This window comes from Vigna angularis, chromosome 9 (genome assembly GCF_016808095.1).
Source record: "Vigna angularis cultivar LongXiaoDou No.4 chromosome 9, ASM1680809v1, whole genome shotgun sequence".
NCBI classification, from domain to species: Eukaryota; Viridiplantae; Streptophyta; class Magnoliopsida; order Fabales; family Fabaceae; genus Vigna; species Vigna angularis.
In genome coordinates, this window is record NC_068978.1 from 9,418,070 (window position 1) to 9,490,158 (window position 72,089).

Consider the following 72,089-nt stretch of genomic DNA (forward strand, 5'->3'; position numbering starts at 1 on the left):
AGTTTAAAGGAATCTGACAAATTAATTTATCTATTAATAGTCATTAACATTAATGCAAACCTTAATTGTTTAATGGTAGCCATTATTACATTTATTGTACGTTAATTTTGTTCAATAGTTATCGAGATCAAACGGATGAAAAATTGATCGACACCGACTGGTTGCCTGTGAGCCATAGTAATAGTTTTCATTTTTTTCATTATATACATTCACTATCGCAATCGGTATATTTCCCTCGTATAGGCTCATGCAAATCATCATTCGATTTCAACAAACATACCAACATTGCACATTCTTTGCTGTCATCGTCAAAGCAAAAAATTCACACGCCCACGTAACAGGTTCTGCTAATATTGCAAAAACAAATACTGTCTCTTCTTATAACAACAACCCATAACATAACACGCTTAAATAATCATATTTAGACTTAGATAATCATAATTAGTTATACAAAATTTATTACACTAATTCCCACTCTATGAAGTTTGGACACATTTCTTAAATAGTGTATCCCAACATCTCACTCTACTACCACACTTATTACGGAAATCTACAATTTAAAAAACATTTTTATGGGTTTTATATAGCTCTAATAAAATGTCAATAGATATTTATTCTTTAAGTTTTTATTATAATTATAAAAATAAGGAATAGATCTTATATAATTAGAAATATTTAAATTATTTGTATATATCTATTATTTTATTGGGCATGTTTATTTAATCTCATTCCATATATTTTATAATAAATAGAATTTTTTTAAAATTTTAATTTATTTTTAAATAAAGTTTAACTAAAGTATTTGTTTCCAATAATGATGATCAAGAAAGGAGAATCAAATGTTTTACATTTGTTTTTTCACTTTTTGGATATTAGATAAATTTATTAGATTTTTTTATGTAAGTGACAATATACTTAAATTGTTATATTTGACTAATGTTATTTATAATTCATTTTGAATACCTAAATCTTGACCGTAAATTTAAATAATTAATAATGATGTAATATGTAGATTTGTATATTGGTATCTGTATTTTAGATGTTAGACATGTTAAAGCATATATGTGATGTTCGTGTTAATATTCCTCCTACATAGCTCCTACTATTTTGTTTACTGTGAGCTTAAGCTCGGATACAATGTCAGACATCATAATTATATGTTATTGATGGTAGCGCAACTTTAGAAGAATGAAATGGTAGAGGCATGACTTGGGAGGAAAGGGTTGAAGAATGCATACCAAGTGTCTGCTTATTTTGCTATGTTGAGAATTGGAAAAACTCCTACTGATAAAAGAAATGATACTAGTTGTTATTATGCATACAAAATTAACCAAATAATCTAGTAAATATGTCAATGCGTGAAAGTGAAAGTTGTTTGAAAGAGTAGGAAAAAAAGGGTTTTGTTGTTTCAAATACTTTTTTACATTGATTGGGCGTTTAACAAATATAAAAATTAGATTTTTTATATCAGTTATGAAAATTTTATAAAAAGTTGGATACTTTTTATATTACTTCGATACTGATTCTAAAATCAATATAAAAAACTTTTTTAACAACAATAAAAAGACTTTTTTTTAACACATGCAATATTGACAACTAAGAAACCAATTAATATAATATCCAAAAGAAGATGGCACGTGATAAAATTCAATCATTCGATAATTTAATATATTAATATTTAATTATTGTATTTATATTTTAATATATATATATATATATATATATATATATTATTAGAATTGGTTATAAAGTGAATGTATTTAGTTTATTTCATATAAAAAATATTAATACATTTTTTTTAGTACTTAATAACAAATTGTAATATACTTTTTGCATCATGTGTGTTTGTTTTCAAATTTTCCTCATCACCACTTGAAAATGATTGTCTAACACCCTTAATTTTAAATTTATATTAAATACATTCATTCAATTTCTTATTTGTTTAAAGAAAACAGAGAGAAAAAATGTAGATGAAAGATATGAGAAAAATAATGTATATGAATGAAAATGATAAAAATGAATAAAACACATAAATGTATGTGAAAAGGAGATTAATTTGAATGAAAGACATAATTCTCATAATATTTATGTGTATAAATAAAAAATATGATTGCTAAACATTTATATGAAAAGGAAAAAATATTAAAAAATTTGTTATTTTAATATTAAATCATTAAATTAAAAATAACTTACAATTATGTTCATTTTTACGAATGCAAATAAATTCATAATATATATTTTAATATTGATTAAATTGACACTTACTTAAATAAATATAAATATTAAAAAAATAAAATCAGTGTTTCTTGAAATATACATTAATTATATTTATTTTTAATATTTACTTTTAGTCTTCACTTATTAACTCTATTTATTTTTAATATTTATTTTAATTAATTTTTAAAACAGCATTAATTATTTACGTTTAGTAATTTTGTTATGTTGATATTAATTTATTTTATGTTGATGATTATTTATTTTAATTAATTTTTTTATGTTGATATTAATTTATTTTGTTTTAATTAATTAAATTGATATGAACACAAAATTAATTTTATATATGATATATACCATTAATGTATAAAATACATTATTATATTAAATATAACAATAATTTACTTAAAAAAGTTCTGTGTGAATTTGTGTGCTCTTTAATTTTGTAAGGAAAGTTTCTGTTTTCATATATTTGGAGTTGCATGAGAGTGATTGTGATGTAAAGTTAAAGGTTGAAAGGGTCAACGTGATTGCTTTATAACTTGTAAAACAAGTTAAACATATTAGTCAACACTTATATATATTGCATTCTCTTGTTCCTTACCATGCTGACTTGGTACGGATTCATATTTAAAGATAGAGAAAAATATTCATTTTTATTTTGTTGGTTAAATTTAATTAATATTATATTTTATACTTTTAGAATTTTATTTAAATTTTATAAATTAATATTTTAATATTTATGTGTATTTATGAGTACCTATAAATTTTATAAAAAACCTATTAATATTTTTTAAATATATATAAACAAAATAGGTAAAAGTTGATTTTTTTATTGAATACTAAATAGACTTATTCATACCTAACCTGTAATCATCTTTATTACTTGTTTAAAATAAATTAAATTCACTAATAAACTACTTTTTAAAGATAATTTTCCATTCTTTGGATTCAAAATAACATCGTAATTAAGACATTGAAATTAATTAATTTTAAACTAAATTTAAAGCAAAAGTTTTATTATCAGTGAATTTAAAATAGCACTAAAGAACAAAAAAATATCCTTGGTTTTGGCTTTGGCACGTAAAATTACGTTGTTGTCGGCACCGGCCTGCATGTGAATCCTCCCTTAATCATGCTTTCTTGCACACTCAAATTTTCCGTACCAATAATAATAACAGCAAACTCTTATATTGTTTTTAAATACTAATTAAATACTGAATTTGAATATGGACTGGTATGAGACTTCATGAGATAGGTTAGTCACAATTTTACAAGAGGAATATATAATACAATAAAAAATGAATTTTTAAATTCAGTATTTCACTTAAAATATTAAGCATTGTCATATATTATTTTTTGACAATATTTTTTGTCATATAATTTTTATATTTATTTAAAATTCTATGAATTTAGTACAATTATAGTATTTAGCACAATTTAGTGTTGAATTATTCTTATATGTTATCTACTATTAATATTTCATGTCTTGGAGTACTATATTTTAACTTTACTGAAAATTTTATGAATTTACTACTATTACATTTACCATAATTTAGTACTAAATTGAATTTGAGTAAACACTGAATTAATCTAATTATTGGAAATAAGTATATGAATTTTATAAATCTGATACAAAATCATGTTAGCTATATTCAAGAAGAGAGAAAAAAGTTGGAAGATTAGATTGTTAAAAATAAAAAGTATACACCACAATTAGAACAAAATCCCTTTAATAACAAATTAAGCTTGATTAATACGATATTATTGGAGAAAGTGTTATGAAAAGTTTCCCAGCTCCTAGGCACACGCAATGGCCACGATAACAGAAGTGTTGCGAAAGCGATGAATCAAAAAGAGTGAAAGACGATGCGAGATTTAAGGTCAAAGTCCATACACGCATATTTCCAAACCATCCAATGGTGCAAGTAGTCAAATATTAATAATTATTATATCATAAAAATAATTAAATATTATTATTATTAACGTAAACACAATTCTTTTACAAATCAATGGATGATGTCTTATATTTCCTAAATACTCCATTTATTCATATGTTAAAAGTGTCACTACGTTCCCAACTCATATAATATCATTTATTAATCACTATATTTTTAATATTCACTTATAAATAAATAATATAATATTACTGGTTCATGTTTACTATTTGAAAAAGTTAAAATTAAAATTTAATACATATTTAATTCAAATTGTATCATATTTTATATTTTTTTAATTTAATTTTATATTTTGTTTTAAAAATGTATAATTTTTTTTAAATATTTACAGATATTTATAAATACTTGTAAAATTAGAAAAATAAGTAATCTAATTTTATATTACAAGTTAAATAATAAATAAACATTATTCACGGTGGATCCGATCCATTTTCATCTATCACTCTTCCAATATCTAATATGTTAATCATAACATTGATATATTTTGAAATTTAAAACTTCCATTATCCCTGAAAAGCAGCACCGAGAACTAGAGAAAAAAAGAATTTGATTGTCCTTGACCTTGACAAGTTTCATTTTAGCTTGAAAATATTAGTTTTTAACTAATTACGAAAATAATTTTACATTAAGATTTTTACTTAAAGATAATATTTCTTAAAAGATAAACCAAATATATAGATAATTTTAAACTTTTGTAAAATTTAAAAGAAAATATTTTGTATATGCTTTCTAAGATTTTACGCACATAATTAAGATACTATATAATTATAATTCAACCGTTAAAATTAATAACTTCTCTTCTAAACGTATGGCCTTTTTTTCTCAATAATCGTTATGAGACTAATCTTCCATGAACATTCATTGAATTTCTGCATCTTTTCACTGTGAAAATATTTTGCCTCTACTGTAACATCCCAAAAATCTCACACTTGAAATTTCATATTTTATATATTGTAACATTACATTTACGGTACATCCCGTAATATCATCCTTTAAAAATTTATAATTGATATATGTCTATACATGTTGTAAACTCATATTTGAAGAATCATAATTATAACTTGAGTTCTTCTACTTTATTCTTCTATCTTTTCCTTCCTTGGCACTGAGTCAGACGATATTCCTTCATCTGCTCCCGTATAACGAATTATACGATCATCGCACATACCTAAACACAAACAAGTAGGGGTGAGCTAGACATAAAAAGCATGTTATTCAACCTCACACGACATGCAAAAATCACTCAAACATGGTAAAATGACATCACAAGACTTGTTACTTTATAAACCGACTCGTCCGGACTAGAATGATAGTCGAGCTATGGCGGGTCTTGCACTCGTGGTGGCTTATGAAACTTGGGCTCCCCCAACCTACCACACTCACGAGGTTAGTCCGTTATCACTCACCTTGGGCCATACTGGAAGCACCCAAGACTAGGACCTTCTGCTACTCCTCACCACATGGATCAATCCTCTCTACATGAGAAGAAAGACCATTGGAGTTTCAGGATGACCCCCAAGACTGAGCTCCTACTTTCATTCTAAACACTACCAGGGCACCACCATGTATCCTCTCCTTGAGGATCATGGAATTACGTCCATGAACCATACTGTCACTTTGAAACTTAACCCAAGACATGAATAACCGGATACCATCATATTATCACAGTGAATCCAACATATCTCATACATTCACATACTTCCCACATAAATCACATCATTATAGTTCACAACCATGTTCAAATGCATAAATTCAATTGCAATATAATAAAATACAATCATCACAATTATAATTCATAATTTTATATCTATCACAATAACATGAATTCATCAGATATATTGCACAATAATTTAACAGTACATAATCTGTTCAATAGGATTTAAGTTCAAAACTTGTCGAGCATACTTCCAGGAAAGAGATGTGCGTCACAATGGACAACTTAAGTACCAAGTCTTTCCTTAGCCAAAGTGTTCCTCAACTAGTTTTTAACAAATTTCTTATTTACAGATTTAAAACAACAGCATATAATATTAACACCGAATTTCAATATATATAGACATACAGTAAGCATTAACAGTATTTACACAAAATTTCAAGATATGAATAGTAATAAAACAATACTAAATCATAATATAAAAGAATAGAAAGGTTAGCTCCCCTACCTCTATTCCAGACTTTTCTTGCTCCGAATTTGTTTTCCCCGAAAACCCTCCAAAGTCTCTACTCTTCTTGCAACTAAAAATTTCTTCCTAACTCTTTCTTCTCTATTTCTCAAGGTTTCTCACTTGATTCTTCCTCTCTTTGTACAAAATAGCCTCCCTCCTCATGGCTATTTAAAATTTTTACTAATTCATCAATTTTTTAATATTATTTATTATTTTAATATTATTTTATTATATTAATTTCTTAATCACCGCTTACATAATGGATTCCCTAATAATGCCTTCAAATCTGAATGCTTTCTCCATTATCAATATTTTAAATTTTATTTTACTTTTTCGTTTTTTCTTTTTTCTTTTTTCTCTTAAAGAAATATATTTTTACTAATAATAAAATTATAAATATTTTTCATGGGTTTTACATCTACAATTAATATTTATTTAAAAAATAAAGATTTTCATGAAAGTCAATCTTCTAAAACATAAAGATTATCGATGTGATTATTCTTCTGAAAATATGCAAATTATTGAAATAAACTTTATTTCTCCTTACAGCTTTTTGTATATTGATCTAGGAATTGAATATTTGTTAACATGTTTATAAAATTTAGTTATGGCTTAATTAGTCAAAATGATATTTGCGAGTGTTTGGTTTTTGTTAAAATATATCAATTAGATTTTCTTAAAAAAAATTACTCAATATGGAATTAAAAAATAATAATTGTTTTTATTAAAAAAATAATAATTGTTTTTATTAAAAAGATAATAATTTTTGTTTTTTATAAAAAAAATATTACACGTGATCAGAATACTGTCAAATTTTAATATAATATTAATATAAATATAAAATAATATTTATATAAAAATTAAATTTGATTTCAATATGAAAAGAAATAAAATAATTAAATATGTTACCGACAATAATTATTGTTACCGAAAATAATAAATAATATTGAAATTGTCACGTGATATTACATTATCATTATTATGATAACTTGACACTACTGTTAATAATTTTTTTCAAATAAAAAATGTAAAAATAAAAGCAAAAAATAAATAACTCATAAACAAATATGTGTCATTAACGTATTATTAACTATTTAAAAAACATTAAAAAAACACGTTAAAAAGTAGGATCTAATTAAAATGAAAATTAAAAACTAAGATTACCTTAAAAAATTTAACGAGAGAACAAAATAATATTTAAACTTAAATTTTATCTATGTATTGGATGAACATAACTTCTTAAGACAATAAATTCATAAATTTACATAATACTTAACATTCTGATAATTAATAAACTTAACTTTCTTATAAGTAATAAACGTGAAATTTAAATTTACACTCAAAATTTTCTAATAATTTTAACATTGTTAAAAGACTAAAAATTTGTTAATGTCAAGTTGGGCGGATTGCTCCACCTAAAAGTTTCTCTGCAATCTTCAAGAAAAAACACAGATATAAACTAATTACCATGTGTGAACTTGACTGGCTGAACATAGAATTTCTTATAGTTATTAATTTAAATTAAAAGACCACATAACAGTGTTTCACTTAAAAAACGAACATACGTTCACCTTCAGCAAATTTAAGAATGTTGCTGTCTGCGCCTGTTTTTGTATTGTCACAGTGGTGAGTTTCTGCGACTTTGCACAAGCAATTAATTCTTAGGAAAATTTCGAAAACGTAAATAAAGGGTAATGAGCTTAAGTGTATGTTCTTCTGTGATTTCAAGAATCACTTAAAATTGTTTGGTTGCAACAGAAATTCCTTAGCACCATACAAAAACCTGAGATATCATTTTGCGGTTTAATCTTTAATTTACAAAAAGAAAAAAAATATTAATTTTATTTTCATTATTTAGAAGGGATATTAATGAACTAATTATACGTTGTTGAGTATTTATTTCCTACAACCTTCGTATTACATCATTGAATATACGTCCGCGGCTCCAAAAACAAGTACTTCTCACACACGTTATTAGAGTAAAGAAGAAGGTCAAAGTCAAAAGTCAAAAACCAAAAGTTAAACACTGAAACCGCAAACCAATTTCGCTCTTTCTTTCTCCGTTCCATAATCCAAACCAATCCTATAAATAATCACCTAAGAAGAAACCCAACAACAAAACATACAGATTTTCAGAACTGAATATTTACATTACTTCATTCTTTTTCATCATCTTTTACAAACCTTAAAACATAAACATGACACTGAGATCACGTACGCTAGAAATCACCGTTATCTCCGGCGAAAACATGCGCATAACAGAGGACGCATACGTCGTCGTTCGGGCTGAGTCGTTGAACTGCTGCACTACCAGAACGGCCAAAGACGATGGCACCAACTTCCTCTCGTGGAACGACAAGTTCCTGTTGGAAATTCCCGTCCATGCAAGATCGATCACATTCGAGGTCCAATGCAGCAAATTCAAGGGTTTTCGCCCACTTGGGGTGGCCAGAATCGCTGCCTCCGACTTCCTCAGTGGCGCCGCCGGCCCGGAAAATCAGTTGAAACAGTCGAGTTACGGGTTGAGGGACTGGGAAGGAAAGAGAAACGGGGTCATTCACTTTTCCGTGAGAGTGGCACCTCCGCCGCCGCCGTCTACACCGGTGCAGAAATGTCTTAAGCCCGCCGCGGAACAGGCTGTGACCAGAATGTGCGGTGATCGAATCAAGGTCGGTGACAAGACCAAGGCAGTTGTCGTTGGAGTCCCGTTTTGGTGGAACCGTAACGTTGTTTAGAAACTAATTTACATTTTTTTATTTATTATAATTATTGATACCATTATTTGTACAACGGTCAAATATCGTTTTCATTGTGAGAAAGATTATCAATCTAGATTTATTTCTACATATGTTATAAATTTAATTTTTTGAAAGTTTCCTTCCCTCCATCGTAACATACACTAGAACGCGCGTTAGATATGTAATGTATAATTTATTGCACTTTTTTTTCGTGGTTAAAAGATGTTGTGTAGTAGAAAATGATGTTATCGATTCTAATTATTACTCGAAGAAAAATAGGTTGAAGTTCCACGTGGTGCAAACGTGTAATTTTGTTGGATATGTGGGGTCCACGTACTTAACTCTAATAGTATTGAAACATAGGACGCAAAATTTATAGAAAGATGGAGTAAAAGCAAGATTGTCATAGTTGAAAAGGTTGGTGAAAGAGCGTTAAGAAAGCGCGTTAAGGGTGAGACCAATTCAAAATTTTGCGAGCTTTTGACTAGGTATGTTTCAGAACATGATTACGTAAACATACACATGTTTGCTTTCTTGTACTTTACGTATACATATACTTTATCAAAAGCTAAGGCGGTGGGAATATCAATATGTAATATGAACAAGAAAATCATAAATTTATGGATTCACTCTATAAGGTTTGATGGGTCCAATAAGGTCAAATTAATCCAACCAATTTTGAATCATCATTTTCACAATTTAAACATTAATCTCATCTCAAAGCATAATCAAACATAAACAATTACTTTAATACCATTTATTGTTCATATAATATTTGAAAATCTCATTAATGTAGTTTCATTTTACTTGGCAATTTTATATCTAAAAAGAGGTTCCGTTTTTCATTAATTGTATATATCATTAGAAAAAAAATTAAATAATTAATAATTAATAATTCTGCCATTAAAATATTCAAGCATTTTTAAAGTAAACCAACTAACACCTAATTAGTGAAACGCATATATATTTTTAATTAAAAGCAAGAGTAAATTATATAATTTCAAATATTATATATAAAATGCCCCTAAACTTATTACATATACTCAAAGATTTGTCGATACACGGAAGAATGCTTTGGTTTAATCTCTTATATGCTTTACGCTTTTATGTAAAATTATGACAGAAGAAGCAACTACATATCGACTGAAAATTTGACATCAAATTTAAATTGAAGAATTGAGACGACAATTGAAGGATAAAGTTTTAACAAGTAGAAAAACTTTTATAATGTGCGAATATTTGGTGTTATGTAGTAAGATATTTTATCTTAAATATTATATTTATCACATAAAATATCTAAGATATTTATAAAGCCACTAACCACATTTTTAGGTAAGGTGGTTATTTCTTATTTTGCTTATAAATACAGTAACAAGGCCAAGGTCCAGGTACGTTCTCTTCATATGCTAGAGATCCTAGACAGTATCATAATCATTCTCTTGAGAGCTGAAGCTCCATAATTCACATCTGACTTGAGCGTCGGAATATCTTTGCAGGTACCTCCCCCTCCTTTGGCGAGTAGGAACAACAATGATTGGAGAAAAACACGCATCCCGGACAACCAGCAAGCAACCCAGACAGTCAAGAGCAATAAAGACACGCAGGAAAATGTACACCGAAACATTTTCCCAAAGAAGCCGCAAGAAGAGCACTCAGCCTCAATGAATCACTTCCGCGGATAGAGCTACTCCATCAAATCGCTGCATCGCCACCAAGATTCTCCTCCGCGAGCCGTGACGCCACTATCATTACCAGATCGAATGACGCCTCCAGCGGGTTTCTCTCCTTCTTCCCCCGTGAGCCATTAATGCCAGTAGACATCAGCGAAATCACACCCCAAATCGGGTCCACCCATCAGCCTCCGCCGCGCCACCAGCCGCTGCTGTCACAGGAGCACTATTAGGTCACCTCCATCGTCTCCATGATTGCATAATCCGCAAATCAAAAAACCCTAAATTCCTAAATCACATCCCAAACATTATCACGCTGATCCCACGGCGGTGGTGGAAACCACGGAACTCCTATCCACAGTGTATCTCAACAAGAACAGCCCACACCAGCACCTTCAACGCCTGTTTCTTCGTTCTCTTTCTCTCCACGCTTTTTCGATTGTGCTGTCGATGTTTGCCATATTCAAGTACTGAATCTCGCTTATCTGACGAATTTGTCACCAAAACCTTGGGGGGCATCCGCAACCACGCCAGTGCAGTCACAAGGTCACAACCGAGTCTGCGATTCTGCCAGGAGCTCAGTTCCAGTCACATGAGCAGACTCGCCGTTTGCGCGGAAGATTCCCACACGAAATATCCCCAAACAAATCGCAGACCCATTCTCCACGTCTTCCGCAACACTCGCGCCATCCACGCGTCGTTCGGTTCTGCCTCCACGTCATCCAACCCAGTTTCTATTCCCCAAACCTCAAACTCCGTACGAGCGTTCAACAAACTAGGTGTCGAGCGTCCAAACCGTCCTCACGCCCAGCCGCTCGACACTCCACTTGGTTTAGGCCGCTCGACAGCAATGGGACGAACGTTCAAACCATCCCCGACGTTCGTTCACTCGGTCCCCAACGTTCGTCCACTCGGTCATCAACGTTCGTTAACTCCGTCACCAATGTTCGGCCATCCATGGCCTCAACCATTCGGCCATTCGTTTCAATAACGTTTGTCCACTCCGTTCTCAACAATCAGCCATCCGGCGTCAATGACGTTCGTCCTGAAGCATCCAGCAAACAGCCTCGCGTACGTCAACGACGTTCGCCCTGAAACGTCCATTACTCAGCCTCACGAACGTTCAGCCATCCGTGGCCTCAACAATTCGGCCACCAGTCCCAATAGCGTTCGGCCAACAATTCTCTCTCGTGGACGTTCGGCCTACAGCGTTCGGAACTTCGCTCATCATTGACGTTCGGTTCCTAGCGTTCGGCCATTAAAATTCTCGGACGTTCGGCCTAGACCGTTCGTCACTTCCTTCGGTCTCTAGCACTCGGCCTCGCTTACCACTCGAACGGTCGACCATCACTGCGTACGAGCGTCCTTGCTGTTTGCCGTTCGCCCTCGCCATTTGGATCCGAACGCTCGACAAGGCATGTGACGAGCGTTCAAGCAATCAGCCGTTCGTCCTCGACCAACACGAACGCTCGACAATGCCTGTGGACGAGCGTGCAAGCAATCAGCCGTTCGTCCTCGTCCTCGGATTCGAACATTCGACAACGCCTGTAGACGAGCGTTCAAGCAATCAGCCGTTCGTCCTCGCCGGACACGAACGCTCGACAATGCCTGTGGACGAGCGTTCAAGCAATCAGCCGTTCGTCCTCGACCTCGGATTCGAACGCTCGACACTTAATTTGGACGAGCGTTCAAAAAAAAGACCGTGCGTCCTCGTCCTTTGGACTCGAACGCTCGACAATGACTTGGACGAGCGTTCAAGAAATCAGTCGTTCGTCCTCGATTCGAACGCTCGACAATTCCTGTCGACGAGCGTTCAAAAAGTAGACCGTGCGTCCTCGACCCTCGGATTCGAACATTCGACAACGCCTGTAGACGAGCGTTCAAGCAATCAGCCGTTCGTCCTCGCCCGTCACGAACGCTCGACAATGCCTGTGGACGAGCATTCAAGCAATCAGCCGTTCGTCCTCGTCCTCGGATTCGAACGCTCGACACTTAATTTGGACGAGCGTTCAAACAAAAGACCGTGCGTCCTCGTCCTTTGGACTCGAACGCTCGACAATGACTGTGGACGAACGTTCAAGAAATCAGTCGTTCGTCCTCGATTCGAACGCTCGACAATTCCTGTGGACGAGCGTTCAAGCAATCAGCCGTTCATCCTCGCCTTCGGATTCGAACGCTCGACACTTAGTGTGGAAGAGCGTTCAAACGAAAGACCGTTCGTCCTCGCCTTCTGGTTACGACCGCTACACGCTCCAACGTTCGTCCCTTCGACACCATTAATGTTGACCACCCCTCTCAACGACATTCGGACGCTTGGGCTCAACCGTTCGAACATCCGTCTCATCGACCGTTCGGCAGATTGGCATGAACCGTTAGGCCTTTCTTATTGACGTTCGGCCTTTACTATTCAGCCTGAAGCGTTCGGTCATTCGGACTCACTGGCGTTCGGGCACCAGGTTTGCAACTTGACCAAACGGTCTCACCTATATGCTTAATATTATTTCTTACAGTGCAGATAAGCATATCTTGTACATAAAAGCGGACACCTGAAAGCCGTTCATCCTGAAGCACTCCTAGACCTGGTAGATGTTCGCCCTAGAACACCCAGGTGCATTGAACAAAGGGACACACTCCCGCTGGTAGATGTTCGCCCTAGAACACCCAGACCATCAAACCTATGGGACCATCCTCTAGCCTAGCTTATGTTCGCCCTAGAACATAAAATTTTCAAAGATTCTCTCGTTCGACATTGAAAGCGTTCGTCATTCGGCCTCAACGCTCGACCATCAATAACAACGAACGTTCACACAGTCAGTCGTTCGGCCTTAACGCTCGACAGTCAAATGTCAACGAACGCTCACAAAGTCGGCCGTTCGGCCTCGCCCTTCGTATTCGAGCGCTCGACAATCCCGATGTACGAGCGTTCAAGCAGTCGGTCGTTCGGCCTTAAAGGTGTTCGACCTTTGATTTCAACCGCTCGACAATCCATCCGGACGAGCATTCAACATTCGGTCGTTCGGCCTCATAGATGTTTGACCTTTGCTTTCAACCGCTCGACAATCTCTGTACGAGCGTTCTAGCAGTCGACCGTTCGGCCTCCTTTTGGTTTCAACCCCTCGACAATCACTGTGTCGAGCATTAAAACAGTCGACCGTTCGGCCTCCTTTTGATTTCAACCGCTCGACAATTCCTGTGTATGAGCGTTAAAGTATTGTGTACGAGCATTCAAGTATTCGGTCGTTCGACGCCATTAATGTTGTCCATTCGGCCTCATTGACGTTCGTCCGCTTGGCTTCAATCATTCGGCCTCACATGCCACTCGACCTCTACCGTCCGTGGCCTCAAGCTTTCAGCTTCTGTGACCTGCGGCTATACAGCCTCTACCGCTCGGTCCTCCTTGGTTCACGCTCTCTAAAACAGCGAATACAACCTCCATCAAACTCATAAGTCCTATAGTTACCACGTTCGTAAAACGGAACGGTTAACTAGGACTTGGGGGGCATGTTATGTAGTAAGATATTTTATCTTAAATATTATATTTATCACATAAAATATCTAAGATATTTATAAAGCCACTAACCACATTTTTAGGTAAGATGGTTATTTCTTATTTTGCTTATAAATACAGTAACAGGGCCAAGGTCCAGGTACGTTCTCTTCATATGCTAGAGATCCTAGACAGTATCATAATCATTCTCTTGAGAGCTGAAGCTCCATAATTCACATCTGACTTGAGCGTCGGAGTATCTTTGCAGGTACCTCCCCCTCCTTTGGCGAGTAGGAACAACAATGATTGGAGAAAAGCACGCGTCCCGGACAACCAGCAAGCAACCCAGACAGTCAAGAGCAATAAAGACACGCAGGAAAATGTACACCGAAAATTATGACAGAAGAAGCAACTACATATCGACTGAAAATTTGACATCAAATTTAAATTGAAGAATTGAGACGACAATTGAAGGATAAAGTTTTAACAAGTAGAAAAACTTTTATAATGTGCGAATATTTGGTAAAAATGTAAAATACGTGGGTATTAAAGAGAAAGATACGACACTTATATTTAACTTAGGTTTATAAATAATTTTATCAAACAAACATTAAGATATATATACATGATAGATTTTTATTCCATTTTCTATACATCGTAGATATATCTTAGGCAACACACAACAGTTTTGGTTTATTTTTCCAGATATATATGCTGTATAATTTAGATTGCTTATTTACTTTTAATTGCGTTTTTCAGATAGATAATAATTTAGACAACGACTTAATGTTTAATAATTATATTATGTTTGATAACAAATAACATGAAGCACCAGTGGTCTAGTGGTAGAATAGTACCCTGCCATGGTACAGACCCGGGTTCGATTCCCGGCTGGTGCATCTCTACGAGAGCTGTGATGAAAATTGCACATGATTGATGGGTCAATCACTGATTCACCTTAAAATCGTAGGTGAAACATAATGCATACCTGAGCTCTCTTTTTTTTATGGGTAAGCTACTAAAACTGTATTGCAAGGATGGGATTTTCTATTCCAATTCTTAAACTATAATCCTGTATTTTTGTTTATTTAAATTCAAACTACATATATATATATTGACCATTTTTAAAAATGTTTTTTATCTGAATTCATAATAACGATTTTGGAAAAACCTTCTACATGAAATTGATATGCTGGGTAAAATAAAATAAGATAGAAAATGAGGTTAAATAATATTACATATACCTTAGTTTGTATGCTCTCACGCACTTATCCTATGTTGATATTTTCTTTTGAATTTTTATATTCTCTATTACGAGTAATGTAAAGACCTGAAAAATAGAGTGTTATAGAGGAGATAGGTGTGTTAAAATAATGAGACAGATTATTTTAATTTAAAATAATCTTATAAAATAAATAGAATTTTATAAACACTTCTCATTATTTTAAGAATACTTCATCTCGCTAGAACACAATTCCTCAGAGTTCTCTGACTTCTCTCTACAATCTCTCTCTGTTGAGTTATATGATCGACGATCAGGAGGTGCCTAGGCGATCCTAGCATTGAGAACTTCGTTTTGGACCGATCAATTTCGTGTTCTTCAGCTGGTAAGTGGTTTCCACTGTTATACGTTTTCTGTGGACTGTGAACATGCATTGTTTCCGCTTTGCATGTGGTTAACAGTTCTTCCTTTCATTTGCTAGCTCAATTTAGGTTCTAAGTGTTGTTCTCTATCACCAATTGGTGAGTTATAGGTTTCTGTTGAATTCCCTTGCGGTGCAAGGCACAGTTGAGGTATCTGTGAGTTGAATTGTCTGTCCCTGAGGTAAGGGGAACTAGAAACTTTATCTCAATTGATTATATGATATGCGTGTATGATAAATTCTGAATTAGTATGTTGTTTTGTGTCACTGGTTGTATCCTGAGTAATTAAATAGTATGTACTGGAATGTGGAATGTATGAAACTGTAATGTGTTGTTAAGGAACTGTTTTGGATGAATTCTAAGTGCTATAATTGAGTATGTTGGAGGTAGTTGATGTGAGCAATCTGTTGTGATAGTGATGAATTATGAAGTGAAGTAAATTGTGCTTGTTTAAAGTCAATTTATAGGAAGTGAGGTAGTGAATTTGAGTATTAGAGGTCAAGTGCTGTTAGAGGATGCTTGGGTAGTTTAGACAGGTTATTTGTGACTTGTTTGAATCAACAAACTAGTTAAAATTAGGTTCAAAGTGGTCAATTATGATTTGGGTATCTAAGTTGATGAAATTGAGGTTTTAGAGTGGGATTTGATGCATAAATACTTTAGATGGAGGTTAGGAAGGTCTAGAATCACTTAGTCAAGTCTAAGTAAGTATATACAACGAATTAGGAGTGTTAGAAGTTGGGAACGTTGAGTGGAATTGGTAAAGAGACGTTGAGTTGCATAATTCTGCAGAATTTCGTTCTGCAGATTATGTAGACTCGATGTGCGAATGGATTCGCAGAGCGAGTCATCTTGACGAGGTGCCCTCTGCCAAGGCACTCGCATAGCGATGAGTGCGTTGTGCGAGTAAAGTGAGAGGATTGCTCTCTGTTTGTCAATCCGCATAACGAATCAAAACGCTATGCGACAGGTTGGGGTCTGGAACCATTATTCTTTTTATTCGAACAACGAGTGGGTTTCGCTCTGCGAATGTTTAAGAAGTCTGAGTCTCTGTCTGAGGTTCTCGCATAGCGAGTTAGGACGCTATGCGAGGGGTTGGGGTCTGTTACATTCACAGTTTATTCGCATAGCTAGTTTAGTCGCTATGCGAGTGGTTATGAGGAGTTGGTCTATGTCTAAGGATTTCGCAAGGCGAGTTAGGTCGCTGTGCAAGAAGCTTATGGCTTGCGAAAGTGTGTGCTATGCGAGGGGTTCGGTTCTATTTGGTTCTCTTGTGATCTTAAGTTGTTTTTAATGAACAATTGAGTGTTGTATGAAGTAAGTTGAAGTTGTATCATGTAATATCTGTGGTGATTGATGTATTTTGTAATTAAAAGTGTAAAGTTCAAGTGTAGTTAATGGACGTAATTCCATGATCCTCAAGGAGAGGAGACATGATGGTGCCCTATGTTGTGATTCAAAGTGAAATCTCTAGTTGAGATTCAAGTAAGTTTAGAATGGATGCAGGAGCTTAGTCGTGGGGGTTATCCAGAAACTCCAATGGTCTTTTATTCTCAAGTAGAGAGGATTGATCCATGTCATGAGGAGAAGCAGGTGGTCCTAGTCTTGGGTGCTTCCAGTATGGCCCAAGGTGAGTGATAACGGACTAACCTCGTGAGTGTGGTAGGGTGAAACCCATTGGTAACGGCTTTGCAAAGCAGTAGAAGCCACCACGAGTGCACGACCTACCATAGCTCGACAATCATTCTAAGTCCGGACAGTCAAAGTCAGTGTGGTGTTATGTGTAAAGGGTTTAAGTGATGTGAATGAATAATATGTTTGTATGAAGTTAAATGAATTTACGTATGATTAATCTTTGTTTAAACTAGCTTACCATGTTGTGTGCTTGTGTTTTGTATGTTATGTTGTTCTTCTTCTGCAATGACCATCCTTTGGATGTGAGCAGCAGAAGAAGAAGTCTCTCTGGAGAAAACATTGGATGAAGGTGATGCTGTTGAGTAGTTGGATTAATTATTAGTGATCGTGTGTATAGTTTTGAGTTTCCTTTGGTTTGTCTGTATATAAAGTTTTAAATTTATAGTTGTTTTTGGATGACTGTAAAGGAAACACTTTATACTCTAGATGGATAACTGTATTACTTTATCATACATGTAGCTTCTCTTTAATATAGTCTATACTGTATATTTTGGAGATGTTACAGGTAATATTAAAAATTCTGTTTTTCTTCATTTTTTTTTGTCATGGTCTTTTGTTTCATCACTACGAGGGTATTTGTAAGAATTAAAGTATTAAAAGGTGTAAAAGTGAAAAGGTTAGCTGACAAAAAAATTTACAAATGCTTAGTCTTAAGATTTTAGCGATGTCATGATTAATTTTGTTATTATGAAATTTTAGTTATGTGTAACTATTTAGTATTTATATAATTCTTTGAATTTTTTTAGTTGTTATTTGATACTTTAATTTAATATTTATATAATTATAATATTTTTCTTAATATTTGACATTCTAAAAAAAAGATAACATGTTATTTTAATATTGTATATCTTGATACTATCATGATTTTTGTTTGTTTGTGGTTTTTAATTTTTTTATAAAAATAATTTAATTGATATTTGGAATAGTAAAAAAGTGGATATGGATGTACAGTTATATCCTTTATCTGATAGGAATGATGTGGGACTTTCTAACATTTAGGTATGGGTGATGTGAGACTTTGCAATACTCCAAATGTATACTGAATCAAACGAGCATACTAAATTTTATAGAAAATTATATTATAGAAAATATAATTTTACGTATACTTGTGATTTTATGAAAACTATAACATCAATATTTTTCAAATGTTTAGAGGGAAAGTACATTGGAGATAGCAGCACTTGGTAAATATTAAAAAATTATTGAGAGAGAATAAAAAAATTATGTAACGAAATATGATTTTTTAAAATGAAACAAACCTAAAAATATTAGAAAACAAAATATTAGTTTTTTATGTTACATGAACTAAGCGAGATTAATAATTAAACATTTCACATGACAAAACATAAACAACAAACAAAAATATAAAAATATCCTAAATGTCAACACTCAATTTTGCCGGGTTGAAAAAATGTGTTTTTATTGGGTTCTTTTATTTTATTTTTATTTTACCTTTTTTGTTTTACTCTATTTTTATGTATTTAGATTTTTGCTTTTAATTCAATTTCTATTTTTCTTATCTTCAATTTGTTTTAATAGAATTAATTAAAAATTTGAAAAATAAAATTAAAACTGAAAATAATTAAAAGATAAAATAAAATTGAAATAAAATAAAATAAAAAAAAATAGAAAACGTGGGAAGTGGCTATGGGAAGCATGTCTGAGGAGGGGGGACCAGTTTGTTAGAGAGGATTTTTCCAAGATTTTTGGAAAGAGAAAAGGGGGAGACCAGGTGGTTAGTGGGGGGATTTTGTTTGATCAGAGAGAGAAAAAAGGGGGAAAGAGGGCATACGAAGAACCATCATCTGGGATCATTATCCAGAGTCATCATTGGCACCGGCACTGGCAAGAGGAGGTCACCGGATACACAACTAGCAGTAGCAGCAGCCCCAGCAGCAGGTAGGTTTTTGTTCACCTGTACATTCAAATTCATCATGTATGCTTACTGCATAAGCTCCATGCACCCCTGTCTCGCCAGCCCATATACCATTGTCACAGAATCATCTATCCCACTCATGCTCATATGCACACTACACACTCATCGTCCCAATACTCAAATGGACCCTCAGAATTTCGAGGTCTCCTCCACTGGATTCACTCTTTTGGTGAGGATGAATGGGACGAAGGAGGCCATGGCATAGAACCCCTACTTTGGGCAGGCTTAAGAGGAAGAGAGTGGCTGATTGTTTCGTGGTTGGCGGTTTGGAAGTAGTAGTCTGCTGTGTGGTGGTGGCAGCGACGTCGCTAAGGTTGTCCTGGTAGGTGATAGTGACCGTGTAGGTGGCCGAGGAGGTGGACGAGTATAGGCACGGGGAGGGACATTATCGTGGCAGTGGTCGTGTTCGTCGTGGAGGCTTTAGCAATGGTGAAGTTGATGTTGATGGGTGATGATGGCACGAGCGGATCGGAGATGAAGACGGAGGAAAACCATCCCTGAGAATCGCTGGTTTTCGAAGAGAGAGGAGTGGAGACGGTGGTGTCTTGGCTGACGGTGGTTCTGGTGGTGCGAGGGGTCGCCGGCGAGGCCAAGGCGCGTTCTGTTTGAGGCGACGGTGGCCGGCTATGGCAGAGGGGGCGGTGAACTTGTGGTGTCGAGCAGGAGACCTTGGGTCTCTAGAGAGGGCGTGAGCTAGAAAGTGGGAATGAGGATGAACCTCCTGAACCCCTAGAAAATTCTAGGTTAGAAATTGACCATGTGGGCCAGGCCCTGAAATGAGCGTACGTCCAGGAACCTTAGGCCTCTTTTGGAACGCTCGTTATTTAGCATCCGCTAGCCATCTCCACACAACGAACGCTCGTAATTTAGCGTCCGTTCGCCATTTTCCGAGTGAGCGCTCGTTATTAGGCTTTCATCCCCAACGTCCGTTCGACATCTCCCCACAACGAACGCTCGTTATTTAGCGTCCGTTCGCCATCTTTACCGAACGAGCGCTCGTTATTTAGCGTTCGTTCTAGGCGTCCGTTCGCCATCTTTCCTCAAGGAACGCTCGTTATTTAGCGTCCGCTAGCCATCTCCACACAACGAACGCTCGTCATTTAGCGTCCGTTCGCCATTTTCCCAGTGAGCGCTCATTATTAGGCTTTCATCCCCAACGTCCGTTCGCCATCTCCCCACAACGAGTGCTCGTTATTTAGCGTTCGTTCTAGGCGTCCGTTCGCCATCTTTCCTCAATGAGCGCTCATTATTCACCTTTTGTTATTTAGCGTCCGTTCGCCATATCCCCACAACGAACGCTCGTTACTTAGCGTCCGTTCGCCATCTTTCCTCAAGGAACGCTCGTTATTTAGCGTCCGCTAGTCATTTCCACACAACGAACGCTCGTCATTTAGCGTACGTTCGCCATTTTCCCAGTGAGCGCTCGTTATTAGGCTTTCATCCCCAACGTCCGTTCGACATCTCCCCACAACGAACGCTCGTTATTTAGCGTCCGTTCGCCATCTTTACCGATCGAGCGCTCGTTATTTAGCGTTCGTTCTAGGCGTCCGTTCGCCATCTTTCCTCAATGAGCGCTCGTTATTCACCTTTTGTTATTTAGCGTCCGTTCGCCATATCCCCACAACGAACGCTCGTTATTTAGCGTCCGTTCGCCATCTGTCCCCCAACGAACGTTCGTTCTCTCCCCAACGAACGTTCGTTCTCTCCCTAACGAACGCTCGTTATTCTGAATCTGTCCCCAACGTCCGTTCGACATCTCCCCACAACGAACGTTCGTTATTTAGCGTCCGTTCGCCATCTTTACCGAACGAGCGCTCGTTATTTAGCGTTCGTTCTAGGCGTCCGTTCGCCATCTTTCCTCAAGGAACGCTCGTTATTTAGCGTCCGCTAGCCATCTCCACACAACGAACGCTCGTCATTTAGCGTCCGTTTGCCATTTTCCCAGTGAGCGCTCGTTATTAGGCTTTCATCCCCAACGTCCGTTCGCCATCTCCCCACAACGAGCGCTCGTTATTTAGCGTTCGTTCTAGGCGTCCGTTCGCCATCTTTCCTCAATGAGCGCTCGTTATTCACCTTTTGTTATTTAGCGTCCGTTCGCCATCTTTTCCTTTTCTTTTACAAAAGTTAAAAAATCAAATAAAAATATTTTGAAAAGGTTTTAAGCACACGTGCGACCGCTCGCGTAGGCCTTGTGCTGAAAACCTTTTTCTTTTCTTTTACAAAAGTTAAAAATTAAATAAAAATATTTTGAAAAGGTTTAAGCACACGTGCGACCGCTCGCGTAGGCCTTGTGCTAGAAAACCTTTTCCTTCTTTATTAAAAATACTAAAATATTCCCAAACTACAAGTAATCTCTCAGAAAGAACTACGTAACCCTGATTTCTCATTTTGAATGAGAATACGTAGGAGCAAGGTCAATCCTTGTCGGGCCCAAAAAAAGTAAAAAATATATTTTGTTTATTTAGAATTTTATTTTAGGGGATAATTAAACATTTTGAAAACCACATCACATTCGCGCATTTAGTTAAAGGTACTACCTTCGGGCAGGCGCTGTAGGGTGCTAATACCTTCCCTACGCGTAACCGACTCCCGAACCCAGAATCTGGTTTTTGCGGACTGTGTCTTATCGTTTTATGGTTTTTCCGTAGTTTTCCAAAATAAACTATGGTGGCGACTCCAAAATCTCTTTTTGAAACCCGTTTCTTTTTTGGATCGTCGTCCCGTCTCCAAAATCTCCACTGGGGAAGTCTAGAGAGTCGAGCCATTTAATTAGATGCGCGAATTCGATGTGGTTTTGCTTATGTGTTTTTCTTTCTCTTTTCTCTATCTATGTTTGATATTTAGAATAACTGCAATAACTGTTGAATATTGAACCCTAGGGTAGACAATATGTTCATATCTGCCTGGGAATTTTTCTGGTTGTTTTGCAGGTGAGGGTTTGGGTGTGCATAATTTCCTCCCTTCACACACACACTTCTAGCATATCATGAGTGAGGCCCTATACCCGGGTCTGAGCGTAGCTTAGAATTAGAGGAGTTGTGTAGCGGTGTCACTCTGGGATGTACTTCCTGTTTGGCTATCGTGAGAACTCCAGCTAGAGTCTGTTCTCTTCATATGTGTTTCCACACCTAGTTGATTACTCGACTGTTGTGGAGATGCTATGAAGGGGGCCATAGCTCTAGTGACCTTTGACCTTTAGGTTCAGGGAATCATCCTTGTGAGATTGCATATACTTGACCTTGAACTCCAAGCAGTGAACCTTTGGTAGGGCACGATGGGAGGAATATGTACTTCTGTAACCCTCACGCTGTTCATTTTTTTGTGATATTCCATTTCATACCATGCATGTGCTTTGTTTCGTCATGTTGTTTTATTATCATGCATCATATTCATACATCATTTAGTAACATGTTAATTTTAAAGGAAATCACAGGTACCTACTTGACTTCATACAAGATGGATGTTAACACAAGATCCGATGCTACACGGCACACCGATTCTTCCGATTTAAGAAAGAAGTATAGTCTAAGGACCCATGTTGGAAATTTGACCGGGCTGATAAACTTGGGCAAGAGGCTTAAAACTATGAAGAGGGAAACCTTTCAGAGAAGATATGGAAATTTGTTGAATTTAATGGAGGTTGAAGTACAAATACCCGCTATCACAGCCTTGGCACAATATTATGATTCTCCGCTTCGATGTTTCACATTTCAAGACTTTCAGTTGGCGCCAACCATAGAGGAGTTCGAGCATATCTTGGGTTTGCCACTGGAGGGCACCACTCCCTATCAACATTTAGAGCATCATGCCTCTATACCCACCATTGCTACCATTATGAAATTACATCCCAAGGAGCTTGAAGACAGGATGATGATGATGAGGAATCAAGTGCATGGGTTATCACAGGGATATCTAGAGCAGTATTTACATCACCTGGCTGATAAAGAGGATTGGGAAACTTTCATGGATGTATTAGCCCTCACCATATATGGCATTGTCTTGTTTCCCAAAATAGAAGAATTCGTGGATTACACCGCGATAGACGTCTTCGTGGCGAGTAAAACCAGATCAGAGAATCCTGTAATAGCAGTCCTTGCGGATGTTTATGGGTCCTTGAGTTTTTGCCATGAGAGAAAGGGAAAGAAGATTCTTTGTTGTTTACCGGCGTTGTATACATGGATGACAGCGCGCGTGTTTAAGGAGATGGTCGATGTCAAGAGTCTATCGGAGACTTTGTCACACCAAGGGCTTAAAGGTAAAGGAGGAAACGATTGGGCCCGATTCCTTGCTGGCTTGAGCGAAAGAAGTATAAAATGGCGCCTTCCTTGACTCGGAAATAAACTGGCTATCCAGCATTGTGGTAGTTTTCCTAACGTGCCTCTCATAGGTACCCCATACTGTATAAATTATAATCCTCTTTTGGTGCAAAGACAATTTGGGCATCCCATGAAAGGGGCACCTTCATCAGATTACCTTGCTACCCTATTCATTTATTACGAAGACGGGCATTTCATCGAACCGTTAAGAAAGGTTAAAAGTGCCTGGGAAAATGTTGTTCGAGCAGAGAAGGACTTGAGGGATGGAGTAGTGGATAGCAGGGTTAGTTATCACACCTGGATTCTGGAGATAGTGAAAGTAGTCAAGCTGCCTTTCAAGCCAATCAAGGATCAATCAGTTAGTGAAGGACCATCCCAAGCTCCAGAAAGTGAAGAGGTGCAACAATTAAAAGCTGAGATGGAGAAATTGAAAATGAGGAATGCTAGGTTGGAAAACGAATTACAAAGGGCGCGTAATGATCTTGTGGATATGAAAAATGATAATGAAGAAAAGTCGCGGGCTTATGAAAACCTTGTCAAAAGCCAGAAGGCTGAGAGGGATTACACATTTCGAGTGAAACAGGATCTAGCTGCCGCGAGTAAGGAATTATCCATGAGGGTAAATGAGAAGAAGGTGGCTTTAGAAGAGGGAAAGGAGTGGAAGCACCTCTATGAAGAAGCCAAAAGAGATAAGCGAGAAGCCCTGAAGAGATTAAGAGAAGCGCAGATTCAGATAGAAAAAGCGCGGAATGAGATGAAAGAGATGGCCATGTCGTTTGAGGCGGATATGAATCGGGAGCGTTGGAAGCTAACAGAAGCAGAGGAAGAGCATCGAACTCTAATAAAACAAATGGAGGAATATATCGAGGAACAGGAGGAGCGATGGAGGTCGATAGAATTTGAAGAAAGGCATCAGGCCTTGATAAAGCGAATGGAAGAGCACATCACCGAGCAAGAAATGGCTGTAAAGCACTGGAAGGAAAGATTCTCTCAGTTGGCTGCTTTGGCAAACGAGGCAATTGAAGACATCCCCAGGATGGTGTCGAATGCTGAAGCAAGCACTCATTTTTGTAACTCACCAGCGGAAATAGAATTGTTTATTAATCATTGTAAATGGTTGGTGGGAGAGATGAAATCTTTCATTGCCCGGGCGCGGGATTGATGTACATCAGAATCATGTGTTTTGTTACTTAGACGATGTAATGGATCAAATTTTCTTGAAATGAAAGATAGGGGATGTTTGTTTGGTATCGGCTTGTGTTAATTTTCCATCAGTATTGTCATCGTTATCCTGTGATTTCCACTTATCACTAGCATGCATCATGTTTTCTTTTTGCATTTTTCATCCTTATCTAATAAAAAATAATCATCAGTACAAGTGAGAGAACAACGGCAAGCTTTCCACGACATCCGTACAGGACCAGAGCTAACTCAAAGGTCATGGAGAATTGGGAGCAGTCACACGAATCAATTAAGGCCGATGTCAGCCAGTTGAAGGATCAAATGGCCCAGATTTTGACGGCTCTCGAAGCTCTGAAGACAACGGGAGGGGTAACGCCTGCGCAAGTTGAGGGAAGTGCTCAATATTACCCTCCGTTGTTCAATGCTGGGAGCCAATCTGTTTCGTTCCCAATGTATGGATTACCTTCAGGTTACACCCCGCCTGTGGGAGAATACATAGAAGGGGAGCAGACTTCATTCTCTTTCCCTACCACTGCTAACGTACCGCCAATCAGTACTCAGGGACCTGTTGTAATGTTTGCACCTATGGTAAATGAAGGGATGTATGCAAGCATGACTGATGGAATACGAGTAACCCCGGTGCCACCTGTGATTACCGGAGAGGGCTTTTCTACAAGGGCTGCGCCATATACTTCGTTTCAGGGGATAACTAGTAATGTTGATGGGGCGAAGGATAAACTGGAGAGCCTAGAGGCAAGATTGAGGGCTGTTGAGGGGTATGAAAGTTATGGATTTGGGGATGTTTCTAGATTGAGCTTGGTTCCTGGCGTCAAAATACCACATAAGTTTAAAGCGCCAGATTTTGAGAAGTATAAGGGAAATACATGCCCAAAGAGCCATCTAACCATGTTTTGTAGAAAGATGGCTGCATATGCTTATGATGAGCAGCTGCTCATCCATGTTTTTCAAGATAGTTTGGCTGGAGTGGCGTTAAACTGGTATACCCATTTAGAGCCGACTCGAATTCGTTGTTGGGCGGACTTGGCTGATGCTTTTGTGAAGCAGTATATATATAATACACATGTTGCGCCAGATCGTTTACAGCTGCAAAACATGTCAAAGAAAGACAACGAAACTTTTAAGGAGTATGCTCAGCGGTGGAGGGAATTGGCTGCACAAGTTGAGCCACCTTTGTATGATAGAGAAATGGTGGCAATGTTTGTAAATACGCTCCAACCACCATTCTATGAACATATGGTGGGAAATGTATCTTCAAATTTTGCCGATATCATCGTGATAGGCGAGCGGATAGAGATCGGGTTGAAGAATGGGAAGATTGCATATGGCTCATCAGTGGTTGCACATTCCGAAAAACCCAATTTCAACTCAGGAAAAAGAAAGGAAGGAGATGTGCATGCAACATCTGCAACCCCGGTGTGGAGAGGTCAGGTTCCCACTCATAACTATCGACCATACTGGGGTCAACATCCACATGCAGCTAATGCGTCATTTGGTCATCAAATTAGGCCTCAACAACAACCAGGGTACTATCAACCACAATACATTCCGACGAATAATTGGAGGGGAGGGGCGAACATAGGTTCCAATATGAATGTGGGTCCAAATACTTATCCAAGAAGGAACCAAGAAAGAAATTATGTTAACTTTACCCCAATTCCTACTACTTATACGGAATTATTGCCTCATCTTATCAAACAAGGTCTGGTTGTCGTTTGTCCCCTGAAGCCTTTGCAGCCTCCATACCCAAGAGGTTATGATGCAGATGCAAAGTGTAGTTATCATGGAGGGGCCGCTGGTCATTCCACTGAGAGGTGTCTGGCTTTCAAGCATAAAGTGCAGACTCTAATTGATTCTGGGTGGTTAAAGTTCCAAGAGGATAAGCCTAATATTGAGGCCAATCCTTTATCTGGGCATGGAAGTGCTTCGACGAATGCTGTCGAAGTGAAAGAGCATGAGCTGGTGAGGAATGTGAAAGAAGTCAGGAGCTCTAGGAGGTTTATTTTGGAGGCGTTGCTGAAAATGGGTATCTTGAAGGGTGATTATGATGAGAGTATGGCATGCGCGCTCCACCCAGATGCTGAGCACTCTATTGAGGAGTGTGTTAAGTTTGAAGAAATTCTGCAAGACCTGTTAGATCGTGGCCTGATGCAGGTATGCTACAAGAGGGAAGAGGGAGATGTATTTGCGCAAACTGGTGATGAATCCGGTATGATTTTACCAGAACCATTGGTGATTCGTTTCACTAAGACTACCTCTATCCCACCAACTCAAGGAAGGTTGCCCGTTGTTATCCGTGTACCAGCTCCTTTTCCTTACAAGAACGAAAAAGCCGTCCCATGGAGATATGGGACGCATGCGTCAAGCGAAGAACAAAGCGTTGACCCTGCCGTCAAAAACATATCAGGGATAGGTGGAATGACTAGGAGTGGTCGAATTTTCACGTCACCAGAATTGGCACGAGAAAGAGTCAATGATAAGGAAGCAACGATGGCCGCGAAGGCAAAAGAATTCTTAAAGGGGAAGGGTGCACAGACAGAGGAGATCCCCGACAAGGAAGAGAGGAGAGAAGTTTCTGAAGAGGAGGCTTGTGAATTTTTAAAATTCATACAACAAAGTGAATATAAGGTGGTGGAACAGTTAAACTGTATGCCTGCTCGTATATCCTTGTTAGACTTGCTCATGCATTCAGCATCACACAGAAAGTTGCTAATGAAGATACTCAGTGAGGCTCACGTGGAGCAAGGTATTTCGTTGAATAAATTCGAGGGTATTGTTGGCAATATTGTTGCTAATAATTATCTCACCTTTACGGATGAAGAGATACCTGCTGAAGGAAGAGGGCATAACAAGGCTCTTCACGTCTCTGTGAAATGCTTGGATCATGTTATAGCACGTGTTTTAGTGGACAATGGGTCCTCTTTGAATGTCATGCCGAAAGCAACCTTGGAAAAGCTACCTTGCGAAGGAATGCATATGAGGCCGAGTTCAATGATTGTGACGGCGTTTGATGGTAGCAAACGAGAGGTAATGGGAGAGGTGGAATTACCAATGCAAGTTGGCCCGTGTGTTTTTCAAATAACATTCCAGGTTATGGATATTCTGCCTGCTTATAGCTGTCTGCTGGGACGCCCATGGATCCATTCGGCTGGGGTTGTGCCTTCTACACTACACCAGAAGTTGAAGTATGTGATGGGAGATAAGCTGGTGATAGTATCAGGAGAAGAGGATCTTCTTGTGAGTGGGCCATCATCCACACGCTACATCGAGGCGGCTGAAGAAGCTCTCGAGACAGCCTTCCAGTCGTTGGAGATTGTGGGAAATGCTTGTGTGGAACCGTTTCCAGTAAATCCTCGTCTATCATGTGCTTCTATTATGATGGCCAAGATTATGATAAAAGGGGGCTATGTATATGGGGAAGGTTTGGGCAAATATCGGCAGGGGCGAGCATTCCCTATAGAAATCGTTGAAAACAAGAACAGATATGGCTTGGGGTACAAACCTACCAAGGAAGACAGGAAAAGGATGATTGAAGAAAGAAAAGAACGCAGTTTGGCCCGTGCAGAAAGACGAGGGCCCAAAGAGAGCAAAATTCACATTGTTGACATCAAGGAAAGCTTCCGCAATGCTGGGTGGATCAACACTGGCCAGATAGCAGTTGTGGAGGATGAAGAAAGGACTCAAAGTTTGAGCTTTGTGTGGGCTTGCTCCCCTGATACTCAACTCAACAATTGGGAAACACTGGATTTACCTGTGATGCTTAATGTGAACAAAATGTAATAGTTTTAATTAAGCTTATAGTTTCGATTGGGGCTTTAGAACTGAGATTTTGCGGATTGATTCTTTTTTTACTTTTCACTCAGCGTGATAATAAAGATGCATTTCATCATCATTTGGCATTTTTCTTTGTTTATCTTATTTATTTATACATTTTCATAAATTTAAATGATGCAGATGTGACAATGATTGTTTTGAAAATAACGATATCAATGTTCCTAATTTTGAGCACCCTATCAATAATACGGAAGATGATTTCGAAGATGATGTGGAACCCTCTCCAGAATTGTTGAGATTAGTGGAACAAGAATCTAAGGAGATTAAACCCCATCAGGAGGAGATTGAAATACTCAACTTGGGAGAGAAGGATGAGATAAAGGAGGTGAAAATCGGTACTAGTATGAAAACGGAAGTGAGGGAAAGATTGCGTGTACTGTTGAAGGAATTTAAAGATGTGTTCGCGTGGTCTTACAATGACATGCCGGGTCTAGATACCGATATTGTGCAGCATAGGCTCCCACTCAAGCCGGAATGCCCTCCAGTCAAGCAAAAACTGAGAAGAATGAAGCCGGAAATGTCCTTAAAAATTAAAGAAGAGGTCCAAAAGCAATTTGACGCAGGATTTTTGGCTGTGGCAAGATACCCACAATGGGTAGCGAATGTTGTACCAGTGCCTAAGAAGGATGGGAAGGTTCGAATGTGTGTTGACTATCGTGATTTAAATCGTGCAAGTCCGAAAGATAATTTCCCGTTACCACACATCGATACTCTGGTTGATAATACGGCCAAATTTTCGTTATTTTCGTTCATGGACGGATTCTCGGGGTATAATCAAATTAAAATGGCACCGGAAGATATGGAAAAAACGACCTTTATCACGTTATGGGGAACATTATGTTATAAGGTGATGTCTTTCGGACTCAAGAATGCTGGGGCAACATACCAAAGGGCAATGGTGACACTCTTTCATGATATGATGCATAAGGAAATTGAAGTTTATGTGGATGGCATGATTGCAAAGTCGGAGTCAGAAGAGGAGCATATTTTCAATCTAAGGAAATTATTTAAGAGACTGAGAAAGTACAAACTCAGGTTAAATCCCACCAAATGCACGTTTGGAGTAAAGTCTGGAAAATTGTTGGGCTTTATTGTCAGCCAAAGAGGGGTAGAAGTTGATCCTGACAAAGTAAGAGCGATAACGGAAATGTCTGCGCCCAGAAAAGGAGGTTCGAGGTTTTCTGGGAAGGCTGAACTACATTGCTAGGTTCATCTCCCAATTAACTGCTACTTGTGAACCAATGTTCAAGTTGCTACGAAAAAATCAGGCTGTAGTCTGGAATGAAGATTGTCAAGTTGCTTTCGAAAAGATCAAACAATACCTGCAGGACCCTCCTGTATTGCGTCCACCTATGCCAGGAAGACCGCTCATTTTGTATTTGACCGTACTGGATAATTCAATGGGTTGTGTATTGGGTCAGCATGATGAAGACGGGAAAAGAGAGCATGCCATATATTACTTGAGCAAGAGGTTCACAGATTGCGAACAACGATATTCGTCGTTAGAGCGAACTTGTTGTGCACTGGCGTGGGCTGCTCATCGTTTAAGGCAATACATGTTGAGTCACTCTACTTGGTTGATATCTAAAATGGATCCTATCAAGTACATATTCGAAAAGCCCGCTCTCACTGGAAGGATAGCTCGATGGCAGATGCTATTATCGGAGTACGACATTGTATATGTTACTCAGAAATCTATCAAGGGTAGCTCTTTAGCAGAATTTTTAGCCCATCAACCCATTAGTGATTATCAGCCGATGCAACCTGAGTTTCCTGATGAAGATATCATGGCTTTATTTGCTGAGAACAGAGATGACAAAAATGAAAAAGCCTGGACGGTATTATTCGATGGGGCATCGAATGTAATGGGGCATGGAATAGGGGCAGTGCTTATCTCTCCTAAGAATCAATACATTCCAATGACGGCAAGGTTGTGTTTTAATTACACAAATAATATCGCAGAATACAAAGCCTGTGCTATGGGTATTCGAGCAGCAATAGAGTCTAAAGCAAAAATTCTGGATGTATACGGAGATTCAGCTTTGGTTATCCATCAATTGAAGGGAGAATGGGAGACTAGGGATACTAAATTAATTCCATACCAAGCTTACATCAGGGGATTAATTGAGTATTTCGATTCCATCACGTTTAATCATATACCGCGAGAAGATAATCAATTAGTAGACGCGTTGGCTACCTTGTCGTCGATGTTTGAAGTTGATCAAGATGCAGAATTGCCAATGATTGAAATGAAGAGTCATGCGGGGCCAGTGTATTGTCATTTCATCGAGGAGGAAGTAGATGGTAAACCTTGGTACTTTGATATCAAGCATTATCTTAAGACTCGAGAATATCCAGAGAAGGCATCCGAAAACGATAAAAGGGCGTTAAGGAGGTTGGTTGGCAGTTTCATTTTGAGTGGGGATATTCTATATAAGAGGAATCATGACATGGTTCTCCTCAGATGCGTAGATGCAAAAGAAGCCGAGCTGATACTAAAAGAAGTACACGAGGGTACATTTGGCACGCACATGAATGGGCACTTAATGGCCAGGAAGATACTGAGAGCGGGGTATTTTTGGTTGACTATGGAAAATGATTGCTGTACACATGTGAGAAAGTGTGAGAAATGCCAGGTATACGCAAGTAATATCAATATGCCACCCACGACCTTGAACTTGTTGTCTGCACCGTGGCCCTTTTCGATGTGGGGAATAGATGTCATCGGAGCTATAGAGCCAAAGGCGTCAAATGGACACCGTTTCATATTAGTCGCAATCGATTACTTCACCAAATGGGTTGAGGCCGCTTCTTATGCTAATGTGACTAGAAAGGTGGTGACCAAGTTCATAAAAAGGGAGTTGATTTGCAGATACGGGCTCCCTAACAAGATCATCACTGATAATGCTACTAACTTGAATAACCAGATGATGACAGAGTTATGTGAGGAGTTCAAAATTCATCATCTTAATTCTTCTCCTTATCGTCCAAAGATGAATGGGGCAGTAGAGGATGCTAACAAAAATATCAAGAAGATTGTGCAGAAGATGGTGGTCACATATAAAGATTGGCATGAAATGCTTCCTTTTGCTTTACATGGTTACCGCACTTCGGTACGAACATCGACTGGGGCAACGCCTTTCTCGCTTGTATATGGAATGGAAGCAGTACTTCCGTTTGAAGTAGAAATTCCGTCTTTACGAGTTTTAATGGAAACCCAATTAGAAGAGGCTGAGTGGGTTCAGGCTCGTTTCGACCAGCTCAATCTCATTGATGAAAAAAGATTAACAGCAGTATGCCATGGACAATTGTACCAAAGAAGAATGAAGAAGGCATTTGACAAAAAGGTACATCCAAGAGAATTTCATGAAGGTGAGCTGGTGTTAAAGAAGATCTTACCTATACAAAAAGATCATAGAGGCAAATGGACTCCAAATTATGAAGGGCCATTTGTAGTGAAAAAAGCATTTTCTGGTGGGGCACTAATTCTCACGAGAATGGACGGAGAGGAGTTACCATTGCCAGTTAATTCTGATGCAGTAAAAAAGTTTTACGCATGATGATTCCGTGATAGTGGTTGCTATTAAGGAGATGTTGATATTATCGTTAAATATTATTGTACTCTGTGTTTTTTTTAATAAAGGAAGTTCGCGTAGTTCATTCATATTTTGGTTGTTTGCATTCCATCTGAAATATTGCATGTCACGCTGAGCTGTTAAGTAATCAAGAAAAAATGAAAATGAAAATAAGTAAACGCATGTTGATAAAAGCATCACAGGTATATCAGGTTGGTGAGCTCGGTCCTGGAGGATGTCGAAAAAGGAAAACGGAAAAAAAGAAGGTCACATGTTGAGTTTGTTGTTAATAAAGTTGTCAAGGACATAGTATTTTCACAAAAAAAAAAAAAGAGGGTTTTGAAAAAATACCGTTGGAGAGCCCTTTCTTGATTCAAGGTTTTGGGTGTAACCGATGTTCTTTTCTTGATAAAGCGTCTGCATTCACATTACTTGAACCCTATTTTTTCCGTTTCCCACAAGACGAAGGATTTCGCCATATGCCTAATATTGGGGCAGTTTTCATCATGTTACATATCACCGATAATCCGTTGATTAGGGAGATAAAAAAAAAAAAAAGAGAAGAAGAAGGAGAAAACAAAGGAAACAAAACAAAGGAAAAATGAAGTTGATGTGTCAAGTACTACATAGTTTAGTTTCAGGGTTAAATTCAAGAGAAAGTCAGACAAACAAGATTCGGAGTGACGTGTGGCCGTTTTTCGTTACCCAATCGTTAAAAGCAGTTCAACCAATTGCACCCCTTTTGAGCCAAAATGCATAATTGTTTTCATCACCCTAGACAAGAATCATTAGCAGGTCGACGTCAATTTAAAAGGGTACATCATAAGCATCCAAAGAAAAAGGAAAAAATGAATGAAAAGGAAAGTATCATAAAGGATCACAACAGGGGCAACGAAAAGAATGATCCAAAGGGAAAGAAAGAAAAAACAACAATAAATATGCCTGAAGTTCAAATCCCTAAAGACAGTTGACTGGGCACATTGCAAATGATTCTTGTCTAAAGACTTAACCGTCAAACAATTATTTGGGCCTTCATTATCCTTTCTTTCAAAACCCTTTGACCTTTAGCCACGGTACAAGCCGATAAAAGTCCACGCTGACTGAAGACTGTTGGTCCTAATCTTTCTCACGAATTTAACTTTGAAACAGAATAATGTGGTGAACGACGCAATTCAGTGTTATTTTCAAAAAGAAAAAAAAAAAAAAAAAAAAAAGAGGTCTCCCTGTCAATCGAAGATCATCCAATTTGGGGGGATCCTTCATACCCAAATCTTTTCACTTTTCCAGTGTGCAAAATTGGGGCAGTATGGGAGCACAACATGTTAATAGCACTTTCTCCCAAAGGAGGGACACACATACGTTAATTTTTGCTCACAGAAAATCATTATTCAGTTGTTTTTCATAACCATTCTTCCACATCATACAGGGTTCAAGTTAATTTGGATTGCAAAAAGCGATAAAAAGAATTTTAACTCAGGGTTACACTTTCTTCCTGCTCATTAAAGGGTTCTATACCTATCAACTTTGTTTTTAAGGAATGCGTTTTGAACATACATTGTGTTTGATGACAATATTAACAATGGATTCCAAGCATGGAATTTTTTTTTAAAAAAAAAAAAAAAAAAAAAAATTTGAAGGTCTCATTTGTCTATGCATCCATGCATCATCATGACATAACATCATCTTAGAGGAAGTGAGGAGAATTGTTTGCAAAATCTTCATGTTTTACTCGGCATTTATCAACTTTCCAAAGTTGCAAGTCAGGTTTTAATTTTCTGTTATCGACCCTCTGCATGGCAATGGTCGGATTTAAATTTCTGTTCTGTGAGTTTGGCCCTCTGCGAGGCAATGGTCAAATCCAGGTTTTAGTTTTCTGTTATTGGCCCTCTGCATGGCAGTGGTCGGATTTAAATTTCTGTTCTGTGAGTTTGGCCCTCTGCGAGGCAATGGTCAAATCCAGGTTTTAGTTTTCTGTTATCGACCCTCTGCATGGCAGTGGTCGGATTTAAATTTCTGTTCTGTAAGTTTGGCCCTCTGCGAGGCAATGGTCAAATCCAGGTTTTCTGTTATCGACCCTCTGCATGGCAATGGTCGGATTTAAATTTCTGTTCTGTGAGTTTGGCCCTCTGCGAGGCAATGGTCAAATCCAGGTTTTAATTTTCTGTTATCGACCCTCTGCATGGCAATGGTCGGATTTAAATTTCTGTTCTGTGAGTTTGGCCCTCTGCGAGGCAATGGTCAAATCCAGGTTTTAATTTTCTGTTATCGACCCTCTGCATGGCAATGGTCGGATTTAAATTTCTGTTCTGTGAGTTTGGCCCTCTGCGAGGCAATGGTCAAATCCAGGTTTTAATTTTCTGTTATCGACCCTCTGCGAGGCAATGGTCAAATCCAGGTTTTAGTTTTCTGTTATCGGCCCTCTGCATGGCAATGGTCGGATTTAAATTTTTGTTCTGTGAGTTTGGCCCTCTGTGAGGCAATGGTCAAATCCAGGTTTTAGTTTTTTGTTACTGATACTTTACTTGACATTGGTCATTTGGCATCGTGACTTGAATTATTTTGTTCGTTTTCTTTCATGATTAAAACCCGGACAAAATTAGTGTCTTTATCTTTACTTAGCTTTACTTAAATAATACGAAAAGATTAAATTTTCATATTATTTAGTAATATCTAAGTAAAGAGGGGCAGCTGTCAACACTCAATTTTGCCCGGGTTGAAAAAATGTGTTTTTATTGGGTTCTTTTATTTTATTTTTATTTTACCTTTTTTGTTTTACTCTATTTTTATGTATTTAGATTTTTGCTTTTAATTCAATTTCTATTTTTCTTATCTTCAATTTGTTTTAATAGAATTAATTAAAAATTTGAAAAATAAAATTAAAACTGAAAATAATTAAAAGATAAAATAAAATTGAAATAAAATAAAATAAAAAAAAATAGAAAACGTGGGAAGTGGCGTATGGGAAGCATGTCTGAGGAGGGGGGACCAGTTTGTTAGAGAGGATTTTTCCAAGATTTTTGGAAAGAGAAAAGGGGGAGACCAGGTGGTTAGTGGGGGGATTTTGTTTGATCAGAGAGAGAAAAAAGGGGGAAAGAGGGCATACGAAGAACCATCATCTGGGATCATTATCCAGAGTCATCATTGGCACCGGCACTGGCAAGAGGAGGTCACCGGATACACAACTAGCAGTAGCAGCAGCCCCAACAGCAGGTAGGTTTTTGTTCACCTGTACATTCAAATTCATCATGTATGCTTACTGCATAAGCTCCATGCACCCTTGTCTCGCCAGCCCATATACCATTGTCACAGAATCATCTATCCCACTCATGCTCATATGCACACTACACACTCATCGTCCCAATACTCAAATGGACCCTCAGAATTTCGAGGTCTCCTCCACTGGATTCACTCTTTCGGTGAGGATGAATGGGACGAAGGAGGCCATGGCATAGAACCCCTACTTTGGGCAGGCTTAAGAGGAAGAGAGTGGCTGATTGTTTCGTGGTTGGCGGTTTGGAAGTAGTAGTCTGCTGTGTGGTGGTGGCAGCGACGTCGCTAAGGTTGTCCTGGTAGGTGATGGTGACCGTGTAGGTGGCCGAGGAGGTGGACGAGTATAGGCACGGGGAGGGACATTATCGTGGCAGTGGTCGTGTTCGTCGTGGAGGCTTTAGCAATGGTGAAGTTGATGTTGATGGGTGATGATGGCACGAGCGGATCGGAGATGAAGACGGAGGAAAACCATCCCTGAGAATCGCTGGTTTTCGAAGAGAGAGGAGTGGAGACGGTGGTGTCTTGGCTGACGGTGGTTCTGGTGGTGCGAGGGGTCGCCGGCGAGGCCAAGGCGCGTTCTGTTTGAGGCGACGGTGGCCGGCTATGGCAGAGGGGGCGGTGAACTTGTGGTGTCGAGCAGGAGACCTTGGGTCTCTAGAGAGGGCGTGAGCTAGAAAGTGGGAATGAGGATGAACCTCCTGAACCCCTAGAAAATTCTAGGTTAGAAATTGACCATGTGGGCCAGGCCCAGAAATGAGCGTACGTCCAGGAAGCTTAGGCCTCTTTTGGAACGCTCGTTATTTAGCGTCCGCTAGCCATCTCCACACAACAAACGCTCGTAATTTAGCGTCCGTTCGCCATTTTCCCAGTGAGCGCTCGTTATTAGGCTTTCATCCCCAACGTCCGTTCGACATCTCCCCACAACGAACGCTCGTTATTTAGCGTCCGTTCACCATCTTTACCGAACGAGCGCTTGTTATTTAGCGTTCGTTCTAGGCGTCCGTTCGCCATCTTTCCTCAAGGAACGCTCGTTATTTAGCGTCCGCTAGCCATCTCCACACAACGAACGCTCGTCATTTAGCGTCCGTTCGCCATTTTCCCAGTGAGCGCTCGTTATTAGGCTTTCATCCCCAACGTCCGTTCGCCATCTCCCCACAACGAGCGCTCGTTATTTAGCGTTCGTTCTAGGCGTCCGTTCGCCATCTTTCCACAATGAGCGCTCATTATTCACCTTTTGTTATTTAGCGTCCGTTCGCCATATCCCCACAACGAACGCTCGTTACTTAGCGTCCGTTCGCCATCTTTACCGAACGAGCGCTCGTTATTTAGCGTTCGTTCTAGGCGTCCGTTCGCCATCTTTCCTCAAGGAACGCTCGTTATTTAGCGTCCGCTAGTCATTTCCACACAACGAACGCTCGTCATTTAGCGTCAGTTCGCCATTTTCCCAGTGAGCGCTCGTTATTAGGCTTTCATCCCCAACGTCCGTTCGACATCTCCCCACAACGAACGCTCGTTATTTAGCGTCCGTTCGCCATCTTTACCGATCGAGCGCTCGTTATTTAGCGTTCGTTCTAGGCGTCCGTTCGCCATCTTTCCTCAAGGAACGCTCGTTATTTAGCGTCCGCTAGCCATCTCCACACAACGAACGCTCGTCATTTAGCGTCCGTTCGCCATTTTCCCAGTGAGCGCTCGTTATTAGGCTTTCATCCCCAACGTCCGTTCGCCATCTCCCCACAACGAGCGCTCGTTATTTAGCGTTCGTTCTAGGCGTCCGTTCGCCATCTTTCCTCAATGAGCGCTCGTTATTCACCTTTTGTTATTTAGCGTCCGTTCGCCATATCCCCACAACGAACGCTCGTTACTTAGCGTCCGTTCGCCATCTTTACCGAACGAGCGCTCGTTCTCTCCCCAACGAACGCTCGTCATTCAGTTTCCATTTCTAAACGTCCGTTATATTACCAATGAACGTTCGTTCTCTCCCCAACGAACGCTCGTTATTCTGAATCTGTCCCCAATGTCCGTTCGGCCACTTCCATTTCTTTTGTTTATTTATTTATTTTTTTTTTTATTATTGTTTTTTTTTTCTTCCTTATTTTACTTTGTTCTATTTATTTATTTTAGACATCTACTTATCTTAAAATATATATTTAATAATACAATATTTATAGTTTAAATAAAAAGAATTTACAAAAAATATTTTGAAAAGGTTTAAGCACACGTGCGACCGCTCGCGTAGGCCTTGTGCTAAAAAACCTTTTCCTTTTCTTTTACAAAAGTCAAAAATCAAATAAAAATATTTTGAAAAGGTTTAAGCACACGTGCGACCGCTCGCGTAGGCCTTGTGCTAAAAAACCTTTTCCTTTTCTTTTACAAAAGTCAAAAATCAAATAAAAATATTTTGAAAAGGTTTAAGCACACGTACGACCGCTCGCGTAGGCCTTGTGCTAAAAAACCTTTTCCTTTTCTTTTACAAAAGTCAAAAATCAAATAAAAATATTTTGAAAAGGTTTAAGCACACGTGCGACCGCTCGCGTAGGCCTTGTGCTAAAAAACCTTTTCCTTTTCTTTTACAAAAGTTAAATATCAAATAAAAATATTTTGAAAAGGTTTAAGCACACGTGCGACCGCTCGCGTAGGCCTTGTGCTAAAAAACCTTTTCCTTTTCTTTTACAAAAGTCAAAAATCAAATAAAAACATTTTGAAAAGGTTTAAGCACACGTGCGACCGCTCGCGTAGGCCTTGTGCTAAAAAACCTTTTCCTTTTCTTTTACAAAAGTTAAATATCAAATAAAAATATTTTGAAAAGGTTTAAGCACACGTGCGACCGCTCGCGTAGGCCTTGTGCTAAAAAACCTTTTCCTTTTCTTTTACAAAAGTTAAAAATCAAATAAAAATATTTTGAAAAGGTTTAAGCACACGTGCGACCGCTCGCGTAGGCCTTGTGCTAAAAAAAACCTTTTCCTTTTCTTTTACAAAAGTTAAAAAATCAAATAAAAATATTTTGAAAAGGTTTTAAGCACACGTGCGACCGCTCGCGTAGGTCTTGTGCTGAAAACCTTTTTATTTTCTTTTACAAAAGTTAAAAATCAAATAAAAATATTTTGAAAAGGTTTAAGCACACGTGCGACCGCTCGCGTAGGCCTTGTGCTAGAAAACCTTTTCCTTCTTTATTAAAAATACTAAAATATTCCCAAACTACAAGTAATCTCTCAGAAAGAACTACGTAACCCTGATTTCTCATTTTGAATAAGAATACGTAGGAGCAAGGTCAATCCTTGTCGGGCCCAAAAAAAGTAAAAAATATATTTTGTTTATTTAGAATTTTATTTTAGGGGATAGTTAAACATTTTGAAAACCACATCACATTCGCGCATTTAGTTAAAGGTACTGCCTTCGGGCAGGCGCTGTAGGGTGCTAATACCTTCCCTACGCGTAACCGACTCCCGAACCCAGAATCTGGTTTTCGCGGACTGTGTCTTATCGTTTTATGGTTTTTCCGTAGTTTTCCAAAATAAACTATGGTGACGACTCCAAAATCTCTTTTCGAAACCCGTTTCTTTTTTGGATCGTCGTCCCGTCGCGATTCCGGTTGCGACACTAAAAATGATTTAAATCAATAAAATTAATGTTTACAATTTACTGTTGAACAGCCACATTGATATAAAATTGCCTAGGTCAATTGAGTTGTTCTAGGTTCATAAGTATTTTTTTTTATAAAAGGTTTATAATATTAAATTACATGTGCCATTAATCAACTTTGATAGGAACTTGGTCTTCAAATAAATCTTCCAAAAGCTATACCGTGTCTCTTCAGTTTAATGTGTTACTTACTATTCTTCAACACTTGTGATGCCTATGATTTAATAAAAGAAAATTGTGTTGCTAATAGAAATGATAGTTTTCTCAATGAACACAACAATTCATAGATTTAAAAAAGTGTACATATGCAGGTAGAAAAAAACAAAAATATAGTACAAAAGGTTTAGTGGTAGAACAGTGCACTACTGCATTGTAGTCCCAGGTTTGATTCTGAGAAGGTACTGAAGAAAGCAACTGTAATGGGGGTCCATCATTTTCCTGATTCCATGGACGATAGATAGATGATACATCTGAGCACCATCATAATTATTGTCCTTTAATTTTCATCACTAACTTAAGAACCCTACCACGTTTAACATTTAGAAGTTATGCATCTTATCACTGACACTTGAATTATTGGGGAAAGAACAGTCACATTTTTTTTCATTCCACTATGGACCTTCTTTTCAATAATTTCAATTAGAGCTGGTAAAGGTAGGCAGGGTAGATATGGACAATTCAACTTATTTCATGACATTAACCACTGAACAACATTGAAGAAACCTTTCATTGCTGAGTAATGGGCTGGCTGGTGCAATAATGAGCCTTAACTATCAGCATCATTCATTTAGCAGCTTGTTTCATAATATAATAATATGTACATCGCCAGTTGTCCCTGCATCTTATTGGCATAATTTCATGTTGTTTCATATCATGGTAATTTTATCTACAAAGCTTCATGCTATTTGGAATCAGTAATTATAGTTATTGAACATTATGGGAAAAGGAAATGTCTTTTTTTTTTCTTAAACTAGTAAATGAAGAAAAATATAGAATAAAGGGTAGTGGAAAAGCTGAGCCTTTTCAATTGAGGATTCCACTTAGTCCACTTCAAGGAATAAAGTAATAAACGAACTTGAACTATATGGAAATATGATTACAGAACAGTTAGAAATCATTATCTTTCACAACAGAGGCACCAAATTATAAACTACTTAAAAGGGTTGCTACCCTGTAAACCAGGCAGTGACATTTTATCCATTTTGAGTCACCTGCAGGTCTTTTATACATGTTCCTTGATAAAACTTTCAAGGGTTTGTTCAGGTTTCTCACTTGTGTAGTCACAGTTGTGACTTGTGCAGAAGAGGCTGAAGAACAGACCTGGTTGTGATGCCGGTGAGGGTATCTCTATTCATTCAAAACACATTTACAATGCCCTGGATATGTTTAATCTTCCAGGTTGATTCAGCTCCTTGCATGTTCAGGAATGAGGCGGCGCCGCAACTCTTCAGGTGCATTTGCCAGTTCTGCATTTTTTTCCTTACATTAGCAGCCATACACATTAAAAGTACCACGTAAGTTAAAGAGTTCACAACTATATTACCATGAGATGTGAAGTTGAACAAAGGAGGTAGGGGTCGCCCATTTGGCAAGCATGCATTTGGATCCCGCAGGTCATCAAAAAATGGATGTGCACAAGCAGCCAACTGTAAAAAGAAACCATTAGGATACAGATTAACAGCAGTGCTAAATATTTTCTCACAGCTACTATATACTTGGGTAGGTAATGGACAATCTAAATCATAAACAATTACTATCACATGTAAGAATGGCCCATCTTTCTTTTAGTGTAGCATAAAAATGTAGTGTGATTGAATACACATTATGCAATCTAGATACAGTAGGTAACATTTTTTAAAACAAATCAACTTACAGCAGTGCAACGTAGATTTGGAGAATACTGAAGCAGCCTTGACACCAGATCCACAGCTTCAGGTGGCATTCTCTTGTGAAAAACCTGCAAGCACTTTTCAGTCAGGTTTGAATGGAAGTACTCATCATTTATGGATTACATTGTACTTTAGCAGGCAGCAGCGGAGAAAAAATTGTTAACCTTGTGCCATGGATGAGCTTTAATCTGAGGAAACTTAAATTCATTGTAGTTGGGATTCATGCACCTTATTTCTTCTCTGGTTGGAGTTCCCAAGATCTATTCAGTATAAAATATAAAAGCTGAGATTGAAGCAATAGACAGACTGTAACTTCGAAAAGTAAGCCATAAGGCAAAACAAGGGGACCAGATATTAAAGAGCAAAAGAAAATGTACCTTGATTATCTCTACTAACTGATCAACCCCACTTTCACCAGGAAACAATGGCTGCAAATAATACAACATAGATCAGTTTAATTGGAAACTTTCTCACAATAAACAAACTAATGGAAATTTAAAATTTTGACAACTGTTATAAAAGCTCCTCAACATGCGAGAGAAATAACAAAAAGGCCTTTTCCAACATCGTTACAAGAATCAAATGATCTCATTGTATACTATAATGGACCAAATCCACTGGAAGTCCATCAAGTGTGAGAGAGAAGAAAAATAACAGAGTCTTGCATATGCTCACCTGTCCTAGAAGTAGCTCGGCTAAAACACAACCAACAGACCACATATCAATGGCGGTAGTGTATTCAGTTGCCCCAAATATAAGTTCTGGAGCTCTATAATATCGAGAGCAAATGTATGATATGTTGGGTTCACCAGGCACCTGAAAAAGAAATAGTGTCATAAACCCGGGAGTATAGCATCAAAAGCTCAGTCAGAAGGTAAAGAAACTTACCAACATCTTTGCACTCCCAAAATCACATATCTTTAACTGATGTGTCTGCGGATTTACCTATCATATGAATCACATGTCAAGACAAGTTTTAAGAAGTATGAATCACATCACATGTTAAACAAGCATGCAACACTGTTTCGTTTGCAGGCTCTTGTTCTCCTTCTAAAAATACATTATCTACATCTCAAAAATTGTTTACCACCCGCTCCCCCCAAAAAATTTAATGAAGTTGAGCAATCCATACATCAGAATAATCTGGAAAGTCCAAAGGATAAACATTTGCATGTAACAAAATATTGCAGAAATAAAGGAAACTTTTAAAACATAAAAGCGGACAGAAGAAGTATCACTCAGAACCAACTGTTGAAATGAACTTACCAATAGATTCTGGGGTTTGATGTCACGGTGACAGACACCGATAACTTGATGTAAATAATTCAATGCACGGCATATCTACAAGATGGGAGTATCGGGGCAAATCAATATAGATACAAAAACAAAAATCTCAAGCAATTAACACAATTAGAAATCCTGCAGAAAAAGTCAGAACAGATCAAACTGTTATCAAGTCCATTACAAAACTTACCTGGTATGTATACAGTTGCACATAAATCATGGGCATATGTTGGTGCATCCTAACATAGTGTTTTGAAACTTTGTAGACAGTTTCAGGTACATACTCCTGAACTAAGTTAAGGTATAATTCATCTTTCTCGGTGGTTGAAAAGAAGCAGTGCTTTAGTTTAACAACGTTTGGATGGTCAACTGTGCGCATAACCTGGAGTTCCCTATTCTTATATCTCTTGTCTTGCAGCACTTTCTTTATGGCAACTGCTTCACCAGTCTCAAGGCATTTAGCCTACAAATAAAGAATACTGTAAGCCAACAAGTATATGGCAAGCCCGAAGAGCACAATGAAGTAGAGGAAAACTACGTAATAAAATGACTGCAAAATAATATAAATACCTGAAAAACGACACCAAAAGAACCAGTGCCAACAACACGTTCAGCCATGTATGAGATTGTCTGAAACCAATAAAATATAATTATATAAGTTAATAAAGTAACAAACCATTGTTAAGGTTTATAAATTATCATTTACCAGTGCAAATAAAGCGTACAGATGCAACAAACATAAAGTAATCACCTGCTTTGGTTGTCCATCCCGACCACCAATGGCAGTTGTTATTATTTGACCTGTTTCTGTTCCATTACCACTCACAACAGTTGCTTCTATATCCTGCACGCAACAATTTCAGTAAAATCAACAACTGATGGCATTTAAAAAGACAAATGAAATTGTTAAACACAAAAGTAATTTGCTGTGTATTCACTTGTAATGAAATTGCTAAACACAAAAGTAGTTATGAGATGAAGTTACTGTGTATTCACTTGTAATGAACAGGAAATATCTAGATATGATATCACATATATAGATTAACACGGAGGTGACCAAAATAAGCACAACTTGGAAGATTAAGGAAAGATGAATGGCATTACATACCTTGTCATTGTTGTTCTTGCTTTTCTCATCTCTAATTTTCATTTCATTTAATTCTTTGGGAAGTTCATCATAGCCTGACTTCTCAGTTCTAGCTACTGTAGATACATCGGATAAGCCAACTGTAGTTTCTTTTGGTGCATCAACAGGCTGATCCTGATCTGTGATGATTGTCTCAACAATATTTGATTTCTCAACAGGCTTCACTTCAGTTTCTTGTTCAAACTTGGCTCTTTTCGAGTTAGAATCCCCTCCCTGAAAAGAAACAGCTTGCACTTCACTTAAAATATTCAAGACATGAGTTATTCCAAGAGTGTTAGTGGAGGGAGGAAAAAAGATTCACATTCCACATTTGATATGACACAGTCAAATAAATTTCTTTACTCAACCACTTATTCAGGTTTATTATCTTTAGGTTTCACCATAATTAATTAAAGAGCTTAATAACAAAAACAGATTAAGTAATCAAACAACTAGTACGCATCCCAAATAAATTCTTCTTCGAGGTGAAACACCAACAGGTAATGTAACCTATCTTTAAGTTCAATTTATCATTTAATCTACGTAATGTATTTTGCAATGAAGGCAAAACTTCCCTTTTAATAGGCACACGTAACTGACCTGTGTCAAGATCATGTTTACATAGAAAAACAGCATGAGGATATGCATCAGATGCAGACTATATATAGTAAGATCATAAAACTCGTTAATCCCAACACCTAAATCTTCCAAAATAGGAAAGAAAATATCAACAATCACCAGTACTCAGAAAAAAGGGGCAAACATTCACATACATCTAAGATAATAACAAAAAGAATGGTAAATAAAAGATATATCACAACAAACAAATCTAAAAGAAAAGGAAAAAACAAAATATTTTAAGAAATAGAGGAAACCTTCCAAAGCAGCATCCTCAATAGTTCCAAAAAATCCCAGAAACCTAAAACAATTAACATGATCCTCTCTCTCAAAACCTAACGGCTTCCATTTTCCGAGCAACCAAACAAAAACAGTTCCCCTACCAACATAATAATTAAAACAATAACTTTTTGACCCAAGAAAAAGCATATCTTACAGGATCTGAAGAAATGGAAGTCCTCCCAGAAGCAATGCTCTTCAACCTTCGCATCATATTCATGGTTGCTGACTCCACTCACAACCCACCAATCCAAACCCTAAATCCCTCAAACCCCACAAGAAAAAATCAAAACTTTTTCAAGTTAGAAGAAAGAGAACCCCAACTTTCTTTCCCCCACACCCCACTTCCCAGCACCAAACCAACAAACAAATGAAAAACCAACACAACACAACCCTGTTAAAAATAACCCTCTCTCAGTCTATCTCTCTCTAGATTCTCTCTCTCTCTCTCTTACTCAAATACAGAACTTCCCAGGTATTCTCTTCAGTTTATTTATGTTAATGGAAAATTTTTCTCAAATTTCTATGGTCAAACCCAATCATTCCACCTTCAAAGTGCGTACCTCAGTCAAACGCGGAATCGCGGCCGTCAGTTAGTCATTGATGGAAGATGAACGGCAGTGATCTTCTGATTCGAGATAAAGTAAAGGTTGGGTTTGGTGGCTTGCGGATATGAAAATGCCCTTAGTTTTGGCGTTTATTTACGAAAAGGGGACCACAGTTTCAATGCTTAAACGGAATATCCTGTGACTCAAAAACTGTGTTCAAATTCTAATATAAACCAATCACATTTGGAAAATGCGTCAGGGTAAGTGAGTTTAATTAGGGTAATAATAATGTACTTAAGAAAACAACACTTTTTTTTTGCAATAACCACGAATGTTAAAAAATAGTAAAAGGAAAAATAAAAGTACTTTACTACATGTAATAATTTAATTTGGGGTATTAAAATTTTCAATTAAATACAATGTTAATCCAATATATTTTAATTATAATATTCTATTTTATTTTAAATTGTAACTCTTTTCTACGCAATAAGATTTGTTATACAAGACTAAATATTCTTCGAAAATATTAGTATAGGATATGTCTTTGGTTAAGTACATATTAAGTATTAACTACATATTAAGTATTAAATTGATATGTATTCTACTCATCCTTATTTAATCAGCATGACATGAAACAAATTAACTACTCATGATAATCCATAATTAATCTTGATTCAAAAACTAATAGGAATTTGAGTCAATGGGTCTAAGCCCATTTAGGTTAAGATTCATGAATATAATATAAATATTACATTACACAAGGTATAGTAATTACGTTTACTAAATATTGTATTTATTGCTTACTAAAGCAATAAATTAACTTGGACATTAGAATATTTTTTACAAGCATAACTCCTACCAAGCTTAAGTAGGACGAGTACTCAAAAGGAAGATGAGTGTCTTAAGGATTAAAGATTTGAAGTGTTTGGAGTCTTTAAAGGATGCACATTCAACTTTATAAGAATAATTGGAGTCCACCGTAGGGCCAACTTGTATTATGTGAAGAAAGTGTTTATGGTGTTTACAAGAAGCAAGATGGTTGGAGCAAGGGAAGCATGACCCTCATTGGCAAACATGGTTGTTATCTTAGAAGCCCAAGCGAAGATGCAATTGGAGTTTGCTGAGTTTAAGAAAAAAATGTTGAGGAGATAGATAACATGAGGCAGGAGGATGACAAGCTGAAAAAGGAGGGTCAAGGTTGAAGGAACGACTACAAGGGAAAGGAGAAGGAAACCCTTGATAACTCAAATTCAGTGTAGAAAACCTCACCTTGCATCACCCCTATCTATGGAACTGGAGAAGAAAGTGAGTGTAACCCTACTCCTAAGACACACAACTCCTCAACAATAAGGGAAGTCATGGACACCCTTTCATAGACGGCATTACTAATACCCTCCTTCCTAAGTAGTGAAAGGCTATTACCATGGACTAATATGATGGTACCATCGATGAGCATATTGTCGTTTATACCACTCAAGTTAGTCTATACTTGACTAACAATGTCATCACGTGTAAAGCTTTTGCACATTCAACTTCCATTGACTGTTTCAATATGCTAGCGTCGTTGATAGAGGACTATTCATTGTTCCTATAGAAAAAGTATGAAGACTTAAAAAGTGGTAATTTAGAAGTGGTAATGAGTTAAAAATAATGAGACTCTATTATTTTAATATTAAAAGGTTTTAATATAAAAGGAATTGTTATAAACGAGTTTCATTATTCTAAAACACTATCTCTCTATAAACTACTTTTCTAGAGTCTTCTACCTTCTCTCTAAGGGTTCTTGCACCCTGTTCATCTGTTTGAAGATTGGAGTTCACCTGTGTGATCCTTGCAATGAGATCTACAAGTATGCCCAATCAATTTCTCAAATAGAGTAAGTCAGTTTTCTACCCTTTTCTCTAGTTTCACGTTATTTAATGCATGTGGGTTTTCTCTCTATCGCATGTATGATCTGAGCTTTCTCTTAGGTTTTCTACTTATCAGTGGTTTTAATGATATACCCTGATCATGTTTTCATAGTTTGTAGGTGTTGTTTGGTCTCTTTAAGCTGAGGGAGCAAAATAGGGTTCTCTAAAGCCAGTTGGAGTTTCTAACAAGTAAGATAAGCTAGTGTTGTATTTAATTTTAAGTTATGAAATATGAAATGATAGTTGGTAGCATGTGAGTACAATGAATGTTGAATTAATTTCTTGAAATGAACATGATTGAATTATGTAAGTTTGATTAAATTGAATTTAGTTGAATAATTCTGATTAGATGTGATTATTGTGTGGGATATGTTGTTTGGTATGAAATGGTTAATGATGAATTTGGTATATGGGTTGAAAAGAAAGAGTATGGATTGAAACATGGGTTAGTTGGTCAAAAAGAAAGGTGTTGTTGATAAGAAATTTTTAGAAGTATGAGTCTAAAGGGATAACCAACAATAGGGGACCTTTTATAGGGTTATTTAGAACTTGTATAAGTCATGTTTGGAAGGAAATATGTTATAGTGTTGATTGAGAGGTAACATGAGGCGTTTTGTGAGGATTCTTGGTTCATTTTTGGGTTTCGAGAATTAAGATTTTGAGGTAAGGGTTAGATGAGAAAATCAAAAGTGCAAGGTCATTTCTTAGATTATTTAGGACTTGTTTAGATGTTAAATTAAGAGAAATTTGGTATGGAGTATGTATATTGTTATTGCGTTATGTTATAAGTTCAATTTCGAGGTTCTAGATAGTGAAAGTTTAAAACCTAGAAGTTGCAGTGAATTTGAGGTGTTAGGGGAATGTTTTTAAGTTATTTATGACTTGTTACAACCTCTAGTTTCCAAAAAATTTGCGAGTGAAAGGATTTGATCGAAATTTAAGATCTTTATGAAGTTGGCATAGTGGTAAATGCACTAGTCTTATTTATATTCTTAAAGTGGTACTTTGTTTGAATTATAAATGTGTTTCATGTGAATCCTGAGGTTTAAAGATCCAATTTGATTAGTAAAAATAAGTCTCAAGTGCATAAAACCAAAAAACCTAAGTGTTGTCTACTATCATGGTGCCTGAGAGCCTCTATCGGGGTGCCTGAGCACTAGGAAATAGCACCTAGGGCGCTGAGTGCCACACCTTGGGCGCTTGAACGCTAGTTCTCAAGTCTTGGTTAATTGGTTTTTAGGTTGTGTTATGATTTCTTGATGCATTGTTTATGGTTTTGTGATGAATGCTTTAAGGTTTCATATGTGACAGTATGTAATGTTTATGTGAAGTATATGTATATATGTTTATGAAAGGGATATTATGATGATGAATATGTGGTTGATTATGTGAATCATTGACAGATGTATTTCCATGACTCGTGGAGATGTTACATAGTGGTGTCCTATAATGTTATTAGTATGAATGTCGGAGTTAATTCGGAATTTATCTTGACGTTCTCAATAATCCTAATTTCAAGTAGAGATGGATCGTTATGTCGTGGAGAGTAGTAAGTGGTCTAGTCTATGGTCACTGGTTAGGGCTATAAGTGTTGACGGACTAACCTTCGGGATGACATGGATTGATATTGGTATTTGGTTTTGAAGATTATTGTTGGAGGCCACCACATGTGCATGAACCACTATAAGTTTGTGACATGTTTAGGATGAATGTTTATTTTTGTGCGTGCAATATAATGTATGAGGGAATTTTATTTTATTAACCTCAACACCACCTTTGGAGAAGGCAGTTTGACAAAGACCATACCAATCTGATACTTGGTCATAGATGCAAGCATGTCTTATAACATCTTGTTAGGACAACTACCACTTTACCATCTAGGTGTTATGGTGTCCACCCCTTATATTTCTATGAAGCTCTCATCCCCGTTAAGAGGATATTATCACAGTCATTTATGACCAAAAGATGTCCCAAGAATGTTACATTTCGAGCTTGCGGCTCCCAATTCTCCCGTTTAGTACCAACAATGTTGAATGAGCAAGGGTACTTGGCACAACAATAAAAGATTACGACCTCGACCTTATAATTGGCAATTATGTAAGAATAGAACCTATTGGAGAAACCAAAATGTTTTCTTTACAAAAGGACTAAAGTCTAAAGCTAGTAGCGGTAATAAGTGAAGAAGGAGACAAAGCAATAGGTCAAGTCTTATTTGAGAATGCTGATTTTTAAGCATTCACGACAACCGACCTCTATAATCGACCTTAGGGTAGCTTCCCACAGGTTATCCATCTTCAACGAAGTCAAGCCAAATTTGCTAAAGAAGGGAAAGTTAGGAGAGAATAGAATGTTGGCCACCAAGGACGAGGCAGAGAAACTGTTATAGGCTAGGTTCATCAAGGAAGCATGTTATACAATATGGTTGGCTAATGTTGTGTTGGTAAATAAGGCTAATGGAAAATGGAAAATGTGTGTGGACTACAAAGACCATAATAAAGGCATGCCTTGAAGACACATATGATTAGTTGGTAGATGAAGCGGTTGGCTACAACATTTTAAGCTTTTTATAAGTCTACTCAAGTTAAAAATAGATTCCTATGACTGAGAGCGACAAGCCGAAGACCACCTTTTGGCCTAAAAAATTTATAGCAACAAACACCTATTTAGCAAGAGCATTGAGGTGTACAAAGACGACATGGTGGTAAAATGTCCTACATTGACTTAACATTCCCGAGAATTATCTGGTGTATTCTTAGCCCTACAGGCATATAACTTACGGTTGAACCCAAAGATGTGTCAGAGGTAGACAACGACAAGTTCTTAAGATTCTTTCTCACACATAGATAGATAAAGGCAAACCCTGAAAAATGTCAAGTAGTCATTAATATTAGGAGTCTCAAGAATGTTAAAGGAATTATAATGCCTCATTGGTAGGGATGTCAACGACTCGGGTCGAACATGGATAATGCTTACCCGTAACCCAACCCGCATGACAAAATTGTACTTGTTACCCGCCCCGCTATCTGCTGGATATCCAGATAAAAAAAACCCGCAGATTTTTTTAACCCATTGAATACTAGTTTTCAACCCGTGAATATTTAAAAAAAATATCTTATAAGTTTTTAAATGAAATCCAAATTAAATTGCAAAAACAATACAACTAATATTTAAAACATATATGAGTAAAGTTAATGAATAAGTAAAAAAAAGTTTAAACATAAATTCAAATTAATATAAATTAGTAGTAAAACATATATTCAAATACAAGTAATTTTAAAAATAATTCTTCTAAAAATAACACTATAAAATTTATGTTTCTTCTCCCATATCTTCATTTTGACCACTTAGTTCCTGAAACAAATAACATACAAATAAAGTCATTAATCAATGACATAATGACACTATTAATAAAATTAGATTAAAATATATAAAGAAAACTACTAACATCATCATTAGTTATCCCCTATAGTATTGTATTAAGCTTCATGTTATCTACTTTCAGTTTTGAAAAACCTGAAAAAGGAAAATAAATTCATGTCATAACCAATCATTTAAATGAATATAAATATGTAATTTGAAGTGTTCATTTAATCAGCTTGTATCTCACAACATAGCCAATATTGAACACACATCAATGCCTCTAAAATGTCTGGGTATAATCTACTATGATTTGGAGTAAGAAGTCAGCCACCAGTACTAAAAGAAGACTCAAAAGCAACGGTTGAGATAGGAATGGCTAGAAAAATCTCTTTCAATCATTTGTAAGATTATATATTTTAATCCAATAGTCTTCCACCAAGTTAAAATGTCAATTTCTTCATCTGAATCATGTAATGTCGGTTCCTCCAAGTAATAATCAAGTTCTAACTTATAATTTGGTAGTTCATTTTCTTTGCAATATGATGTTTTGCAAAATCTCTCCTCCAAGCATATTTTCTTCCATCAATAATCTGGCCTACATTTATGTTTGGATTTTGACATGAAGAAACTGACTTCTTACCTTTCATGTACATTTCATACTCTCTTACCAAATCCTTAAAAAGAATTTTAACCTTTTCAACTTCACAATCAGATTCCTTTATCTCATTAGCGTCCATCATACAACCCTTGAAGATGCCTTTATTCACGTCAAATCTTGCATCCTTGGAAGAAACCTCTTGGAACAAGAACTTGGCTTCCCTAATCACCTTATTGAAGCCATTACTATGCTCAATTATTATATATTTTTGTAGACCAAGCATGTCTCGAGCCCTGCTCGAGTCTTCTTTTCATCTGCGATCTCCTTCATCAAAGCATTTCTTTCCCTTCTTTAGTTCCTTCTATTTGTTTTTGGCCTTTTTCTCATAATCTAGGCACCTTATCTTCCAATTTTTAACTACTTTACATTCTCCTCAAGGACCTTCTTCTCCTCGGTCCAAGCGTACTTATCGTCTTCATAATTTTTCTACAGACTTGCCAACTCCTTGGCCAATTTAGTCTTTTCCCGTCGGCTAGCTCCCTCCATAACAGGTCAGCTACTTTGCGGTCAAGCACCAAAGAACAACTTTGGAATTCTAAAAGTTCACGTACCAAGATGATTTGCTCGGTCTCTTCAACCACTTTAAGTTCATTCTCTTTCAATCCTATTTGCACCCCATTTCTGCATATAATGAAGGGACCTTCCAACCCATCTAATTAGTTAATCTTGCTTCTAAAATGAACCTACTACCTTTCACACAAAGCTAAGCCCTTAGCTTCTTCCTATCCTTGCCAACACCATGTTTCTTAGAAGACACAATCATTTTTCTACTGCTCTTAGGATGGTGATTGTCCACCACCAGGCCTCTTAGGTTGGGAACCATGGTCTTTCTAGCCTTCTACGCCTCCTCGGCCAGTTGGTTCCTTAACTTGTGAAACATATCTTCATTTGTCCCTACTTTTGTTAAGCCATACAAACACCACATAATTTTCAGGTTAGCTCAAAAATATTCAAGTTACATAAAAAAATTTACACTTACTTTGTAGATTAATAATTGGTTGGGCGGACGAATACACCTTAAAAATGTTTCTAATAGGTAATTTATGAGGAAGCTTCTCCAGAATTCCAATGACCCTCTTATCCTCTTCAGACAAAATGTCCTCCGGTCACTCCTTATAACTCAAAGGATTGTTTGTCTAGTAGGATGGAAACTTTGGCTTGTCGTCTTTGTCATAGAACTATGATCGTCCGGCAAGGTTCATACCACCCTACAAAATCCATTTTTGAACTTCTTGAATGATTGTGAGCATGCTTTAAGCACATAGATGCCCAACCTACTCATTAAAAATATCCAAGTAATTGAATCTTATGATCGAGTAAGGTAAAAATGTAAAAAACATTTAGGTGATGTCAATAAATAAAGTGTCTGACATACAAATCTGAACGCTTGAAGACAACCCCAACTATTTGGATGGAGTTATGTTGGTGCAACATTTAAAAGATGTAGAACACCTATGGTGAACTCGTTAAATGGTAATCAAACATGGAGCTATAGAAATAAACACGTGTACACAAAAATAAACTCTTGCTCATACCTCTCTCGGCCATTACAAACATTATCTATACCACCCACCTTCCTCAACTATATTATATCTTGGGATACACCTTTCACACACACACATATATATGCTATTTAACCAAGAATTTAAAATTGTCGACCATCTAAACTTTGAAAAGTGTTATTTCACTAAGGGATTTACCTACTCATACCCCCTCCTTACGAGGCAACCAAGTCTCAGCATAATCCTCGGTAGGATCCTTCCTATTCTCGGTTATTGTCTCCATCACCACCCCGATAGCCTTGGATGACAACCCATCAGAGCGTCAAAGACTTACTACTACCACTACTATTATATGACTTCTCCCTACAACCCATATTTGAACCACTATGAGACATACCTTTTAGTAATCAACAAATACAAGACTTCTTTCACAAAAGATATCAACAATAGAGAAAATTTCTCGATAGCTTGGTGTCTGAATGAGGCAAATGAACCTCTTATTTATAGTAAATTTGTGTGACCTTTTATCTTCTAACCCCTTCTCCTTAACCATAAAGTATTTTTAAATTTGAGGTCCAAGAGTCATGACCCTGCACCTATCCAGCATCACCTCATTTCTTGTGCAACACATTAGCTTCATACCTCTTCATCTCCCCCATCATGTCATCTCTAACACTTCATCATTATAACTTCTTTGTCACTACATTTCTCAAGGTTAAGGGGTTACTATACCTACTACATAACCAAAGAAATTCAACTTTTCTTTGCAAATAACATAACAACTGACTACCAGTATCATGATCAATATGCCCAGTACCGACGACTGACTCTTAATACATGACACCTTGACGTTCTTTACAAGACTTTAATATATAACATGTAAAGCTTGGAGAACTGGTGTACTGTATATGACCAAATACCCCTTAACAATACCAATATAGGACTTCTACTTAGTTGAGTATGTGTTGGACTACTAAGTTGACATGTACTCGACTCATCCCTACTCGGTCAGCACAACATAACACAAGCTACCTACCCACAATAATCCTTGGTTAATCTTGATAATTCAGAAACTAACATGTATTTGGGATTGACATTGATGGACGCAATTCCATGATCCTCACGGAGAGGTTACATAGTAGTGCGTTGTGTTGTTGTTGTGTGAATGTAAGGAGCTTTGTATGAGGAGTTTATCCTGATGCTCTCAATAACCCCAACTCAAGTAGAGGTGGTTGGTTATGTCGTGGAGAGTAGCAGGAGGTCTAGTCTAGGAGCTTTACCTTGGCCAAAGACATTTACGAACTAACCTTATATGGTAGCTTGGAGTAGATCAGTCAAGTGCATAAACTACCCTAGTTCGACATTCATACTATATCTGGATGAGTCAAGTATAAGGTTGTGATATGATTTAGGGTGTATGCTTTATCATGTATGTAATATATTGTATGATTGAATTTTTAGTTTATTTATGATGAACTGTTTTACCACTAGCTTACCCTTACTTTTGTGTTGTATGTTGTATGTTGTTTTCTCTTTTGCGATGATCACCTTAATGGTGTGAGCTTAGGGAGACAATCTTTCCAGTTGTTCTAGTTAGAGGTAAGGATAAAGCAGTTGAGAAGTCAGATGTTTCTACAAGTAAATCTTATCTTTCATAGGTTGATTTTCTTATAATGGTTCCATTATTATATATACAATATTTCATTTTAGTAGTATTTTACTATTAAAAATGAGATGTTCTAACTAAAACCAAACACATAAACAATTACCTCAATTATTAATAAAGTTCAAATAAAATTAATAGAATTAAATTTTTTGTAAAAAGATTATAATTATAATTAATTTTCTTTTTACACCAAAAACAAAACCTGTTAATATTTGTTGTACTAAATATTCTATTTATCTTTTTTTCCTTCAGCATAGTAAATTTTATTTAGCTGTAAACTTCTTGATCCACTTTTTTTTGTCACTTATTTGGATTAAACATATAGCGAAAATAATGAAAAGAAAAAAATGGAAAAAAAATATTTTTTATTAATACATTTTATTTTCTTTTATTATTATTTTAATATATATTTTTACTTGTTATAATAATAAAAACATAAATTAATAAAATATTTACAATATAATTAATTATATAACATAAATGTTATTAAAAATTACTATTTTATTGAGTGTTTTTCTTATGATTGTTGTGTGGAAAGAGACAATAAATGAAGTGAAAATGGATAAAACTAATATATATTTTTATTATAAAATTTATTATTTTCTCAATATATTATTTTTGGGCATTTTATTAAAAACATAAATGTTAATAAAATATTTATGTACCATAAATATTATTAAAATATTTATTAGATAATTGAGTAACGTAAATATTATTTATAATATAGTTGAATATGTAGACTTTTAAGGTATTTTTATTTTGTTTATTTTTACATATAAAGTTGACATTTTCTTTTATCAATATGTTTTCTGCCCATACTAAGAAAAAAAAGGAGAAGAAATGACTTTGTGTGACAATCCAAGTTCCCTTTTTCCACATCATGATGCAAACATACATTATTAGAACCATTTTGCAATTGAAAATTCTAATTAGTTTCAAGGACTTGTTAAAGTTATTCAAATATTATTTGATAGGTTTTTTCTTTCACAAATTAGATTTATGGTTTTTTATTTTTCTAATCTACAACCATAAAATATAATCGATCATGTCTTTTCGAATAATAGTATTTATTTTAATTTATTTAAAGAGTAAATTACACTGTATTGCAATTCTACTTATTCATTGAAGAAAATAAATTAAATATATTACATAGTTATTCAAGTCTCGATGATATATGTAACTTTTACTACGCAATAACTCATGTTGGAACATCTTATTTTAATAGTATAAAATTACCTAAATAAAACGTTATATAGATATTAAAAGAGCAACTAGGTAAAACAAACCTCCCTCAAAGAAGAGATCTACTTCTGTAGATCTATCCAACAACTCATCTGTTTCTCCCTCACCTCTAGCTGGAACAACTGAAAAGATGAATCATTAAGTTCACACCATTAGGTGATCATCGCAAAAGAGAAACAACATACAAAGACAAACAACAGAAAAGCAAGGGTAAGCTAGATTACAACAATTTATGATATATATTAACATATGGTAACATTCACACAATAATCCTAATACATCAAACCAAACAACCACTTGTTATGCATGACGACCATTTTTACTTGACCATCTGGATTAGTATAAATATGTAGCTTTGGCAGTTTGTGCACTTGTTGTGGTGAAACAACTGTCTCACCCCAAGCTATCATACAAGGTTAGTTCGTTATCACTCACCTTAGGCCATGGTAAAGCCCTAGGCTATGACTTCCTGCTATTCTCACGACATGCCTCACCCCTCTCTACTTGAGAATATGTGACCATTAGAATGTCAGGATGAACTCCAAGACTTAGCTTCCCATATTCATACTTACAAACTTTGAAACCACCACTGAGAAATTCCTCCTTGAAATTCTCTTCCCCACCATTTGAAACCATGAATAAAACCATATACTTCTACTTTGATACTCATACAAACTCATACACAATCATATATTAAATACATACATAACTTCAAGAATAAACCATTATAAAATACTATAGATATTTCCATACCATCCTCAAAGTCAAAACATAGCTTAAAGTTATCATAAAACAAAGAAATACTCAAAACAGGTTCTAGACCAGTCGCTCAACGCACCAAACTCATTGTGTGAAAACAAAAACAATGGGTTCTACTATTCACCTCTTGCTCAGCGCACCAAGTTTGTTCACTCAACTAAAGCCCATTCGCTCAGCGCACTAAGTTTGTTCACTTAGCTAAAGTCCATTCGCTCAGCACACCAAGTTTGTTTGCTCAACGAGACTACATAATTCTGCATCACCAGAACTGCAGATTTTGTGCATCTCAACCACTCCTGACCACTTTTATGCACTTTTTCCAACTTCTAACACTCCTAGATTGTATTATACCATCAATTATACTCAACCAAGTGTGTTTAAACCTTTCTTACAAGATCTCAAAGAACTCACAAAAACTCAACTTAGAGACTCAAATTAAATTATACCACTTGTGACACAATTTCAAGCAACTTAGGAAATCCAACAAGTCCCAAATGACTTACTAAGACTATCCTAACTGACCATTTGAGCACAAAACTCCTAATTCAAGTTTTCATTAGTTCATTTCCTCAAATTGAATTTTAAACCAAGTAGAATTCTACACATTCACAACCACACACTCTTAATTCCAATTTCTATCATTTTAAAGTGTTGAACATGTCCCAAACTAGTTCCTAACCAACCCCAACTTCATCCAATCAGTTCATCTACCATTTATCACCATTTCACTACCTTAGACCCTATTTTAGACCAAATAACCAACAACCAAGATTACCCTTTTTCTTTAACAGTTCAATTAGCACAATTCACTTCATCAACATCAATTTCAACATCATAAACATACACATAACAAATTCCACATGTTTACAACATCCATCAACATACCAAACATGAATTTCACCCAATTACTTAAATTATTACTAACATAAAACAACATTTTCCAACTAAACAGTTTAATCCTCATATACCATCAAACTCACACCACATACTTCAATTAAAAGCAATTATCTAGCTTCCCTTACCTCTAAACCAACTGCCAAACTTCTCAAAAAGCCCCGCCAATTACTTGAATTGCAAGGAATACCTACACGAACCTACAAAACACCAAATTGAAAACGGACAAAGTCCTTAGAACTCTAAATGAATCAAGAATGTATAGGAGATGCATGATTTCACATGCAACAATACAATATTCCTCTAAAACAGATTTAGGATTGAAAGGAGAAAAAGGAGTCGAAACTTACTTGCTCTATTGAAGAAACTGATTGGCTAAAAACGTAGATCTCATTGTCGTGATCGATTAGGTGCCTCTCAATCGTCAAAGAGATGACTCAGGAGTTAGAACTCTTAGAGAAAAGGTAGAGAAATCTAGAAAAGTGGTTTCTAGATAGATGATACGTTTTAAAATAATGAAACTCGTTTATAATAAAACTATTTATAATAAAATCGTTTAATATTAAAACAATTGAGTCTCACTATTTTTATACTACCATCACTCCTAAAAATATCATTTTCTGGAGTTTTACATATGTCACCATGGTCTGACCAATTATAGTTATATCATAATAAATTAAAATAATTTTAAATAGAAAAAACAAACAGTAAAATATATTTGAGGAAAAAATAGATAAATTATCACAAGTATAATTTCCGTTTCACTTATTTATTTTTCAAACCAAATATAATTATTTACAAAATTTCATTCATTTTATTCCCCCTCTAACCCTTATCAATTTTTTTCTTATTATTTTCCACTTATTACTCCCTTTTTTTCTTTTCGAAATCAAACCAACAAAATTTTAGTCACCCCTCATCAAAAGCTATAGTTTAGTTAAAAGTAAGCTTTAATTAACTGTATAATATTCTTTTCTAAGTAGCTGGATTTTTATTTAAATGTTAAGTAACCACAACCTCAATTTGGTAATAATAAACCCAAATTCCAAATATTTAAAAAATAAACTATTTTTTTAATAAAACTGAATTAAATATATCCAAATTTATAAAGTATTTAAAACTTAATTAAAATAAAAATACTTACTCTAATTTATTTATTTTAATTTGCATTATGTTAATCTCAAAATAATCTTCTATTAATTAAACTCCTTTTGGAGTCATTTCAAAACTGAGAGATTTTATGCCAAAAAAATCATGCATCTAATAATTAATATTCTCTTAATTATTTTTAACAAAAGTATTCTTTTATAATTTACTTATGTTTACCATCATTTACTAATCTTAGTTTCCTTTGTGCCACAAGCAATATCTTATTGTTCTTTGTGAGACCCTAGATATTTAACGCACCAAATCACACACTCTGAACCCCATTTAATGCACTGTGCCACGTCAAAACCCACTCACTTCCACTCTGCATGCGCCGGCCATGTGTCACTGAGGGAACGTCCAAAAACGTTAGTGGAAAACAAGTGGCATGCAAAGAATGGACGTTCGTCCTGCGTGGGAAGAGAAAAATATTTTCTGGAAACCTCTTCTCCATTCCTTGCATGATTCATCTTCTTCCCAGAAAATCTGAATTAAAATCCTCCAACTTCTCTCTAAAACTTACTCACCTTCTCTCTAAGATAACTCACCGTCATCCACTCCGATTCCATTTCAGATACCGTAGAAACATTCCCTGCACCGTGAGCGTCGTTCTGAACCGAACAGAACTGAGATCTGAACTGGTAAGTTCTCGTCTCTGAATATTCGTCCATTTAGTTCATGCGAACCAAATTCTGGTTGCATGCATGGGTTAGAGGTCTGATCTATTTACGATTTTTGGTATGTTAAATTTAGTGAAAGTTGTTGAGTAACTCCTTGGATAGAAAGCTGTGAGAGAACGAGCGAAACCCTTGCATTTGGAAGTGCACTATTGAACCAGGTAAGGGAAGCTTTAGTAATTTAATTTAATACTTGTTTGATGTGTATGAAATGCCTGAAGTATACTGGATGTCTGAAATGTATGAAATATTTGATGTTTAAGTATGCATGAACGAGCATGGTTGCACTGGATGTATGTGATGAATGTTGTTTGAACTGTATGCTGAGAATGAAATGTATGATTTGGAATATGATTAAGTTTCTGTATGGTTTGGGATGATGATATGAATTTTGTAATGTATGAGATTTATGGTGGATAGAGATTATAAGTCATGAATCGTATGAAAACTGTAAAGTTATTGTAAACTGAAAAATCTGGAAAATATCATATTCTCTGCTTGATAAAATACGCTCGTCCTTGTACGGTCATATACCGTTCGGTTTCTCTAAAATTGATTTAGAGTGAAATTCTTTCATTTGGAAAGGATTTTGTCTTAGAACGAGCATCCCCATTTGAAATGCTAATTGAGCGTTCGTCTTAAGTGGCGTTCGGTCTTAGACTGAACGCTCGTTCAAAAAGGTAAATGATAAGTAGCGCTCGCCCTTATGTCGAGCGTTCGTCTTTGATAGCGTTCGACCTTATGTCGAGCGTTCGTCTTTGATAGCGTTCGACCTTCTGTCGAGCGTTTGTCTGCGTTCGACCTTCTGTCGAGCGTTCGTCTTTGATAAGCGTTCGGCCTTATGTCGAACGTTCGTCTTAAACGGCGCACGGTATTCTACCAAGCGTTCGTCCGAAATAGTGCTCGGCCTTATAACGAGCGTCCGTTCTAAATCGCGCAAGGTCTCCTATCAAACGTTCGTACTAATTGAATAATTATTGATTTTAAATAGCGTTCGTCCTGATTTTTAAATAGCGTTCGTCCTGATCTCAAATAGCGTTCGTCCATACAGTTAATTAACGTTCGTCTTTTTAAAGAAGTGTAACTAAGATTTGAAAATGTGATGTTGTGGGAATTATAAAATGTGCGAACCATATATGTGATGAAATTATGATTTTGGAATTTGAACGAGCGTTCCAAGGAGGAACGTCTCTCTGATTTGAATATGATGAATTGTGTAGTATGACCATGGTAAAATCGCTGATGGCTGATCATCCTGATATTCCGTGAGTGCTCGTCCTCATGTAGAGGGGAGTAGGTCATGTGTGGGAATGGCAGGAGACCCTAGCCCTATTGAGTACTTTGAGGCTGATAGGGTTAACCTCGGGTGGCAGCTGATGGATGGTTCCAGTTACTACATCACCCGGGTGCACGAACGCCTGCGGTTACTTGGATTCATACAGTCCGGACGGTCGTCATTTATGAGAGTTGGATAATTTATTCTATTTTGATTCATTGATGTATGTCTTGTGTGTTAATTTCTGATGTTAAATTGTATGTGAGTTGTATGAATTAAATTACCTAAGCTTACCCTTGCAATTCCTTGTGTTGTCTATTGGTTATGTACGTCCGTCTTGTCAATGCAATGATCATCTGTTGTGGATGTGAGCAGATGGAGAGGCGCCACTTGAAGATATGCTGGAAGAAGAAAATTTGGAGGATGCCAACCTAGTCGAGGTGGAGGTTAAGGCCGAGCAGTAGATCGCTCGCTCTTTAGTAGCTGTTAGTGGTTTTATTAATGTTTTAGGACGTTCGGTTACTTATTTTGTAAAACCGTTCGTTGTTAGCGTTCGCTGTTTTTGGACTTGACTTTTGTAACGCTGCATTTCTAGCCGTTCGGCTTTTGATCTCTGTTAGTTGTAAAGACTATTTACTGTTTACTGTTAATTGTAATTAATTCTAATTAATGGTAATTACTATTTAATGGGATGTTGCATTTATTGGTATCAGAGCAGTTTTGTTCTTTTAAGGACGTGTAGGTTATGAGTACACTATGTTTTCGTTGTGTGCTTGTATTGTGTTTAATGAGTTATGGAATTATTTAACTCTTGAACATAACTAACGTACGTTTTCTCTGTGTCCAGAGAACTACATGGCACCTAGACTTCCTCCGCCACCTCAACCCAACGAACCGGATACGTCCAACAGCGCCCGATTGTTGGAGACGGTGATCGACAGACTTCAACAGCAGAATACCACCCTTATGGAACAGAATGCTACCCTGATGCAGCAAAATCAAGCAGCTATGCAAAGATTGGAAGCTTCTCGATCCAACTCGGAGGCGACACAGCGACAGTTAATGGAGATATTGGCTGCAACTAGGGGCGCAGCTGGAGTGTCCTCTTCTAACGCTGCCCCTCCTACTGCTGAGTGGAGTTTAGAGAGTTTTCTCCAACATCGTCCGGCCAAGTTTAATGGGAAGGGCCTTCCGGACGAAGCGGATCAATGGCTAAGAGACATGGAAAGGATTTATGATGCCAAAAGATGTCCAGACGACAACCGTTTGGCATTCACAGAGTATTTGTTAACGGGAGAAGCTAGCCATTGGTGGTCAAGTATGAAGATATTGTTGACCGAAGCTCAAAGTCCAATTTCCTGGGAGGTTTTTAGGGCTAAGTTTTATGAAGAGTATTTCCCGGACAGTGTGCGGTTTGCTAAGGAGGTGGAGTTCCTTCAGTTAGTACAAGGTGGTATGTCCGTCTCGGAGTACACCAACAAATTCAAGCACCTGGTCCGTTTTAATACCATGGCTACGAGTGGAGAATGGCAATGCAGGAAATTTGAAAACGGGTTGAGAAGTGACTTGAAGGTATTAATATCAAGTCTGTGTATTAGATCCTTTCCAGCCATGGTTGAGAGAGCTAAGGTACTGGAGAAGAACGTTGCTGAGGCCGAGCAACAGAAGAAACAACAAGTGAGTAGGGGGCCGGTCCTATCCAAAGGTGTAACGAACGTAAGAAGGTCCCCGTACGTTCGTCCAGGCCAATCCTCTGGTGGATCTCAAGCTGTGGCTACTGTCGGCCAGTCTGGACAGCCAAGAAGTTTGGCATGTTTCCAGTGTGGAGGACCGCATCTTAGGTGGGCTTGTCCTCAACCGAATGGGGGAAAATACTGCACTAAATGCAGAAGGAGTGGACACTCGGATCAGGAGTGTAATATGGGAGGCCGTGCGGTATCAAGACCGCCGAACGCTGGAAGAGCCCAACAAGGAAGAGGTGGACGTGCGCAAGCAACAGGGAGAGTGTATGCAATCACGGGTGCTGAAGCTGCTCGTTCAGGTACACTCATCACCAGCACTTGCTTATTGTATGGAAAGCCTTGCGGTGTACTGTATGATTCGGGGGCAACTCATTCCTTCATCTCGAAGGAGTGCGTTGAGAAACTGGGGTTAGTGGAGAGTGAATTACAGTTCGACTTGGTGGTGTCAACCCCAGCGGCTGGTGGGATCAAGACGTCTATAGTTTGTGTAAGATGTCCGATAGAAGTTGAGGGGCGTAGATTTAAGGTTAATCTCATTTGTTTACCCCTTCAAGACTTAGAAGTAATTTTGGGAATGGATTGGTTGGCTACCAATCGGATTCTCATTGATTGTGGGAAGAAGGAGTTAGTCTTCCCAGGCGAAGAAGAGGAGGAGTTATCTGTTGATCGCGGTCAGTTGAAGGAGGACATCATGGAAGGAGCGAGCTGCTTTCTGATCATGACGTATGAAGACAACGAAGTGGAGCGTTCGTCCAATGATGAGAGCAGTGGAGGACGAACGGTAGTGGATGACTTTCCGGACGTCTTTCCGGATGAAGTCCCTGGTATACCTCCTGTTCGTGAGGTCGAATTCACGATCGACCTGGTGACAACTGCTGCACCCATCTCGGTTCAGCCTTATAGAATGGCACCAGCCGAGTTGGCCGAGCTCAAGTCGCAGATTGAAGAATTGATGGATAAGAAGTTCATCAGGCCGAGTGTTTCACCTTGGGGAGCGCCTGTGTTGTTGGTCAAGAAGAAGGATGGCAGCTCTCGGCTCTGCATTGATTATAGACAACTTAATAAGCTGACCATCAAGAACAAGTATCCACTGCCAAGGATAGACGATCTACTGGATCAGCTGCAAGGTGCGTGCGTGTTTTCAAAAATTGATTTACGTTCGGGCTATCATCAAATTAGAGTGAAGGAGGGAGATATTCATAAGACTGCATTTCAGTCTCGTTATGGTCATTATGAATACGTGGTGATGCCCTTTGGAGTGACGAACGCACCTGCAATCTTCATGGATTACATGAACAGAATTTTTAGACCGTACCTGGATAAGTTTGTTGTAGTATTCATTGACGACATCCTCATTTACTCCAAGAGCTTTAACGAACATGAAGACCACTTGAGGACCGTCCTAAGCGTGTTGAGAGAAAAAGAATTGTATGCTAAGCGTTCGAAGTGTGAATTCTGGATGGAGGAAATCCAATTTTTGGGGCACGTCGTCTCTGCTGGTGGCATTTATGTTGATCCAGCCAAAGTGAAAGCAGTTCTGGATTGGGAAAGCCCACGTTCGGTCACAGAGGTTAGGAGCTTCGTGGGGCTTGCGGGCTACTATAGGCGGTTCATTGAGGGATTCTCTAAAATAGTAGCCCCTTTGACGTATCTCACCAGGAAAGACCAGCCGTTTGCATGGACCGATCGTTGTGAGGAGAGCTTCCAAGAATTGAAGAAGAAACTAACGAGCGCCCCAGTGTTGGTCATTCCAGACACGGCCAAACCTTTTGAAGTGTATTGTGATGCGTCGTATCAAGGGTTGGGCTGCGTATTGATGCAAGAGAGGAAGGTGGTGGCTTACGCTTCTAGGCAGTTGAAGATCCACGAGAAGAATTACCCCACACACGACTTAGAGTTGGCAGCAGTCGTGTTTGCACTTAAGATTTGGAGGCATCACCTATATGGAGCAACGTTTCAAGTCTTTAGTGATCACAAGAGTCTCAAGTACCTCTTTGATCAAAAGGAATTGAATATGAGGCAAAGGAGGTGGCTTGAATTCTTGAAAGACTATGAGTTCGAGCTGTTGTATCATCCTGGAAAAGCTAATGTGGTGGCGGACGCTTTGAGTAGGAAGACGGTAAGGGTCTCGGCAATGATGGTGAAGGAACTGAGCTTGGTGGAAAGTTTTAGAGATCTAAGGTTGCAGTTCGACTTAGGAGCGAACGTTATTAGATGCTGTAACCTTAGACTTTCCAGTGATGTGTTTGATCGGATTAGAGTGAAACAGCGTGAAGATGAAGAATTGGCAAAGATATTTAGTACGCTCGGCACAGATCAGGCTAAGGGATTCAATATTGGAACAGACGATTTACTGCGCTATATGGATAGGACGTGCGTTCCAAACGACGGCGAACTGAAGAGAATCATCCTGGAGGATGGACATCACAGCCGTCTTAGCATGCACCCTGGCATGACTAAGATTTATCAAGACCTCCGTTTATCATTCTGGTGGCCGGGAATGAAGAGTGACATTGCACGTTTTGTAGCTTCTTGTTTAACTTGTCAGCGTGCAAAAGCCGAACACCAAAGACCAGGTGGATTGCTGCAGCCATTGGAGATTCCAGAATGGAAGTGGGATAGCATCTCCATGGATTTCGTGACCCATCTGCCACGAACGGTCCGAAACCATGATTCAATCTGGGTGATTGTGGATAGATTAACTAAGAGCGCCCACTTCCTAGCTGTCAACTTGAAGATGTCAATGACAAACTTGGCCAAATTATACGTTAAAGAGATCGTTCGGTTGCATGGAGTTCCTTCGAGCATTATTTCAGACCGAGACACGAGATTCACATCTCGTTTTTGGCAATCGTTGCAAGGAGAACTGGGAAGCAAGTTGCAAATGAGTTCTGCTTATCACCCTCAGACGGACGGCCAATCTGAGCGAACCATTCAGACGCTCGAGGATTTATTAAGGACGTGCGTCCTAGATCATGTGGGAGTACGGGATGAAGTTCTACCGCTCGTTGAATTCACGTATAACAACAGCTTTCAAGCAAGCATAGGAATGGCTCCGTTTGAAGCTCTCTATGGAAGGAAATGTCGAACACCATTGTGTTGGTTCCAAGAAGGCGAGAATGTATTAACAGGACCAGAATTAATCCAACAGACAACCGAGAAGGTGAAACTGATTCAAGAACGATTGAAGACGTCTCAAAGCAGGCAGAAATCCTATGCTGATAAGAGAAGAAGACCCTTAGAGTTCGCTGCTGGAGATCACGTGTTTCTCAGGTTGAATCCAATCACTGGAGTGGGAAGAGTCCTTCGTCCAAAGAAGCTTTCACCCAAATTCGTAGGGCCTTATCAAATTCTGAAGAAGATTGGATCAGTGGCGTATGAGTTAGCTTTACCACCTCAATTGTCCAATCTCCATCCAGTCTTTCACGTTTCTCAGCTCCGGAAGTATGTAGCTGATCCATCACACGTACTGGAGTTGGAAGACGTCCAACTTCGCCCAGACCGAACGCTGAAGATGCAACCCGTTCGTGTGGAAGATAGCCGCACCAAACTCTACAAGGGGAAGCAAGTTAGTCTGGTGAAGGTGGTATGGGATGCAAGGACTGGCGACTCAACATGGGAGATTGAAGAGGCTATGAAGGAGCTATACCCTCAATTGTTCCCTGGTAAGTCCTAGAATTTTCGAGGACGAAAATTTTTGTAGTTAGGGGGATTGTGAGACCCTAGATATTTAACGCACCAAATCACACACTCTGAACCCCATTTAATGCACTGTGCCACGTCAAAACCCACTCACTTCCACTCTGCATGCGCCGACCATGTGTCACTGAGGGAACGTCCAAAAACGTTAGTGGAAAACAAGTGGCATGCAGAGAATGGACGTTCGTCCTGCGTGGGAAGAGAAAAATATTTTCTGGAAACCTCTTCTCCATTCCTTGCATGATTCATCTTCTTCCTAGAAAATCTGAATTAAAATCCTCCAACTTCTCTCTAAAACTTACTCACCTTCTCTCTAAGATAACTCACCGTCATCCACTCCGATTCCATTTCAGATACCGTAGAAACATTCCCTGCACCGTGAGCGTCGTTCTGAACCGAACAGAACTGAGATCTGAACTGGTAAGTTCTCGTCTCTGAATATTCGTCCATTTAGTTCATGCGAACCAAATTCTGGTTGCATGCATGGGTTAGAGGTCTGATCTATTTACGATTTTTGGTATGTTAAATTTAGTGAAAGTTGTTGAGTAACTCCTTGGATAGAAAGCTGTGAGAGAACGAGCGAAACCCTTGCATTTGGAAGTGCACTATTGAACCAGGTAAGGGAAGCTTTAGTAATTTAATTTAATACTTGTTTGATGTGTATGAAATGCCTGAAGTATACTGGATGTCTGAAATGTATGAAATATTTGATGTTTAAGTATGCATGAACGAGCATGGTTGCACTGGATGTATGTGATGAATGTTGTTTGAACTGTATGCTGAGAATGAAATGTATGATTTGGAATATGATTAAGTTTCTGTATGGTTTGGGATGATGATATGAATTTTGTAATGTATGAGATTTATGGTGGATAGAGATTATAAGTCATGAATCGTATGAAAACTGTAAAGTTATTGTAAACTGAAAAATCTGGAAAATATCATATTCTCTGCTTGATAAAATACGCTCGTCCTTGTACGGTCATATACCGTTCGGTTTCTCTAAAATTGATTTAGAGTGAAATTCTTTCATTTGGAAAGGATTTTGTCTTAGAACGAGCATCCCCATTTGAAATGCTAATTGAGCGTTCGTCTTAAGTGGCGTTCGGTCTTAGACTGAACGCTCGTTCAAAAAGGTAAATGATAAGTAGCGCTCGCCCTTATGTCGAGCGTTCGTCTTTGATAGCGTTCGACCTTATGTCGAGCGTTCGTCTTTGATAGCGTTCGACCTTCTGTCGAGCGTTTGTCTGCGTTCGACCTTCTGTCGAGCGTTCGTCTTTGATAAGCGTTCGGCCTTATGTCGAACGTTCGTCTTAAACGGCGCACGGTATTCTACCAAGCGTTCGTCCGAAATAGTGCTCGGCCTTATAACGAGCGTCCGTTCTAAATCGCGCAAGGTCTCCTATCAAACGTTCGTACTAATTGAATAATTATTGATTTTAAATAGCGTTCGTCCTGATTTTTAAATAGCGTTCGTCCTGATCTCAAATAGCGTTCGTCCATACAGTTAATTAACGTTCGTCTTTTTAAAGAAGTGTAACTAAGATTTGAAAATGTGATGTTGTGGGAATTATAAAATGTGCGAACCATATATGTGATGAAATTATGATTTTGGAATTTGAACGAGCGTTCCAAGGAGGAACGTCTCTCTGATTTGAATATGATGAATTGTGTAGTATGACCATGGTAAAATCGCTGATGGCTGATCATCCTGATATTCCGTGAGTGCTCGTCCTCATGTAGAGGGGAGTAGGTCATGTGTGGGAATGGCAGGAGACCCTAGCCCTATTGAGTACTTTGAGGCTGATAGGGTTAACCTCGGGTGGCAGCTGATGGATGGTTCCAGTTACTACATCACCCGGGTGCACGAACGCCTGCGGTTACTTGGATTCATACAGTCCGGACGGTCGTCATTTATGAGAGTTGGATAATTTATTCTATTTTGATTCATTGATGTATGTCTTGTGTGTTAATTTCTGATGTTAAATTGTATGTGAGTTGTATGAATTAAATTACCTAAGCTTACCCTTGCAATTCCTTGTGTTGTCTATTGGTTATGTACGTTCGTCTTGTCAATGCAATGATCATCCGTTGTGGATGTGAGCAGATGGAGAGGCGCCACTTGAAGATATGCTGGAAGAAGAAAATTTGGAGGATGCCAACCTAGTCGAGGTGGAGGTTAAGGCCGAGCAGTAGATCACTCGCTCTTTAGTAGCTGTTAGTGGTTTTATTAATGTTTTAGGACGTTCGGTTACTTATTTTGTAAAACCGTTCGTTGTTAGCGTTCGCTGTTTTTGGACTTGACTTTTGTAACGCTGCATTTCTAGCCGTTCGGCTTTTGATCTCTGTTAGTTGTAAAGACTGTTTACTGTTTACTGTTAATTGTAATTAATTCTAATTAATGGTAATTACTATTTAATGGGATGTTACATTCTTCCTTATGGAAAGTCTTTCTTTCAAATTCTCTCGTAGTTTTTCTTTCTTTTTCTTTGATTTTTTCTTATCTTTATTCTTCATTCAAAGTCACCGACCTTATATTTATATTATTTTGGTCACAGGTCAATGATGGCTCCATTGACTTTGTATCTCAAAATATTATAGTTGGTTCATCTTCTATCCCATCAAATTTCTTTCTATACCTCCATCAACCTCATTTTGTTTTCCTCAACAAACTATACCAATTCCGAAAACATATTCATCACATCGAAATATATACAGCATAGACTAAATATTAGTAGGTGATTCAATAACGATTGAAATAATAATTTAAAAAATAATAAATTTTATTAGAATAGATGGTAAATGATAAATTATGATTCTGATATGATATTGATACCATATTAAGAAAGTAAATTTTTAAGTTTAACATTTTATAAAAACTGACTCGTAAAATAAAGTTTACACTAATTAATATATATATATATATATATTTTAAATTGATAATATGAAACTTCTAATAGTCTTTCTTTCTTATATATAAAAAATAAAAAATATAGCAACCTGCACATTACAATCATATTTAGCTCATATTGTTCACGGAGCCCAATAATAGTACCTTTCTTAAGCCCACTCATCTTGTGTTATTATCCTTCACTTCATGAGGGATTTTTTTTTTCACACTCATAACTTTCTTTTGAATTTCTATGAATACGACAATCTCCAGTTTATCCTTCTGTTCATATTTTCTTTTTCGAATTTCGCAATACAGGACTTTTTTGCTTTTTTTAATTTGAAAGCTTAAAGTGTCTTCCAAATTATACAATTTATAAATCATTTTTCGTAAATAATGTTTAAGGTAATTTTGACTTTTGGATTATAAAATTAAGAAGTCATTTTCTGTAATTTTCTTTTTTAGATAGTACAATTTAAAAGTTACTTTTTACATGAAAAACTTTTGTATTGTATAATTTAAAAGTCATTTTTTATAATGTTTTTGAATTGTACAATGAAAAGATTATTTTTTACATAAAGAAAGCTTCAAGGTTAATCTAGAATTCGTTGTTGGGGAATGGAAATACTTCCATCAAATATGTTGAACTCTTAAAAATAATATAGGATCAGAAAGAAAAAAGACATGGTGTTGAGGAAGGACCACGGGAGGTGTTAGAAGAAAATACGGGGGTGCAAAACGAAATTCTCGACAATAAGTGTAGGCCCTTTACAATTTCGATTACTTTCTCTGGGTCCAACACAATAAGTGTAGAACCTGATTTAAAAGAATAAATGATAATAAAAAATAAATGAAAACAGTTTTTTTTTTTTTAAAAAAAAAACATAAGGGATCAGGGTAAGCCAAGTATGATTACTACGAAATGGGAAAAAAATCTTGAAGAATGATAAAAAAAAAATTTAAGTAATGATGTTATGATTTAATCTTCTTATAATGATTTTGTGTTAAGTTCAAAATAATTCAGAGTTGAAGCCAGACATGTAGTAATTGATTACATGTGATCATATAAACATCTTCAGTTCTTTCTAGAAGAAAATAAAAAAAAAATGTTTTTCCTATAAACTTGTGTTGAAACTCTTCCATAGAAATTTATCTAAAGTTAAAAAAAAAATTCAATTTCTATAAAAACCAATTTATCTTACACGTATACATTAATTTTACTAGATGTCTTTTTTCAAAAATTGTTTACAAGAAACTATAGTAATTATACCTTGTTTTCGAACTGCCAAAAAATTATATATTCAAATATAAGAAAAAAAATGAAAGCAATGAATATATCTTAAATGAACCCATTAATGATTGCAATGAGTTGCAAACATTATAATATATCTTTAACATTTTACCAAAAGTGTAGAGAGTGGGGAAATTTGCAATGCGAGTAACAAATGCCTTTTTTATGTTGATTTCGCTTATATAATTATAAGAATAAATGCTTTTAACAAAGTTATAAATGTTAAATTGAATAACCCAGTACCAGATATTATTTATCGGTATCAAAATTAAATACTCTTTTTTTTTTCTTGGAAAGTCCTAAGATAATTAGATTATCAAACTTAAAATTTCAGGACAATTAATTTTCCCTGGTTTTCTATACTCGAAGAATATTTTATGTTTGCTTTAAGATAAGCATTATCTGAAACTATGGAGAAAAACGTATGGGCGATAAGGCATGCATGGAAGGAAAAGAAGCAGCTATTATAATAGCGAAGGCACATGATTTGGTGTTATAGTGATATTGGATTCCTAAATCAACACAAACACATAGCAAAGTTCTTGAAGATGAATTAAGGGTTTTGTTAGTAAAATGTTAAACAAGAGTTTAATTTATTGTGTTGGGATTACTTAGAATAATGAATGGAGGAGGTAAAAGGGCATGATAATGAATGGATAAAGCTTTGAAGTGGTAGTTTTTGGACAATCCCATCAAAGTGAGCTCATAGTTCACATTGACATTTTGCAAAAGGGTTTTGAAGATAGAGAGAAGCTAATAATGTCTAAGTTGTAGTTTTCTAATCCCTTCTAATAGCTCCAAATGTTGGCATCATTGTCTTGACATAATGTTTGAAGGGTGTGGGGAATGATGGGACCCATGGCCATGTGTTAGAAAGAAGATCATAACACAAAGGAGAATGAGAAAGAAAGGATGGTGAGGTAGCTCATCCAATATAGCAAGAAAGAGGCCCACAAGATAATGTCCTAAAGCAAGCAAAATTGCCATTCCTTCTTTCTCATATCCTTTCATTTTCTTGACTTTATTACCTTCGTCCACACCTAGTATTGGGATTTCATCGATCACACCTCACGTGTATTCATCCCCCTTTCTTTATGCATAATATTAATCATTTGACTTATGTCATACCCCTAATCAGACAATTTATGTTATCTATAATAATCCTTTTCTCGATAATTGTTATACTACAAGTCAATTTTGTTGATTTTGATTCTAATCCTAATAGTTGGATTCAACACTTATTATTAGTTCACAAACTAATTTATTTTAATAATTTGTTTTTTAAGTTAGAGTTTTTTCATTTTGATATTTTTCTACAATTGTATTGTCATTTTTTATTATAATGATGGGTCAGGTGATCTGTTTTGACAACACTAAATAGAATATGTTTATATTAAATTTTTTGTGAAACTCGTATGTTAAATTCATGCTCACTACACCATTTTGTTGGATTTTTTATTAGGAAAACCGTGAACAAAAATTTGACACCAATATATCATAAACAATTCATATAAGAAAACCAAGACACCACTTCCAAACAATAGGTAACTCTACTTTCTTTCTAATAAACTACTACTTATGTTATTTCTACTCAATATAAGACTAAAGCCTTAGAATCCTAGTGTAAACACCACTATTTAATTTAATTGTAACGTCACCTCGTTAAAAAAGAGAAAAAGGTGAATCATGGAAAAACTATCATGAGGTAGAATACATGTACATAACCCAAGTTCAGTGAATTGTTTGATTGAGCTATAAAATCCAAAGTGGTATGCACTGATCATGAATGAAAGGGTGGAGTTGTGACATTGAGCATATATATGCATATATGGTTTATTATTAGTAGTCACTAGTGCAGAAAAGGCTTTTTACGTCCGATATTTTGGCCTTTTGACGTCCGGCGTACGCCGGACGTCTATGCGGTAGACGTCCCTCAGACGTCCGTCCTGCCACGACGGACGTTTATACGAACGTCCGCTCTTCCTGAGGACGGACGTCTATGTGAACGTCCGCTCTGCCTGAGGATGGACGTTTATATAAACGTCCGCTGCATCAGGACGGACGTTTATAGAAACGTCCGTGGCCTGAGGACGGACGTTTATATAAACGTCCGCTGCATCAGGACGGACGTCCACATAAACGTCCGCTGCTGTCTGAAGACGGACGTCATCCTCGCTGAGTTATTTTGGTGTAGCGCTGGGGGTGGGACGTCCGTATGTGCACAGACGGACGTCTATAGACGTCCGACTGTACACTAACAGACGTCTAGGGGGCGTTTTTTTTTTAAAAAAT

General features: G+C 37.1%; 2 protein-coding genes, 1 non-coding gene and 1 pseudogene across 4 annotated transcripts; 3 read left to right on the top strand and 1 right to left on the bottom strand.

Annotated features, from left to right (window-relative positions):
- The first annotated feature begins 8,434 nt into the window (after positions 1-8,434).
- Positions 8,435-9,183, top strand: LOC108347249 (BON1-associated protein 2). Its single transcript, XM_017586413.2, has one exon. It carries the CDS (start codon positions 8,536-8,538, stop codon positions 9,070-9,072), a length of 537 nt encoding a protein of 178 aa, XP_017441902.1. The 5' UTR covers positions 8,435-8,535; the 3' UTR covers positions 9,073-9,183.
- A 5,877-nt stretch (positions 9,184-15,060) lies between these two features.
- On the top strand, positions 15,061-15,131 carry TRNAG-GCC (transfer RNA glycine (anticodon GCC)). The gene has a single exon. It is a non-coding gene; the product is annotated as a tRNA-Gly (tRNA).
- A 10,132-nt stretch (positions 15,132-25,263) lies between these two features.
- LOC128193869 (uncharacterized) lies at positions 25,264-32,417 on the top strand (annotated as a pseudogene).
- A 7,982-nt stretch (positions 32,418-40,399) lies between these two features.
- LOC108347549 (shaggy-related protein kinase theta) lies at positions 40,400-45,047 on the bottom strand. 2 transcript variants are annotated; one of them, XM_017586864.2, is made up of 13 exons: positions 44,695-45,047; positions 43,623-43,874; positions 43,266-43,358; positions 43,085-43,144; positions 42,705-42,977; positions 42,497-42,571; positions 42,119-42,175; positions 41,906-42,046; positions 41,608-41,658; positions 41,395-41,490; positions 41,215-41,298; positions 40,885-40,987; positions 40,400-40,807 (listed from the first exon to the last, which is right to left on the bottom strand). In XM_017586864.2, the coding sequence occupies exons 1-13, from the start codon at positions 44,755-44,757 to the stop codon at positions 40,746-40,748; spliced, it is 1,410 nt and encodes a 469-aa protein (XP_017442353.1). In that variant the 5' UTR covers positions 44,758-45,047; the 3' UTR covers positions 40,400-40,745. The 2 variants fall into 2 exon arrangements, with proteins under 2 accessions (XP_017442353.1, XP_052724392.1); XM_052868432.1 differs by having other exon boundaries at positions 40,400-40,987.
- Positions 45,048-72,089: the final 27,042 nt, after the last annotated feature.

What these genes read in the sequence shown, in the direction of transcription:
- LOC108347249 (XM_017586413.2), top strand. Translation starts at nt 8,536, where the DNA reads ATGACACTGAGATCACGTACGCTAGAAATCACCGTTATCTCCGGCGAA.
- LOC108347549 (XM_052868432.1), bottom strand. Translation starts at nt 44,757, where the DNA reads ATGAATATGATGCGAAGGTTGAAGAGCATTGCTTCTGGGAGGACTTCC. An exon ending in GGGATGGACAACCAAAGCAG is followed by an intron (nt 43,145 to 43,265) that starts GTGATTACTTTA and finishes TATTGGTTTCAG; the next exon opens with ACAATCTCATACATGGCTGA. An exon ending in CTTTTGGTGTCGTTTTTCAG is followed by an intron (nt 42,978 to 43,084) that starts GTATTTATATTA and finishes CTTTATTTGTAG; the next exon opens with GCTAAATGCCTTGAGACTGG.